Consider the following 66386-nt stretch of genomic DNA (forward strand, 5'->3'; position numbering starts at 1 on the left):
CATCCATGAAAATGGTGATATCCCATTGTGAAATTGGTTCAACCAGAATTTTTTTGCAATTCTAGGCAGAGACTTTGGTGGTCACTCTGCTAGAGCTGGAGGAGCTACATTTTATGCATCACTTGGACTCTCAGAATCCATCATACAAGCTCTTGGATGTTGGTCTTCTAAAACATGGACCACTTACATTCAGGAACACCCTGCCCTACAAGCACAGCTGCAATTGGCATATTTATGCACTCATCATCCCCTCCCCTAACCATCTTTCCTGCAACCTGTTCATCCTTCTTGAACCACCACCACTACCACCACCACTTCTCACCAATCAAAAGCACATAATAGCCATTCACATGTTGCAATCAATTTGAGGGCAGTCTCTAAGGCCCTCATTATAGCCAGTTACATCCCACTCCTTGAGCGAGCAGCAGAGGTGGAATATTTTTGTACTTTTTGTCTATTTACATAAAGGGAAGCAAAGTGCATCACTCCAACGGAACTGGAGGGCGTTTGAGTTTCCCTAAATTGCCTCCTTAAAGGTAACCCACTAGCATACGAACATCATCAAGTCCTACGATAGTGCGTGAAAAAACATTTCGCAGACCGCTTATTGCGTTTACTACATAAATAACCCAAGCTAGGAGTAGATACCAAGAAAAATTTCAATTGCATAGTACCCTTCTTAGCCTACAACATTGTCTTCGCATAAATAACGCCTATAGTGGTCCTACATCACATACTACATTCATATTCCGCCATGATCTTACACGTCCATGTCACTGAACACCATGATAATGTCCAGGTTTCGACGAGAATATGTTCGTTCAACTGAACGCCAATGCGGCCCAAGTAGCCACCGCCCCAAGGGCAACTGTGGCCGTCGTTTGAACCATGACGGACGCAATTCTCACGCGTTTGCGGGAATGGACCGGGATGATGGCAATGGCACTATTCGCAGGAGCTGACACATCTTCGACCTCACTTTCGTCGCGCTTTCGCTTCAAGGACATCGGAGAGGGTGTCTGCGATGTGTCAGTGAGAAAAATGGGGGGTATCACCTATACATACCTCTGACATCGCGTTGATAGCCGCTTCACGAGCCCGTCGCACAGCTTCCAGCTCTGCAGCCATCTGCTGTTCGGTGGTCTCACGAAGCGTTCGCGTATCTAAGGAAGATGAGCGTCGAGATCAAAAAAGGGACAACGATGACAATAGCCGTACCAGCAACGAGGTCACGAAGAGCCTGGATGTTGGCCTGGGCGTCCTCCCTTTCACTCAAAAGATCCTCCTGGCCTTGTTCCCGATCCTGCAGGGAATCAATTTGCGCCTGCAGATCTGGAATGTCCATATGACACAAGTTGTCGACTTGCTCAATGAGCGAGTTGCATAGCCCGTTCACATCAGTCACCCTTTCATCTAGATCACTTAACTTATCCTTCACAATATGGGCATTAGCGTTGAATCTGAGTTTGTACTTGCGACGCAGGACATGCAGCTTCGATACCTCATCCTGAAGCAGAAGTAAGTAGGATTGAATGAATAGGGATGATAGTATTTCAACCTTGACTTCGTCCAGGGCAGCGTTTATGTCAAAGGAAGGGGTGGCAACCTCAGCCGGAGGTACATCTCCGGCAGCCTCAGAAGCAACTTTCCCGATGCCCTCATCCAGAGAGGGCTCTGGGAGGAGCGATAAGGATCTCTGACTCGGTGGCGAGGGCCACGCCCCAACTACAACAGGTTCATTGAGTACGTTCTCTAGAGGGCTCTGTAAGAGCGGTGCAGACACAGATGACGGGCTACCAAGTTCCATCGGGGAAGCGGATCTAGCATGGTCTTCAGGTTGGTAGAGATCATGATAGGACAGATCAAAACGGGGCGGAGATGGAATAGCATCATCATGGTCAAGGGGATTCATCGCGGGTGAGCGCAGTCCCGGAGACCCGACGAATTCTGACGGTGGCTGAGGGCTGCGAGAGAAGAATACATGACTGGTGATGGGGGGGATCTGGCTCAAATGCGCTGAATGAGCGGGCGGGATGAGTTTCTTTAAGACTTGAGAGGCTCGGCCTAATAAAGAATCAAAGCACTGGGGAGGACCACCGTCGTTGGACGGTACAAGTGATGGCGAACACAGCTCTTCGATATCCGAGTCATGATCAGATCCGGAAGAGGACTCCGGGGATGATACGCGAACACCATACCGGCCAGTGGATTTTGCGGACCCCTCTGAACTTGTTGGCGAATCTGGGACAATAAGAGGCCTGAATGCTGAAACGGGCTGATTGAAGAGCAATTCGACCCGAGCAACCACCGGTCGAACCATATCACCGCCCCTACCAACGGATTTGCCGAACGTGATGATATCATTCGTAGACAGGGCCGTGGGCATTTCAGAACGAAGCATTGTAGAGACAGGCAGGTCCGGCTTTCGCAGATGGGTGCCATGGTGTGAACCCAGATCAATGAGAAACACCTAGGGCACTTAGACTACTACTCCTCAAAAGGTGAAGGTGACTATACTCACATTGCCAGCATCTGAGAACATTATCTGAGCATGCTTTCTGCTAACGACAGGGCATCTGAACATGGCCTTGCCCTCCTCCTGGTCTCGCTTTGATTGGTCTGCATCGACTTTGGGTGGTCGTCTGCCTATAGCTATTGTGTTGCCTTTTGGCTTCTGAAAAGTCATAGTCTCTGCAATCTCGCCCCCGTACTTTTCGATATGAAGAGTGATGCCTGCACGAGCCCCAGTAAGGTCGACATTCAGACAATGATCAATGAACCCACCTGTCGGCTGCAGGGCGCCTAGAAAGGGGCGATTGTTTGCTGGTCGATTCACAGAGGCAGGCTTGGTACCTAGGTACTCAATCTCGTCATCCATTATCGTATTAGAGCCTTTCTGCAAACAGTAGATGGATAGGGCAGATGGATAGGGTAACAGCACACGCTCCCAGATGGTGGTAGCTAGTTAGTGAGTCGGGTCCGCTCGCTCAATTACACACCCTCATTAGCCATATTTGGGATTCGAGTCATGAATTAGCATAATATTTAATTAATTATCACTTAACTGCGATAAATTCCGTCCATTTCTAGTTTTGTTGCAACCAAGAGTCTCAAGGAATGAATATGAATAGCAGAACAGAATCCATCTGTGCCTTTGTCCTTGGTTGTATGACGTCTTCCTTCCCTGGTGGTACAGCCACTACTAGGATCACGCACTGCCCAACGCGTCGAGGCCCCTTACTAACTAAATCCTGCGGTGATAGCACATATTCCCCAGTGCATAGCATCGCAGTTATTGCTGTACAGCCGATAGTATGTTCTCTTGTATAAATGCAGTCATGTACTACGGAGAGCACGCTCATCGGAAAGCACGATCGTTAAGGGGTGTTTGAAATCATATCAGGTGCCGTAACTCTATTGCTATTCAAGTTGCCTAATTTTACAGACGCCCCATTGTTTTGTTCATAGTCGACCTCAACTACCTCTTTTACCCACCCCGATAGGATACTGCCTAGGAAGGATGGATCAACTGGTATGTCGATTACTGTGATCTAGTAGATTTTTCTCAGTGATCATCTCCATGAACCTAGTCCAAAGGCAAGTACTTGGAGATCGCTCAAAAGTCTAATTACTGACAACCGTTCACCTTGTTATCCAGAGCAGATAACTGGTGTGTGTCCTGGCTGATTATTCATGACTCGACTTGATCCATTTGTCCAGAATTCAAAGAAGCTTTCTCTTTGTTCGACAAAGGTGAATTCTTTCGCGGCACTCGCATATCGGGAAATCGCTCAATTTCTTTTTCGTATCTCAGATGGTGATGGTACGATTACCACCACCGAGCTGGGGACCGTTATGCGTTCTCTAGGACAGAACCCCACCGAACGGGAGCTTCACGATATGATCAATGAAGTCGATGTCGATGGCGATGGCACTATCGACTTTTCAGAGTTCTTGGCTATGATGCAAAAACGCGCATTTGAGACGGATAGCGAGGACGAGATTAGGCAGGCATTCAAGGTGTTTGACAAAGACGGGAACGGAACCATTAGCGCCGCTGAGCTGAAGCAGGTCATGACCAGTCTTGGTGAGTTACCTTGACCATTCCTGATGCACATATTTTCATGATTCTCAAAGGTGAGCGCTTGTCCGACGCTGAGCTACAGGCCATGATCACCGAGGCTGATCAGGACGGAAATGGAGAGATTGATTATCAAGGTGAGAGTACCTTCATCTTGCTCTCCAGGCTGCTTACTCTGAACTCTTTTTTAATAGAGTTCTTCAAGGTGCTACTACCTTTCCTGTAATCTTAATTTTGACGCTGACGTTGTCACTTAGATGATGCGTGGTTATTAGACATAACTTTGTCATCTTCCCTCTGGTATGGAACAAGAATCAACACAAATTTATATCCAGCTTTGCAATTGATTTTGTTATACATGCTACCGCCATACTTATATCCATACTCTGTTCGTCAATCTTTGCCCTGGTTTGTCTTCTTACCCCATCTCGTCGTGAGTCCAGCCAGCAGGGCGATGAAGCGGAGATACTATAAATTTTAAAATGTAAAGAGTGACGTTGATACGCGCCGAGCCCGCCGCTGGTACTAATCCATCGATCCTAGTCTCAACGTTTTTCATAGCATACACTACTTCGTACTTCGGATTTGAGTGTGAGGGATCAGATGGACTAGGCCAATTCTGATTTTCAAGGGTGGATCATACCCCTCTTTGCTTTCTCGGTCGACCAACCAGGATCAGGATTCTTCCCAGCCAAATTTTCAAACTTTTTGTGAAGGACCGCCCGACTACCAGCCGGCGCGCGCTCCTAATTGGGATTCGGAAATATTACCCCCGATTGATCCTGTTTTGTGGTCGCATCAGGCGAGCCTGGGAAAATTGAGCTTACATTCTTCTCCCATCACCATGTACCTGCCTTTAGAACTCATCCGCTTGATAGTCCAGTTTATCCTCGCTCAGCCCCGTACGAGCTCCCAAGATGGTGGCAATAACGATAAACCTGAATGGGCATCGATACATTCATTCTCCTTGGTATCAAAAACATACCGAGATGTAGCACTCGAGGCGTGGTTCTCAAAGCTTTACACTAAGGTTTACGAGGATACCTTTCCAGATGGACATCTGCTACCTGAAATCTTCTCGAAATGGACGAGGTATTTCTACAAAAATTTTGCTCGCTTTACCAAAATGCCTCAGGCCTTATACATACGTACAGCGAACTGCACTGTGTTCAGTTGCCGCCGACTCTCGCAAATCCCATACAAGACTGGTACATCGACGGATTCACTCGGCTGAGGAAGATACGGCTGGATTGGTTGTCAATTAAATATACACCATACTGTCCTTTATCTGGCAGCCAGGATAACGACCAATGGAACGTGGAATTACGGTTTTCCCGCGCAAAAGCTTCGGGGATAACGGAATTAGATCTCAGAGACGTCTTGTGGCCTTCTCCTGTGCTCCTCCGTGGTATCTCCAGGAGTTTTCCAGCGTTACGCGTACTCCGACTGCGTCAGTTGCAGACATGGTGTGGACTATGCAATACCTGCTGCATCGCCCGATTCAAAGAACCCTGTCCAACCAAGATAGTGTACGAAAATGGTCTGGGGCTTCCAGCAAGTCGCGTCTTTATATCTTATTCATCAGTGTGGCTCATTTTATTTCCAGGGACATAACCCAAAGGCTCTGTCTTGCCTAGAACAACTCGAATACGTGTATCTTAATATAGGCGTTCTTTCCTCGGGCACCACCATTTTAGCTGACGGCAACAAAAACGAGAACACGTGGACCGGCGAATGCGATTCCTGTATGGCATCGATGTATTCAGACGAGGAGTTTCGACGGAGGTGGGTTGAGAAGAAGAAAAGTATCCCCAGAGAAGAAAGGCCACCTTCACTAAAAAAAGTCGAATGGAGTTTTTGGACCGCGTCGCCCGAAGACGATGACTCAGAGTACTTGGAAGAAGAAAGCGATTCCTCTGAAGAAGGTAGTGAATTGGACGATTAGAAGGAAGCAAAGTGTTTTATTCTCAGCGTGGCTCCTAAACAGAAACATGAGGAGCATTCTTCCACGATAAGGGTGGGTGGTAGAATGTGAGACTCAGCTCAACTCACTAAGCAACAAAAAGGTGAGGTTACGTTCATGCAAATGCGACTGGTGACTACTCACGAGTTGTACAGGTATATATACTTACTAAAAAAAATACCCTGGAAACTGATATCGAATGCAAGTGATCTCACGAGAATTCAAGCGGTTGCCGAGCTGTCGTAACAGATCCTCGTCATGTGAAGCTCAAAACACAAGCCAGTGATCGACATGTCGTCCAAGACATCTAGCCTCAACTCGTTGATCTATGTTGGTGTATGGTCTCATTATTACCAGACAGATTGGCATATGCACATGGATCTGCATACAGTGATTCGTTGCCGCGGCTCGTTTCCGTGAAACGCATCAAACCCTTCTTTGTGCGACAAGAATCCTTCCGGTAGAACTCGTCTTCGCAAGAAGTCTGGCAAAGATTCGGGGACGCCTGTATATTTTGGTTAGCCTCCGTCTACCTGACACAAACTATTATCGCCGGCGCTATTCGGACCGATGGCAACTCCACCCCAGGCAACCCAAGATCTGAGACCGTGTTGGAGAATCATGCTCTCGTGTTACGTGTATTTTCATTTGCATATTTAGGATGTTCCAACCCAATGCTTCCTCATCGCTTTCCACCCACCTCCAAATCACGATGGTAAATTTCACCATCCTCGCCGGCGGCTACGATGTCTTCATCGCATCATACCTCTTCGACTCAGTCGCATCCACTCTATCACTGACAGGACAGTATCCATCCGGTTCCAATCCTTCTTGGATAACGTTGCATCCTACCAACAAAAGCATCTTGTAGTAAGCATCATCCCATATGACGACTTGTCAGCTGTCTTCATTGACTGTGTGATACAGCGCGACAAACGAAAATACTGAAGGAGCCGTTCAATCCTTTACAGTCACGTCAAATGGCGTACTCTCCACGACAGTCGACACGGTCCCGACCGATGGCGATAGCCCTGCTTTCGCAGTTGCTCTCTCCACAGGACAAGTCGCTGCAATGAATTACGGGAGTGGCAACGGACGCATCATTCCTACAACAAGCACGCCGTTGGATTTTGACAACACCGCCAGCGTGATTTCGTTCCCCACCCCTAGCGGAGGCGTATCTCACCCTCACATGGCACTAGAGTATGGAAGTGAGGTGTTAGTTCCTGATTTGGTAAGATCAGCTCTGTCTCTGTGGTACAATGCAGCGTTGATCACATATACAGGGGCGCGACCAAATCTGGCGGCTCAGGGAGAACGGATCTGCCGGAAACTGGAAAATCGCTGGGTCAATTGCCCAGCCTGCAGGTTCCGGACCGAGGCATATAGCAGTTGAAGGTCCGTTTATCTGCTGATGATACCTAACCCCGGTCCAAAACCCTTACCTGTCCTTCTGAAGGTGATCTGCTGTTCACTCTACACGAACTCTCATCTACCCTCACGGTCCAGAAGATCCCTTTGCTTGATACCACTGAGACTGCCGCACTTCTCGCTAATGTTTCCATCATCCCCCCAGACCCGCCGGTCAACGCGTCTTTTGCCGCTGCTGAGCTTCTCATTCCCAAAACCTCAATAAAATTCCCCGTGCAGTACATATACGCGTCAAACAGGAACGTCGGGGAGATTGACGAACGTGGTGACGCTATCGCGATCTTCCAGTATGTTGCAGGGAAGCTGGAGCTCATCACACACGTGTACACAGGCTTGGACCAGGTGCGTGGAATGGAGTTTGGTGGCGAGGACTCTGAATACTTGGTCGCAAGTGGTGTAGCTGGAACTGCTGGTGTTGCGGTGTTTCGTAGGGTCAGCGAGGGGAGGAGTCTCGAAGAAGTGGCAAGAAACACTGATATCCCCACTAGATCAACCTTTGTATGGCTGTAACAGGTAGTCAAATCGACATATTTACAAATGTTCCATGGGAGCCATATGACAGAAAGCATTGAATTGGTAATACATATCTTGCGCGAGAAGGGCATGATGGTCTAACTACATACCACGAAACGACTGAGCAGCAAGAAGAATATCGCCTGAATGGGTATGGTCTGTCTGTACTGGGATAGATGTGTATGTAGAAAGGGATGGAAGAATGCAAGACGTGAAAACAGTATGAATCAAACAAATAAGTGAGTATTATTATAGACAGTACCAAAATATGAATTGATGCAGAAAAGGTGCGCGGAAAGAAAGATCCGTGCAGATGCGTGGGGAGAGGTACAAACCAGAGTAACTCGTTTCGCGAAGGATAAACACTAAAGACCTTGTATCTGGACAATAAGGAATTGTTTCTCGTCGCTGAACTGTTCATCTGAAATCGAAATAAGCACGCGTTGAGCGGCGAAAGGGCGAAGGGTGACGTACCGTCTTTGTCATTGTGGAAGTTCTTTAAGAACTGCAGAAGCTTATCCTTGTTCCTCCGGAGTATTGACTCAATCTGGGGGGGCTTCTTAGGGTTTGCTACAAACACCTGTGCCACCACCGGTGTCAATATGAGTGCCGACAAGACCGGAAGAGCGCTCACTTTGAACACATGAAACGCCTCGAACTGTATGTTCTTGCTCTTGTCCCTGAGTAGGTTCATCATCATCTTGAGGTTGGTTTCGTTGGCAATATACCGCGTCATAACGTTGAAGTTTGCACGATCAAGGAGAATCTCGCCCAAAAGCTTAAGAGATTGCCGTTTCGTGACATAGTTATTGGAGAGGATGAGGGTTGTGAAGGAAGAAAAGAAGCGATCGTAGTTCTTGTCGAGGTATTCAGCCACCATCGGCTTGTGTCGCGTGAGCGTCTCCTTGAGGTTAGCAAAAGCGTCACATGAAATGCCGAACGTCGTTGTTTCAATATAATGGGGAAAATTGTAGAATCTAGACGGTCTAAGCTCGCAAGTACAAGATCGGTGGTGGGCAAATCGACTCACTTATCCGAATAAAGGAGAATCTTGCACAACGCTTCGTGCCTCAACATCTCCTTTAAGATCATACCCGTATTGAGCGCAACGTCCTCATTCTCGTAGCCAGCGAGTGTCGCAAATAAAATGTCGTGCTTCCCGGATAGATACTCGACAGTAGGGTATCGCGAACCGATCTGACGTCGGAGGAGATTATTGAATATCTGGACAACGTCTTTTCGGGCTTCGAATTCGAATCGAGCGATATTTTGTACAAGGTGCTGCAGGAGATCGGTATTATACGTTTCTTGGGCTAATTGTGCAACCAGCTCCGGCAATGGATCTGTCGTACGTATTAGTGGACTTTTACGAGTCATTGAGAGCGGAGCGCAACCGACCACCATCGCCATAGAGTATAGCCTTTATCTGCTGCAGATTCTTCGATACATCCTCGCTTGCCTAGATAAGACCTCAGTAATCAGTCGGCGGTATAAGGATGCAGGTATTACTGGCCTTTCTCCGAGTATCAGCTCCTGGGGCACCGGATTCAAGCCTTGGGATCGTATCGCGAAGGCCTCGTACAAGATCTGGCGGTGTTCGTGGCTTTGTTTTGAAGAAATTCATGGCGGACGCCAGTGAATGAAGGAAGGGAGGTGACGGGAAAGGAAAAGGAAAAGGTGGGCGGAGAAGGTGGGGGTTACAGCTATTAGTAGCAGTAGCAGCAATGACACCGTTGAAATTTCGTATCTCCGGACCGTGCCGGCCGCGCTTTCCCTAACTGGATTGCTGTCACTCGGTACTTAACCGGTAGCCCCTTGTTCAAAAACTAACTTCTGTTATTCATTGTGGGGAGCACTAACAACTTGTACAGGAAACCTGCGGTAAAGAAGTATTCGATGATGGAGGGGGGGTCATTTCATTAATCTGATTGAAACAGAACTCGACATATTCCGTAACACTAGCTAGCAGATCGTACATTATAATGGGCTGCTACAGGAGCCACACCAATTTCAATCAAGGCCGCCGGATCAGATCTGACACAGTTAGTTGCAAGTCACATACAGTTAGATTGCCGTGGTCGCATCTGTAGACCGGCGTGTTCACATTCGGCAATGACCTCGAGCTCATGGGTCAATCCACAGTGGTGCGTGCTGGGGTGATCCGAAAATTGTTGCACACACACCGGTGCACTAAGCACAGGTTCAGGTCAAGTAAGAATACATAAAAAAACAGAGCAGCAACATTTCTTAGCTCAACACACAAGTAGCGTTATCCCAAAGTTATTTAGAAACGACCACGTAGCAAGATGTTATTCTCACTTCAACGTACCGTCGATGATTCTGATCTCCAGTAGGTGTGAGTGAACAGTAATAAGCTCGTCATTGACATTTCCACAAGGAAAGCCTGAGTGCAAGTTCTAATATACCTGCATCAGGGAGTACAAGCCGAGCCCCGAGGAGAATTGCAACGCCTGGACGATGAGTCGGAATTGCTGAATTGCTATGAAGGCAGAAGGAAACAGGGATAATCAAATCAGGTCTGTTGGCTCAACAAGATTCTCATCCCACACGCCTGTCTACCTACCCTCAAGGAGATAAGTAAAAGTCGATACGGCGTAGCGAGCCAGTGGTGAAAGTAGAAATTAAAAAACTGATCTTTCTAGTAAATTCTCACGCCGCCTCTCGACTCAGTCTTGATCTTCTGTTCGTGTAAGCGCGGTTGGACATCCGTCGTCAACGGCATCACTAACGTGCTACGCAGTTAATAAGGATCTTTGTCATCTAGGGGTCGTCTTGTATTGGTCTGACTGACAGTGCAACTTGTATAGTATCACCGTCACAGAATCTAGTGATTCCGGGCCTGCACAGGGCGGACTGTCCCAAGAACCTGATTTTACCTTGACTAAAATATTGGTACCAGCAAGTAAAGAGAACACTTGGGTACATGCCACCATAGATTCTTTTATTTCGGGCATTAGAAAACCTTCCCGAATCACTACGATGACAACATACTGCTTTGGCATATCCCCAATCCAATCTGGAACAAAAGAAGAGACGTAGAACGCGAGGAAATAATTCACATATATTAACCGGTAAGTAATGAATTTGATGAAGCTTCAGTGCTTAAACCGGTAATCACTGTTGTTCAAGCGCAAGTGCGTCGTATGTGGGGCACAAGCTATTCCAAGCAGCATCAGGATGAATCTTCTCCGCAGCAGTAGCAGGATCGGCCAACATGACAGTGGCGAGACCAGCCTGCATGTGCCAAAAGATATGACAGTGGAAGAACCACGGTCCTATAAAAGTGCACAATCCGTCAAGGACATCAAGGAGATAAGTAATCAAGACTTGCCCGGTCTATCAGTCCTGAACCGGATGATGCTACCAGCCGCACCGGCAGCTACGGTGTCGCGCTTGATAGGGTCCACAGTATTGATCTCGTCGGTGGTGTTAGACTTGATAACCCAGAAATCCATCTAAATATAAAGAAAAATGAATTTGTTGAATCATAGACAACTGAAAAAACGTACACCGTGCATGTGAATAGCTGTACACAGGTAACACTGAGAAACCATACAGCGAGGGAAGAGACAAGTAGCTCACGGTGTGCATCATCATCATCGCTATTCATCTTATGTTAGCGATAAGTTTACATGCAGTCGAAAATACCCTAACTTCGCTGGGAACTCAATCTGGATAGTGGAATTGGCGGGAAGGACAAATGTGTTCTCCGTCTCGTTGAAGTCGGCTGCAGTCGTGGCCCCATCAAGAACTTTCATGAGGGTGGGCACCGCGGGCGGAAGATACGAAACTCCATTAACATTCCAAATAGCTTTTCCGGCAACTACGACGAACTCGAGGGTGATGTTGACATCTGCCGGGGGTGCCTGTCGATCAATTTTTACAACGTGATCAAAAGATAGATAGGGAACAAACACACAGGTTCAGGGTTAAGGGGACGGAGATGGCCCTCGACCAAGGGAGTACCATCAACGGGACCCAAAGTCATGGGACTTGTAGGGTCAACTTTCCGAGCTCCTTCGTACCGCAGAATAGCTCGGGACAAAGTAGCGTTCTCTAGAATTGATGGTCAGACGTGACCGCTTGAAAAAAAAAATTACACTCACGATTCAAGTTTCTTGCAGGGCTTCCGCCGACCTGCAAAATAATGTAGCTCAAGGGCAAGGATTAATGCTCGGGAAAAAAAAACTTACATAGGGCGCATCGACCCAGTAATTTCCGATTCGTTGGTCCGCTTTCACCTAGTTACACTGATGTTAAGTCTGCGTAGATGATCAACAGCAATCCAAGTACTTACCACGACAGAATAACGCTGCCCTGCCAACATCTCGATGCTGTCAACAACCGAAGGCTGCAGTTCCTGGCCATCAGCTTCAATGACCTATATTGCATTCGTAAGTATGTTTGCCTATTTAACGTATGGCGCGCAGCAGACCGTCATAGTGTGGTTATCGATCGAGAAAGTAAAAACATTCCGCGCCGACTCGTTAATGATACGGAATCGGTATCGCTTGCCAAACTTGACGCTAATAACAGACCAATCAACCTCGGGCCCGCCATTGAATCGTCCAACACCATTGACAGTGCCAGAATCAGATACTCTAGCAAAACCAGTGCGCTCAGAGCTAAATCAGGACAGAATAAAGGGAGACGCACGGGATAATACCGGTGGCTGCGAATTGCTGGAACATAGGCAGGGTGCTGTTGTGCCACCAGTCACCGAGTTGGATGATCTAGGATGGCAGATTAGTACGGTGAAATATCGGGAAATGAGGTCTCTACAGTGGACTCATCGTCAACATCGTACAAATGAGCCAAGGGGTCATCCGGATCTGGATTACAAGTCTCAGTCCGTAAAGAAGACGAGGAAAGGAAGAGGAAAAACCGTAAATGATCAATGGACCCCGGAATCCCTTTGTGATGAATCAGAACGGGCAATTAAAAAAACCGGAAGGACATACATCAAGATACTGGAGGCTCAGTTGACTGCATGGAAAGGATCAATACACATTTATGACTCAAATGACGGCACTCGCCTGTGATACCAGTATGTCCCCGTCTGGCCAAATTCGCTAAGGTCAACAGTGTACGTGAAACTGTTACCGGGTGCGAGAGGGCAAGTGGTGACAAAAGGGCTGCCTTCATTCCACAAGTTTTCTGTGGTGTAGAAGATTCCGTCCAAGTCCTATTTGCAGGTGAATGAGCTCTTATGGGATGAAAAAAGGTATTGAAATGCATATTTACCAGAGAAGTGGATACTCGCATGGAAGTATCGACCTGATAATTTTAATAAGCACTAATAATACTCACAAGAACACTGAAGAACGAACCAAGTCATTGTTGAGTGTGACAGACAGGAAAGAGTTCTTGTTAACCAAAATCGGGGGTCCAGGATATCTGCCAGTGACACGGGTTAGCCGCAGAAATTTAAGTAAATTGACCCGACTCACGTTCCATTTGCGACAACCATGCCTGGTAGGCATTGAACGCGTTAGTTTAACCAGGAACTATAGATTCCTCTTACTTCTGAGGTAGCCATCAGGCGCCAAATCACTGTTGACGAGGTCAATAGTGAACTCCTTCAAGCGACTGTCAGCAGGCTTGTCTGCCCTTGGCTGTGGCTCAACGACAATGCCAGCTGCGGGATGGGGTCGCAAGAGTGAGAGGATGGTAAACGATACGAGCAAAGAAATCATGGTGAGCTGAATATGCCTGGGCGACCACTCGAATATTTATAAGATCTGATTTTTGCAGAATTCACAGCCTGTTGCGAAAGCGGAGGTGAGGCGTTATGCTCGGATCCGACTGCTGTGGGATATGTGAGCAACTAAAACAATGGCCGTAGCACGACGATTCCCCCGGTTGAATTGCCCTGATAATGTCCCACCACCGTGAGCAGAAAATGGCATCGTTGACAAATACTCTAAAGAAGAAGCCTTCATGAATGTAGCCAATGATCGCGTGAGCACGCTCGGATTGCTCACGTTCAGCTCTGCTCTGAGCCGGGGCCAAGCCAAAAAAATTTGAGTGGCATCGGTCTCATATGACTCGGGCATTGAGGACATAGTCCAGAGTCGAGTCAGAAGTGAACATTGAACCATGCGCTTCATAGATGTTTTAAGAAAAAAAAATAAAGTCTCAGCCTAGAGATCTCATGAGCACATTTCAACGTAGGACAACGCAGAGTACCGCAGCCTACTCACGTGTTCGTGGCCCATTTGAACTGCCCTATACCCAGCGTGCCTGTGTCCACCGAATCGCATGACAGAATGGCCACGACGTTGAAAAATCCTTATCGTTTTCCCCAGCTAGTTGCCAATAAGAATACATTCCACGCCAAGAATCCTTGGTGTCGAGCAAGGGTCCCTATCATCGATGAGAAAGGCCAGGCCTCTATCGCCATCGTTGCCAAGGCTATCGGCCTTTCGGAATGATATCGTTGTAGATATTTCACCTGCCCGAAGAGCGAAAGGTTTTTTTCAGCTCGAGTGGGGATGATTGGGGGAGGACGAAGTGCGCCAGGGAAGAAGGTGTCGTATTTATAAATAAATTCTTAAAAACCGATAGCTATATAAATAAGAAAAAGCCAAGACCAAATCTTTGCAGGATTCACGGCGTTCCGTTGGGAAGAAACTTAAACGACTGGAGGACATATTCGGTATAGATAGGTGAGAATTCGAAAGAGAGAAATTCAACCTGCGGATATGGGAACTGTCTCGGTAGTAGGATTCCGAGTTCCCCATATCCCCAGGTTCGACGACCGTTGCTGTCTTGTAAGGACGATGAAACCCAGACTTCAACTGATAGTTACAATCCTGTATATAAACTTCTTCTATACGTACATAAAGAGTATGCGTTTGCATGCAGTAGCATGACTTTTTTCTACAATGGAATTCTAGAACCGTCCCTGGTGCGAAAAAGCATGTATACAACATTCAGAGTTTACTGTTACCTTGCATGGCGGGTGGTGGAATCCCACCTGACGTACCCCCCTTCATCCTCGTAATTGGAGCCAACTTCTTCTTAACATCCCTCAAAATCGTCGTCTTGGGATGCCACTCCTTGAACGCATCTCTCAGGCTTAGAAACTCTCCTTCGAAGAACCGTTGAATAGAAGGATCCGCAATGAGATCTCGGAGAGACCACGGAATCTGCACGTACACTGATCAATATGTATTTATTACAGGGACAGAAAAGAAGGGCACCTCATAGTCATTCTGCTCTGTTGCTGCATTGAAGTCATCCAGTTTCAGCTCAACTTGGTTGGTATCGGTGCCGTCGTCGGCCAGGAAGAGATAGTTTACAGCAAGACTTTATACGATCAGGAAACTGCAGTGAACAGTATAGATAAAGACACTCACGCATATGTTCCCACCTCCTCATACGCCGTTGAGTGACCCACGCCATTCAAAGAACCAGCCGTAGCTTCTGACAAGTGAGCTATCAGCCCAGAATCGGATAGTCCGGTGTTCAGAATCCGAAGGAGTAAGACAAGAAGATTCGACAGGAAGTCCGACGAGCTGCCAATGCAGAGATCAGCATAAAGAATCGTCAAGGAGTCAAAAACTGCGTACTGATACGCATCACCATCAATGTAGACTGCTCTTAAGATCAGCGGATGCTTCACGTTTGTGAACAGGCCCGAGTACAGAGGGACAACTTGGTCATTCAGTGACGCGATGTAAATCATTTTCGCCTAAGAACATAAGTCAGCGAAAAGAAGAACAAGATATCGGGAGATACTGACGCCATGGCCTACAACATTCCGAAGGGCGGATACGTACGCCTTCGATACGTCACTTTCTGTTTTCTACAAAAGTTGAGCCACGTATTCCTCGACCAGAAATACACTGCACCATACCTGGAACTCAAACAGTTCTCTCGTCGCCTCGCCCTCAAAGTACTGAAAGTAAGGCTGAAAGAGCGAGCTAGTACTAAGGTAGCGCAGGGGTCCCAAATGGATACCACAGAGTGCGAGGCAGCAAATTCTCTGCTTTTTCCTGCTTGCCACAAGACCCGGCTCAACGCCGAGAGACAACGACTCCTGCTCGCCAGGCGAGAATGAAGTGACAAGATGACCCTCTCGTAACAGACGGTCCAACAGGTGGGTTGACACGACAGAACCCTGAGAATGCGTAGCAACTATGAGGGCATCACATTCATGCAAGTCACTCATCCATTCTGCGTTGCTCGTCAACGAGGTATATAATCTTGTCAAGGAGAGATCGTCAGAACATGCTTATCAGAAAAATATCCGACTCACTTGTCAACTCTACCACCAATCGTTCCCTCCCCTTCCAACGGAATTCCTGTCACCTTCTCAAGCTTCACTTCATGCCGAGCTTGGAACTCGTCAAGTGCTTGAAGGGTCATTGAGACAAACTTGGGAGAGGTACCTGTAGGCTAAGGAAACAAACATAAGAGGACGTTCGAGGAATGTAGAGAGGTCGTGGAAAAGATTGTGGAACGAACCCACCTCTCCAAGGACAGTCCGCATCATAGTACCAGGAAACCATCCGTGAATACCAATGACAACAACTCGTTTACAACCTCTCAATACATCTCCCATACCAGCTTCCGAAGGTGACGACTTTCCCTGAAGGACATCCCAAGCTCTCGGCAGACCAACACCTACATCCGCACTTATATCCCTCTCCTTTCCTCTGCCTCCATCGGTGCTACCTCCAAGGAGGAATCTGACTGTTCTGCCAAGCCTACTTGACGATTGCGGGGAAGCAGGGATGATATTCCGAGGTGCCGAATGGAAGGTGTCTCGCCACGAAGGCAGTACCAAATTTGGTGGAGGCGGCGGACGTGGTGCGACTGGCTTCTTGGGCGGAGTGGTTGCACCGGACATTTTCTTGGATGCAGTGGTCGTGCCAGACTTTATCGAAGAAGACCTGGATGACGATGCAGAAGGAGAGCGCGATCCAGATGACTTGCGTTTCGCCGCCTTGGACTTTACATCCTCCGAGATAATGAGTTGGGGAATTTCCCGCTTGGTCTCCCCATCCTTGCCTTTCGTCCGCGTCGGAGAAGGTGGTGGTGATCCTACATAGGATTGATCAGTCGGACCCGATTTCTGGACGTCCTCTTGCTTCTGGCTATCCTTCGCCTCGGAGTTACTAGGCAAATCATCTTCATCAATGTTCATAACCTCCATCTCTCCACTTGGCCTGACATCTTCTATGCTCTTGGCCCCCAATCTCGATGACGAAGCAGAAGAGAAAAAGGCGGCCCATCCAGAGCGATTTGTGCTGATAGTTGAAGTTATAGGATTAACCTCTTCTCGGGCTTCGTTGCCATCATTGGCATCTGTCATAACTACCTCATTGGACTCCACACTATCTCTTGCCAACGCTTCCTCTTTGACCATCTCACTCGGTGTCATGCCCGTAGGTGCAGGTTCGGTTGTAGTAGAGTAATAATACCACGCCCATGGGGTGTACCACGATGCTCGAGTGTCTGATGAAAAGACAGAGGACGAAGAGGGCTTGAGCTTATGAGCTTCCGTCACAGGTTCTTCTCTCGGCGTTTCGTCTTGTGGCGTCGGTGCTTCAACAACAGGAGAAGCATCCACTGCAGGCGCTGATGGAGTATCCTCCGCGGGAGCGGTGTCTACGGTCGACGGCATTTCTTCCGCCTGCACGGGTGCAGCTGTTGAACGCACACTCCCGGCCCATCCAACGTAATCCCACCACGACGTTCGGTTCCCAACTTCTTCCGTTCCGCTAGCCTTGACCACAATCTCTTCCTTGACTATCTCGACCACAGGCGCTTTCTCCGGTGACTCCTCAATTGCGGCTATCGTGGTTATTGGCGTGGTCGTGATCATCGTAATTTCGGTGTCAGCAGTGATCGTGCTCTCGGTGTCCGTTTCATCTCGCTCGTCACTCTGTGAATGAGATTCCATGACTGCAGGAGCGCTAGCCATTGCCTCCTCCAAAGGAACTTTTGGCCTCCCCAGGAGAGGAATACTGATAGCGAATCTACTGCTTGAGGGATTTAGTGAATCGAGTCTGGCGCGTTTACCACTGCTAACGCTTTCCACTCTAGGCCTCTTGGGGGGACTTTCAGGGCTGCGTAGAGGTGAAGTAGACAATGCAGGAACATCCTCATCGATTGATGATGGAACCGAAGGCGCTGATGGGGGCGACACCGACACCGAAGCACCAAACCATGATCGACGCGAACTAGTGGGTGTATCGATCGGCTGTGATGGCGTTGGCTGAGGAAACGGAGAAGGTGGCGTAACCGCTAATGGTTCTACCTCTGGTACGTTCAGTGGCTGAGGTTTATCTTCTTCAGCCTTTGGAGGTTCTAGGACGTCCTTCACATCACAATTCTGCTGTTCGTGACTCGAATCACGCATAGAGGTATCTTCGTCGATTCTCGAGCTCGCCTCCCGTAGGCTACTCTCCACAAAAACTCGACTCTCTTTCACTTTCTCTCGCCCCCGAGAGCGTCCTAGGGAACCAAACCAGGAAGTTCGAGGTGGAGAGGAAGGTTTAGTTGGAAATGGGATGGTGCCGACGGACTGTGCAGGTGCCGGAACGGTTGTTACTTCAGGGTGTGTATCGTCGTTTCCGGCATGAGGCTCCAGTGCGTCTTCGGGTTGAACATCTGGATTTGCACTTGGCGTCGGTGTTGCATTATCTTTATCGACCGTTACAGCTAGCAGACGCCAAGGTAAGAGGATTAGCCATGTTTAACACAGCCGCATACAAACAGACCTGGAAGCGGCGTCTCGTCATTTCCTGACAGTATTGGCGGCACGACCGTTGCACTCGTACCTGGAAGGGAGTTCGTAGGCACTGTCACTACAAAAGAAGTTAATAACTGTAAATGATTGCCTTGTCTGCATGAAAACACACCTTTCATCTCCTCTGTACTGCTCTCTTGTGGCGTACTCGGTGAGTTCTTCTGTTCGTAGCTCAGTCCGCTAGGGCCTGATACGTCTGCCCCGGTATCTCTAGACAGTGTCCTTTTTCTTCTTGGCGAAGACGATAGCCCGTCAATAGCTGATCTAAGGGATCCGTGCCCCCGTTCCGGCTCGGCGTGTACCAGACTGACTCTAGCTGCCGCTGTTCCCTTGCTTAAAGAGAGAGTCCTCCAGGAAGGTGGTCGTGCAGTAGACGAGGTACGCGTTCGGGTGGAATGGGAGGAACGGCAGCTACTCATCGATGCATGAGGGTTAAAAGGTGTGGTCGCAAATGAGGAGGGTATATTGGTTACGTCACTGACACGTGCACTCCATTCTTACCCCAGCAAACTTAATTTATCCATCCACCCATCATCACCTTATTACACGACATGGCCGTCTGGAGACACCTGTGGTATATGAACTTAAAGAAGGCTAAGAAGCTGTATCTTGTACCTCTCAAATTATCTACAGGCGATAATATTTAATCATTTAGTGATTTTCTGACTTGGACATCATTGCGCACCAATAGAACGTTTGTCGAGCGTTTGCGGTGCGGGATGCACTGATTATTGTATCTCTTTTCAAAGAAACACCAACTTCTTTCGATTTTAGAAATCCCGCAGAGAACATGCACTCCTTTGGCCCAACGCAAATACTCTGTCAGATGGTAGGGCTCTCTAACAGTTACTCAAGTATCTCATACAGGACCAAGACGGCTTAAACAGTCCACCCAGGTTGTTGAGAAGCCTGACGTTGCCATCATCTTGTTCAACAATGACGCCACCTTCAAGCAGCCCCTCCTACATAGACCGCATTCAGTGTAAAGGGCCTTCCAGATTCCGGAGAATAGAAGACTCGGATAGGACCCGGAAATTGCTATGGCTCTGTCAACGACAGGCTTTCCTGCCAACTAGCTGCGTCGGCGTCATGGGCAGATGCCAGAGGCGAGACGAAATTCGAATCCACCAGACTGCCAATGTCAGCCACGTAGCATATCCAAAGGAAAGCAATTTGACGATCCTTAGCCAGAAAGAATAGGCACTAAAATGTGCTGAGGCGAAGGGAAAAAAATATCAATATAATTCCTATACAGATAGACCAAGATTCATGTAAACCCCGACCTAGAAAAATCATTCCAAAATCGTACCTATAAAATCTCTTCGCCGTCATTCCTGACAAGACAGAGAGGACCAAGCTCCTTTCGTACAGCACCACGAGCCCTAAACACCTCCCAGCTTTTCTTCGTATCGGTTACATCACATAACGCTATCGTCTCGGTCGCAAGCTGCCGCTTCTTGGTTAGAGAAAGAGGAGGCGTAGACGTCCGTTTTGATTTTATGACGATAAGAGGGGGGATATTTTCTTTTTCTGCGGTTCGTATTGGTGGTTTGACAATCTGCATACTCAGATGCCTCGTCCCAGCGGTCTTTACGCCAACAGAAAGCAGAGGATGCAACAGAAGATTCTCCTCGTCAAGGAAGGGAACTAGAGACCTTGATTTCGTTGTTCTCGAAAGAGTATGGCAGGGAGACTCTTGCTCTTGCCTAGCAGGAGAAAGAGACGACGAATCTGCAGTGCGGACAAAAGGTAGAACAGATGCTTTATCCACAAGAAGCAACGGAGCCGGAGGAAGATCCTTGTCAACGAAAGGAAGAATGGAATTGGTTTCCGAGTCAAGCTTGCCTGGACGTATGGCCATTTCCTTTCGCTTGACAAATGGCGAAGATGACATTGCAGAGATCACATCGATTTTGCTGGCACGACGTAGAGAAGGACCTGCGTTTGAACCTTTCTTGACAATGATGAGCGGCGGGATGGTCATTGCAGGTCGTGCGTTCCGTCTTACCCAAGGGCGGGCATAATCCACGCAATCTGGCTTTCGATACCCGTAAGCAATAGAGTTCGACCCTCCGCAGAGAGAAACTTGGTGGTTGTACGGGACAATGACATCGGCATAGAGCGGAGGAGCAGGCGGCGGTCGAGCAGGATAGTCTGTGGGGCTGTATGACTCGGAAGTGCCTGCTTGCGAAGATGAGAAGTTCGAGCGTGGTCGCGGGTAAGTACAGACGACTTGATCCGCAGCTTGCCATAAAGACAGGGGAGGAGGCAAAAGATCTGGATTAGACACGGCGGTACTAGTACCGAGATAAAATGACGGGCACGACTTCAAGGAGTCGATGGGGGTCGGAAAGATGTCGGATGTGCAAGAAGCGGATTCTTTGACATTGACCTGCATTTCTCTGTACAGTCATTAACGGCGAGGAAGAGTTCGTAACACACCTCAATGTCAGAGACAGTCCGCCGTCGAGACATTAATGTTCGGGTCATATACCAAAACGCGAGTGATAGAAGGACTAGAAGAGGCCCAACTAAGCAGCTAATTGCGACCTTGAGCAACATGGTATGGGCGGATACAAAACCAGTGAACGTAGAAGTGGATATGGTAATGAGCGTGAGGTTTAATGTATACAAACGATTGTGGGATGACGGTAAGGAGTGAAGGAGTGGGGAAGATTATCAAACAAACGCCGACTCGGCCCGATTCAGAGCTTCGGGTTTTGTCATCTACCAGTTTTCACTGCATACTTGACTTTTCCCTACACACCTTTCCCAGTTAGTATGGCGTGCTTCCGTCAGATATTTTGGGAAGCAATATAGTCGCAAACGACTTTCCATGTTCGATTAATCCGAGGGAAGGTCGTCATGAAGGACTGTCGGACCACAGAGGACATTCCAGAGTACCGTATTTCAAGAACGATTTCCACGAGCTCTGGAGGGAGCGTGGCCATGGTGGGAGGGTGAGAACAAATGGATGCAGAACAGAAAGGGCATGTCTCATTCAGGATTCCGTTCCCGTTCCCAGTTAGGTGTTAGGTATTTTATAGTAGTCTCACCCTTTAGTACCGAAAACGAACTGTCAAATTTGAGGTGGTGCCAACAAAAGACGGTTTAGAAGCTAGCCATCTCCTTCATTGCGCAGCGCCTCGTACTTACGAGATTAAGGGAGAAGTCACAAAAAGCGGCTGCCGACTGCTAGCAATGATACATGTCGACAATCAGACGGAGAGAAAATGGGGTAGACTAGTGGCCGTCCCGTTTCCGAGAAATGATTTATCCCGGCGTAAGAACTGCCCCGTGCGATGGCGGTGCAAAGCAGTTGCAAAGGGCAACGGTGGCGCACTAGTTTAAGTACACTGCTAATGCTGCTGGCGGCATGCGGTGGCTATGCTATGACGGCTATAAAACCATGACATGTAGTGAACCACGTTTGACCTTGGCAACTGCCACTGCGCCCTTACTATCGTTCTCTCCAGGGCCCATTCTTCAAATTCTCTACTTTCATTCACCTTTTTTTGGCCAATGGCTCCTTCATTCGCCTCTGATGACGCTCTGGAACTCCTGTTCCCCGCTGAGCTCATCTGCCCAGACGTTAGACAGCAGTTACCCGCCGATTTACATGTGCGTGGCCCTCTCATGTCGACTCGAAATCCCTATTAACACATTCTGTTTACTTTAGATCCGCCCTTTGGCCTCGAGCGATTACCACCGTGGCCAGCTCGACGTGCTCTCTGTCCTGACGGTCGTGACAGACCCGGGCGAGTCAGCATGGGTCGCCCAGTTCAATGCCATGCGTTCAGCCCCAAAGACATACTACCCCATCGTCATTGTCGACAAGGCCTCTGACCGCATCGTTGGCGTGGGTTGCGTGTTTATAGAGCGCAAGTTCCTACGTGGCCTCGGAAGCGTCGGACATATCGAGGATATAGCGGTCGACAAGAACCAGCAGGGAAAGAAGCTCGGGTTAAGGATCATTCAAGCGTTGACATATATCAGCGAGAATAGCGGGTGCTACAAGACAATACTGAACTGCAGCGATGCAAATATACGTGCGTGTCTGCTTTTTTTTTTAGTTATATAGCTTGGGTATTAAGATTTTCGCAGCGTTCTACCAAAAATGTGGCTACCAAAAGAAGGAGAACGAAATGGTGAGTGCTAGCAAGTGATCTCATGCGATCTTTATCTCAATGTCTTATACTAGGCAAAGTACGCTCCCGAGGAGAGAGTTAGCACGCCTCGTTTATGAACGGACATTGTCGTATTATACCCCTAGATGATAGACCGGTCTCATCTTTACGCCCCAGGACTTTCTTTGGTACCCTATCCAACATTGTAAAGTAACATCTTATTGAAACCTTAAGTCGAACACGAGTTGTAAAAATATATGCATCCTGTATTCGGTTGCTGCAGTGCGGGGCGGAATCTTTGGTGTGCTAGACACTAAGTAGTTTCGATCCTAGAAGAATGGATGTTAGACGAATCAAACAAAAGATCATCCGCGTTCTCTGGGATTGTTTGCAAGTCATCCACAAACGCCGACTGATATCCTGAAAATGCCCCGGATACTCACACACGTACCAGGTTGCGTAGGAATATAGGACATCAACTACACATCGTCTGATCATGCTGACCAAAGCCACCTTGGAGAGCTCAAACCAAGATTGCGCAAGTCGTTGAGGATCAAGGGCCAAATACAACCACTTGAAGGAGGGTGTGTAGCAGATACATGTACACCCTGTCGTGGATAACCGTCTTGACCTACATGGTACGAATGTGGACGGGAAGACCACATATTTGATCCATTGAATGTATCATTGCCGGTCCTCCAGCGATCCAACAGCTGAGCTCAAGAGATATATAAGGAATTTGTGGAAAGAGAGCTCTGAGGCCAACGTCGTTAGGTAGCTTCATGAGAAGGGCATAAACTTCTTTTACTACTACGTTTTCCCCTGCATTTTCTCGGAGATCGACGAAGCAGGTGATGGTACAGCTAACAGAGCCAGCGGGAGCGACAGTGTGATACCAAAGGCTGAAAACGGAAAACTCGTTTTAGTACCATATTACCACGGTTTCGGCATTAGCCGGAGCATTTCTGGGATTCATCGAATCCGCCAACGGTACCTGCGTCCCTCAAGAATTCGTTAAAGTGAGTAAATATTGGCTGTTTCTCTCCCCGGTTGTCTGCACCTGGAGTCTATGCGTTCGTAGCTTTCCAATGCTACCCAAAACTTTGCCAACGTTGGGAAATTTGGGATGGATTCTGCCAGATCCCGTTGGATGTAGTATTGGACATGAACTGATTTTTTTCCCTCCCCTCGGAACTCTGGTTTCTACAGATGGTACGTGGTTATATCCTTTATATCGTAGTAATGGAATGCTGATATGCGTTTGTTGAGTGTAGAAGGTCGAGATTGACTCCTTCTCCGGCTACCGTATCTACCCCAGCAAGGGCAAGCTGTTCGTCCGCAGTGACAGCAAAGTGCGTCTGCTTCCTCCTACACTATCTTCAGAGTCTCACCGACCTTCAGGTCTTCCGATTCGCCACTTCAAAAAATGCCTCCCTGTTCCTTCAACGCAAAAACCCTCGTAAGATCGCCTGGACACAGGTGTTCCGCCGGATGCACAAGAAGGGTATTACGGAGGAGGTCGCCAAGAAGCGCTCGCGACGCACTGTGAAGCACCAACGTGGCATCGTCGGTGCAGACCTCGCAGCTATTGCGGCAAAGCGTAACCAAACTGCGGATGTTCGCACACAACAACGATTGGCTGCTATTACGAAGGCTAAGAGCGAGAAGAAGGAAAAGGAGTCCAAGAAGCCCAGGGTGAGTTCTGTTTGCAATATTATTTTATCTTTGAAATAATGCATTGTAGATTTCGCGTCCTGCTGTTGCGACTGGTCCCAAGGTATCGAAGCAGCAGATGAAGGGTGGAAAGGGTGGACGATGAGCAGTTTGATGTTACCTACCTTGTCGTTATTCATGGTTCCTTTACCTCATGCAATCTATGCGACTATGAGCCTTCCCACAGTTGCGCCGTTAGGCTGATCGATTATATCGATTATAATGTTCGGTACTTTTTTTTCCTGGACGCCACAGAATTCAGCTGCTCTAGTGAGCCTCACGCAATCCATCAGACAATGTGGGTAACGCCAAACGTGACTGATATCGAATATCATCATATTACTGTCTGTTGAACAATGCAGCTTGACGGATGGCCGCCGAGTACTCGCGTGAACCGGGGTGAAAGATATCGCGGGCGCTGAGCCGTCAACCGATGGGTGACAGGAATCGATGGGCGCTGGAACTGAAAGAACAGGATCACCGAAGCCATCGGGATATGGCCCTTGCTGCTTCCCGCAATTGTAGTAACCGGACCTGTTACCGGGCCTGGGAATTTCATCAAACTGGCATATAGCGCCCACTCGCTTCGACCTTCAAATATAAAGGAGACACGGACAAGGAATGCTTCCCTTCTCTCATGGATCTTTCTCTCCCGCGGTCCCAGGCCCGAGCAAGCGATACCTTTGCTCCACCGCCCTTGGATGGATCCTTGTCGCTCCCCGAGATATATGACTATAATGCGTCCCACAGTCCGGACCATCTCGTCTTCGTGTACGAGGACGAACAGGGCGTCAAGAAAGTTGTCTGGTCGCAACTGGGCCAGGCGATGCACAGAGCCGCGTCAGTGGTACGGAGGAACTTGAAGGAGCAGCATCTCAACACTTCGACAGTGGTCGCGATACTGGCGAATGTAGGTGAGCGTGTCTCCTGTTTCTTGCTCCTCGTCGACGCTGACGCCTGGGGCAGACATCTTCAGCTACTTTACGACGATAATGGGCATCTTACGCGCGGGCCAGCAGGCATTCCCTATATCGACCGTGACCACCACGCCTGCTGGTATCGCCCATCTGCTGCAGCATACACGCGCCAAATACCTGCTTGTCGGTGTTGATCCGGTATCGCAAGCCCTGGCCTGTGCTGCACTCCAGGTGCCGTCCATTGGTGGGACTATTGGAGATAACGTTAAAGCCGCTCCAATGCCCTCCTTCGAGGAACTATTCTCAGAACCCGAATACGAGCGCGAACCCGTGCCTCCAATTCATCCGCGACAAACTGATCCATGCCTCATATTGCCATCTTCTGGTGCGTGTGCTGTCTCGGGCCGTGACCGACCGCGTCTTGATATTATGATTGCAGGTACAACTGAGTTCCCGAAGCCGATTATCATAACACATCATGCTATGCTACAATGGAATTGGGTTCCATGTGAGTCCTGCCTCATCGTTATCCTTTGACGGCGCTGAGATCCTCCCTAGATTGCGGTACAACGGATCTCTGTGGCCACCTTCTCTCGGCCCATGCTCTCTCGATGACTCGTACGCAAGACCCTCTTCCTGGACTTAATTATGACTCATGCCAAAAGACAGATATCCTGGGCGCTACCATGCTGTCATGGACGGTACGCCGCTTAGTCCGTGATTTCTTGTCATAATAATGTGATGCCATCTGTAGGCAAGTACGGGTATGGCGGTGGCGGGATTTTCACCATGGCGCAGCCCTGCACCTCCTGACGCGGATGCCGTGATATCTGGGGTCGTCAAGACGTCCGCGACATTGCTGTGTACTGTTCCGTCGATGATAGAGGTGAGGTGTCATCTCTGTCTGGAAGATTTCTTTACGCTGAGTGAGATGTAGACATGGGCCAGGAATCCTGACTATGTTTCAGCATTGAAAAAACTGTTTGCCGTGGTATGCTCTCCTCATATATGACAATTTATGTACTTGACGGAGCATTATTGTAGACCTATGCCGGCTCAACTTTGGACAGACAAATCGGAGATTTCCTTGCAAGTCATGGCGTGAATGTGGTCAACCTCTATGGAACGTGAGTAGTCTGCTGTATGACCTGGATCTTAGCGGGATTCATTTTTTGTTTCATTTACAGAACAGAAGTTGGCTGTGGTTCCGAGTTCCTTCCAGGTAAGATCTATCCCCACATATCCTGCTAGAGTTGATTTCTGTTAACAGACGACCTTGACCCAAGTCGTTGCACGTACTTCAAGGCAAGTCTGTCGAACAGCGTGCGACGTACCCCTAACACAAAGCCCTGCAGTTCTCCCCCCATAGCACTCCCAAATTCATACCATTCAGTGAAAATGTTTATCATCTGCTCTTCACTGTAAGTCACCATCACAAAGCTTCCTTTCACATCGTGATTAAACATAACAGAATACATCAAAACATCCGTTACACGTAGTAAATACGGAGTCGAGCGGCGTGAAATATTTCGATACTCATGATCTTGTCATCCGCCACCCCACCAATCCTGATCTCTGGAAAGTCTACGGGCGAACCGCTGACATCATCGCATATACCAATGGCGAAAAGGTTCTGTCACAATAACCTTTATATCATGCGTCTTTTTAATTCAGTTTATATGAACAGACCAATCCTGTGCCGATAGGTAAGAAATTCTCCGACTCACGTATATCTATTCTGACGGCCGCAATGCTTTCATCAGAACAGGCCATATCAAAGCATCCAATGATTGATCGTTGTGTAATGTTCGGGAAAGGAAGACCTCATCCGGGGCTTGTTGTCGAGCCCTCTCGAGAATATGCAGTTGATATCAAAGACGGGGATCTTGTCAGCGAATACGTTGACGCCATATGGTAGGTGTTTTCATCTTCGGGAGCCGCGGCATTCACTTAGCTTTCCCAGGCCTCACGTGGAGGAAGTAAATGAATCCTTACCGGAGTATTCAAGAATAACAAGAGAAATGATCATTATTACTGACCCGGCGAAGCCTTTTCAATACTCGCAGAAACTGACGCTGCGGAGGTTCGCAGTTCTGCAGGATTATAATGATGAAATAAACCAGGCGTATCAGTCTACAGAGGTCGCGCAGCCTTTGCATCGTCCTGAGATGTGGGAGCAAGAGCACTTTTTGAAGCTAGCGAGAGCGGCTGTCGAAAAGTATATGCCTTGCTCGCTTGGGGATGACGATGACCTATTCCAAGCGGGATGTGACAGGTAGGCTTTGTGCCTTGCTTTTTGGAATATTCGACCTGACAAACGGACGTAGTTTGCAGGCGACATGGATCCGAAACATGATCTTCCACTTCCTCCATCGATCACTAAAAATATCGACAAGGAATATACCCCATACTCTTGTGTACTCTAACCCAACTATTCGACGATTGGGTACCTACATTTGGCAGGTGATTCAGTATGGCCATGCCTCAGTCGCTCTGTCCACCCTTTCTGGAAAGATAGCCGAGATGGAGGCATTGGTGAGGAAGTACACAAGTGACTTTCCCGTGCACCGTCCGGGTCTGGGTCCGAGTGAGAGAGGCAACGACGTAGTTCTGGTAACAGGGACTACCGGAGCCTTGGGAGCGTATATTTTGGATGCGCTGATCAATGATCCAACAGTCACACGTGTGTATGCGCTGAATCGCGGGGACACGAAGGGTGCGAGGTCTGTTTATATCAGACATGTGGACAGTTTCCGGGAGAGGGAACTGGATTGGGCGCTGTTGAATTCAGATAAACTGGTTTTGCTGGAGGCGGATTTGACGGTGGAGGGTTTTGGCCTTGAGGAACAGGTGTATGAGGAGATCCGGAGGGATGTGACGTGTATCATTCATAGTGGTGAGTGGTTCTCTTAGTACGGCATGATCCAAGAGATCTAATGTGCCTTTTTTTCAGCTTGGCTTCGGAACTATGCTGTTTCATTGTCGACACTGGAGCCGTTAATTTCGGGAACGCGAAGATTAATCAATTTAGCGCTGGGCTCGCCGCATAACGTACCGCCGTCATTTGTTTTCGTCAGCTCATTATTGGTTTTCAGTAGTAGGTACAGTTCCTTGATGGAGGGCTTTCTAGACCTGATGAGTCGTGATTGTAGGCTGGAATCCTCGACAGTTAGCGCCAGAGGCAGTGAATTCGCGTCCGGCGACAGCCATAGGCTGGGGATACACCGAGTCGAAATGGGTAGCAGAGAGTGTTCTGGCAAGGGCGGCAGAGACGACTCCGTTACGCATCTCTGTGGCTCGTTTGGGACAGCTTAGTGGAGGATCTAATGGGTGTTGGAGCCCTAAGGAGTGGTTCCCCCTCCTGGTGAGATCCGGTCAAGTCGTCGGCTGCATACCACAGCTTAATGGTGTAAGTATTATCCAGCTTATGTTCCCTTCTGCTGTAAACCGACTGCGTTCTTTGCCAGGTTCTCAGCTGGATGCCTGTCCACCTAGCTGCCCGAGCTATTGTCGAAGTGCGGCATAGTGGTGAACCATATATGAATATGACACGTCCGAATCCCGTGGACGCATTGGAGATATTCCGGATGGTTAGTGAGGAACTAGGTGTGCCTATAGTGCCTTACCCCGAATGGTTAGCTGCATTGGAAGCGTCTGTGAGGTCGGGGGAGACAGCGAGTCATATACCGTCGCTGGCAATGATGGAGTTCTATCGGTCAGCTTATAGGCCGCTGGGAAGCCAGAACTGCGATGCGGTTGGGTTTACGCTTGGTGAGACGTGGAGAGCGGTGTGGGCATCCCCATCGATGCGTAGTTTGGTGTTTCAGACGATCGAGAAGGGAGATGTGGATTCATGGATGAGATATTGGAGGAAGGTGGGGCTTCTTACGCCTTGACTAGTGTTGGGTTTTCTTTGGGGACTTGTACTGGAGCATGGACTTGACACCTGTACTTGGGACATATTGCACTTATATAAGTTATCCATAGTAGAAACGCTTGAACCATTCTGTGATCGTTGGACTCTGGGCTCTTTGCATGTTATGATTCTGCTCATCTATAGCGGCAAGTTGCATAGAAGGATTAGTATGTGATATCGGCAAACGTTTGCTTCAATTGATCCTTTCGCAAATCGTTTTCGCGTCCTCAAGGAATAATCGGCGAGTTCTGCGGCGAGCTCTCCGAGGAAGTCATTGCCTAACAGTTTGCATACGAGAATATTTGGTGCGCTTGTTCCCCGAGTCCTGTATCACCCGCCTCACACTGACACCACCAAAAACTTTGGCAAAAAGAAGCTTAAGGGCTGCTGATATATTTCCATGCATTGTACAACGCTATCCACAGTATGCCAACGTGATAATGACTCTATGCGTGCCTCTTCTTTTCTCGTTCAAGAAGCGCGATTGACCAATCTTTGAATCAGGGTAACTTTTGATGGCCAATATTCAAGTAGCCACCAGTCCCCGCAGAGACTTGGTAGGTTTATCATGCCCACCATGGCCGTTCATTGTGTCATGTAAAACAGAGACCGACTTTCCTAGCTTCATCCTTTATCCATAAAAGTAGAATAATGCAGGTTCCCAGAAAATGCACTCTGACAGAGGGCCATAAGAATGTACGCTTAAAATTGCGGACCTAAACTTGGGCCTTGGTGTTGTCGTCGACAATAGCACTATATAGCGCCCATGAGTGTTAGACGCAAATAATCATCATAGAAGGCCTTACTGAGCAACCTGACATTCGCATGCGCTACGTACAAGGCCAAGCTGCAACAAAATAGTCAGAAAGTAGAGGGTGTCTCGTATTAGACCGGCACCTTCTCGATTATTCCTGCTAGGACTCGAGTCTGGTAAGCTCCACGGGAGAATCCTGCGAAATTTCAGTTTCGTAGCTAATTTCAGATAAATGAGACTACAGTTACCGAACAGACAGATCCTATCCCCAGGCCGATATGTGAGTGCAAGCCATTCATATACTTCTTGAACAGTCCGTTTGAAATTCCTAACACCATCGGGATAGACTCCGGAGCAGACAGTGGTGCCTCAGCGGATGGATGAGATAGATCAGATAGTATCACCGAAGGGGTTCGAAAGGTCGTATATTATTTTATACTAAGGTGGGAGACACGCTATGTGAATGAGTAGGACGAAGCTGTCTCACAAGCTGGACAGAAAATGCCGACCGATGTTTCATCAGGGTCGATCAGCCGTCATCCACGTTTTGCGGTCCTGACTGCCCAACACAGACCCCTAATTGAGGGACAAGTCATGGTGAAAGATACTGGGCAGTGGCGAAGAAAAGTGCGAGTTCGTGACGCCCTTAAAGCTGGGGTACGCCCCAAACTCGCAGGTGTCGTCCGACTGTCAATCTTGTTACCCTCTTAGAATATTTCTGTGTTATGGGCCATAATTTCTCCCAGTGATTGGTCGAGGAGATAGGTAAATTACTAGCGGCTGCACTGGATATGCCGTGCTGGCTGCGGATCGCAGTAAGCGGTGTGGAATGGTCACAGCACTTGGCTCCGAGTGTTGTAAGTGCGCATTTCATTATCTAACTTGCGCTGACATATGTTGCGGTCAAGGATGATGACTAGGCTGGTAAGCCCGATCTCCGTCTGGCAGCCGACGAGCAGATGCGTCGTCGGTACTACGACTCCATGATGGCATTGGCAATGCACCCTGCCTCGCTTATGGGGATTGAGTCTGCTCGGGACATCACCCCGAGTTTATCGTGGAAATGTCGCCGCAGGTGAACTTGAGCCGGAATATGAAAGCTATCCTTATTGCCTAGCTTTCTTGGAGAATCAGTGGACCTGGACATTCTGAAGGAGATTGTCACGGATATACTTGCGGCCACCTAAGCTCAGAACAGAAGTCTTGTGTCTTGTACTTACGTGTATCGATTTTTCCCAAAGTTGTATGGTGTGTACTTGTATTATATTATACAAATGTCTTCAATTTTCAATCTTAAACGCTTTGACCCACCAACGTTACTGTGACGTCACGCCTCGGCAACAGCCGCCAAAATAGATGGTCCCGCGTGACAAACAGCGCCGCCTCCTGCTTGTACCACTAACGTCCGCCTACTTTTCCTTCAAAATCGTTTGAAACGGTGAGACTGGATTCCTTGGCCTTCTTTATAGTCCCCTACGTTCTCACTTACGGCCCCTTTGACAGATCACCTTTCCATAATGTCGGTACCAGTACTTGGGAATCAACGCATAGCACACTAATGCCTTCCCGCTGCCTAGGTCTGAGCCTTACGACCCTTATTTGCCTCGCAATGGCTCGTCTTCAAACCCAACCGGAACAAGTCAGGGAGGCGGAAATGCGAAGACTGCTGCTATTCAGGCTCAGATTGACGACACTGTTGGGATTATGCGGGAGAACATCACCAAGGTAGCAGAGCGTGGAGAGCGGCTGGATTCGTTACAGGACAAGACAGGTGCGTTTATGGGTCTTCATGTCGTCTTGGATGGTGAGCTCACGGTACACATCATCTTTTGCCCTTGTTCGTTTCAGATAATCTTGCGGTGTCGGCTCAAGGCTTCCGTCGTGGCGCGAACCGAGTCCGAAAGGTGCGTTCGTGTCTTTATTATAGTGCTTTTCTCTGATGTTTTTATGCAGAACATGTGGTATGTCATGGTTCCGTGTCACTTGCTATTGTAATTCTATTCACGTAACTACCCGTCCCTAGGTGGAAGGATATGAAGGTCTGCTGTCGTTTTTATCGCTGTGTGTGTCGGTGTCTAACAGATGAAACTGCCAGATGCGAATTATTATCGGGGTCGCCATTGCGGTGATTATTGTTATCATCGTGGTCTCCATCGTCAAAGCGACACAGAAATGAGCTATGTTTCACGTTTCGCTTTTTAGTCTGTATCTATGCTCCATAGTCTTACTTTCCCTTCCTCTTTTTCCGCCGTGTCATCAGTGGAGTAGCTGTGATTTTGAGGATTGAATATCACGAAGAGAGGTGGTACTTTGCTTTGGACTAATTTCTCGTTTTTTCTTTCGCTATGTACCTCCTCCGGATTGCAAATGACTCCTTTGCAGAATGCACATACCCTAACTTTCAGAAAAATGTACGAATGTAAGATAGGTTAAGCGCCGTCTTTCCTACTCTTCTGTCTGAGAATTACCCGCCTCTATGGCAAGTTGGATAGGTGCTCAGTAATACTGCGGTGATATTCCCACGCCACGGTTTCCGATTCAAGAAATCATCCTGCACAACTTGCTTCCAAACATTTACGTCGTCCTGCTCTGCTCTCTTATTTTTGCATAATTTCCTTTTCACCGCATCTAATTCTGGCCCCAGTCTCTCGTTTACTTTCAGCATTTATGCCGTCATGTCTACTGGTCACGCACACAAACATTCCGGTTCCGTATCCCAGAATCAAAAGGCACAGCTCGCCAACGCATATAACGAATTGGGAAAGGAATTAGCCTCGCATAAAGTCAGAGTAGTCGGAAATTACACACTGGGCAAGGTCATTGGTGAAGGTGTGTCCATTGCTGTTGGCTGGCTACCGGCGGTAACAGTAGATGATCGTACAGGTGCCTACGGGAAAGTGCGCATGGGCACCCACCGGTTAACGTCGACCCGGGTTGCTATCAAGCAGATTCCAAAGTCCATGTCCGCTGCCCTCACCCGTGAAATACACCATCATCGCCAGCTACACCATCCGCACGTCGCCCAGATGTACGAGGTCATCGCTACCGAGTCCTCGATATGGATTGTCACGGAACTCTGCTCAGGAGGCGAGCTCTTCGACTATCTCGTCGAGAAGGGCCGCTTGTCCGAAGACGAAACCAAAGTCATGTTTGGACAGCTCTGTCTCGCTGTTGCGTATCTCCACGAGAAAGGCATAGTCCACCGTGACCTCAAGCTTGAGAATGTGTTACTGGACGAGCGATGCAAGGTGAAACTGGGGGATTTTGGGTTCACGAGGGAGTTTGAGCGGGGAACGTTGATGGAGACGTTTTGTGGGACAACCGGGTATGCTTCCCCCGAGATGTTACAGGGCAAGAAGTACCAGGGTCCGGGTGAGTTGTTCATGCTGTACTTGGTTGCTATCTCCTCATGATTGGCTCAGAGGTGGACGTGTGGTCATTGGGCATTATCTTGTACTGCCTGCTGACTGGGACGCTACCGTTTGATGACGATGACGAGGCTGTCATGCGACAGAAGATTATAAAGGGTGAATTTGAGGATCCCGAATGGCTTTCTTTAGGTGCGTAGCTTACTGTTGTACTGATAGCCACGTCTCAAACATCTTTTCAGACTCCCGCGATATCATCAAGAATATCTTGGTTATGGATCCGGCTAAACGTCTGACCATACCCCAGATTTTGACTCACTCATGGTTCAGCACGACAATTCCGACATTCCAGCAAGAATCCCCTATACACCTATCCCCTAACTCCGTGCCTGCTGTGTTATCAGCGTCCGGATATGAATTCACTTCTGAAACAAGCTCTCCAGATGTTCCATTACAGTCCATTCCTGAATCTAATCGCTCCTCCGAAGCGTCCTCTTACTCTAATCATTCTGCATCGACGTTCCATTCCGCCTGTGGTACGTCTCCTCCTACCACTCCAGATCGTTCTTCTGGAGATTCCTTCGAAGATTTGCCAAAAATTACGCCTGCCATTCACGCTAACCCTAGCGAAACCACGATCAGACGTCCCCTTCAACCGTCCGACCTTGACTCAATAGTCACGAAGGTAGAGACTGTGGTGGAGGAAGAAGTAGATGATGTTCTTGAAGTTCCTTCACCGCCCCACCGCTCTCTCTCGTCAAGCTCCAAGGCACCACCAGTACACTCGGTTCGGACCCCGGCCCGCACGAAGCGTCGCTCGGTTTCTTCTCAGCTTTCCGATGGCGAGTCTCCGGTAGCAGAGAAAGCACCGACATTGCCCGGGCCGCAGGGACAGGATATAAATTTTTCCTCTTTATTGAGCACCCCAGCACCGATTATATTTTCGACACCATTAGAGCGGGAGTTGTTGAATTCACTGAGTATGCTGGGATTTGACCTCGGTCAGATCGTCTACTCAGTGCTCAATGATGCATGCGATGCTTCTGGAGCTTTGTGGTGGATGTTGAAGCGGAAGGCGGAAAAGAAGTTGTTGGAGGATGCAGACAATCTTACAACTCCTGCATCGGTCATAGAGACGCACATAAAGGATGCGAAGGACAAGGCGAAGCACGGTGTCAGTATTGGGACGCAAACAGAGCCGGCTGTTCCTGCACCGTTGACTGTTGTTCGAAGTACCCCGCAGGTTGCCATAGTGCCACCAACGCCTACGTTTGTGCCGAACCCTCACACACCACCTCGTTCGACAGCGTCTCCAACATCACGGACCCTTTCACCTTCGTCCTCGATGGTGGCAGAATCATCGCGGTCACACCCGACAACACCAGCAGGAAGTATGAAAGAGCACAAGGTGCGCAAACCGAGGTCTGGCAGCGTCAGCATCATGCAGCGGGCGACAACGGCACTTGAGGCTGCGGGTTTGGTCCGTAAGAAATCGTCTGAAGCAGTGAAAGAGGAAAGGGAACGGGACAGAGACAGAGAGAGGTCCAGGGAAGTGGAAAGGAAGAGCGGGATGTCAGATGAACCTAGATCCTCATACGGAAGCAACTCGTCAGTCTCAAAGCTGACTAAATCACCACCTATGAAGGCCACTAAGGGCCCGCCGACTACACCTCCACCTCACGAACTTCACCAACAAATCGGGTCACCGTGGGTGCTGACAGACTCACGAGACTCTTCTCCGCATCGGTCTCGTCTTGTGGCACCAACTCCAGCGAACTCGCCCGGAGATATAATGACCTCTACTTCCGCATCGGATTTAACGCCCACTGGAAAAGGCAGTCATGGATCCCAGCGCAATCTGCTCACTGCATTCAGGCTATGGTTCCATGAGGATCGAAAGGGAAAACGGAAGGAGAACGCAGGAAACGTTTCTCCTGCCAAGGGACCTTCTGGTATTGGTCGAGGACGTCCTGTGATGTCGGCATCACAGTCATATTCTGCTGGATCTGTCAAGAGACGGACCAGTGGAGGTGCAGGCGGAGGTAAATTTGCCCGGGGTGGCAGGCACCGAGCTCAGCGTGGCTCGATTTCATCTCGCCGTTCGAGTAGTGTTAATTCCCGAAGGTCATCTGTGAATTCTGTACAGATGATTGTACTAGATTCTCCTCATGTGCCTGGGATGCGATCCTTTGGAACCCATACGCCCAACTCGGAACGGGGAGAGTATTCATCACGACCGTCGTCGATTCGGAGTATCTCAAAAAGGCATCGCAAGTCACCTTCAGCGAGCTCAGCTGGTTCGACTCACTTTAGGACAGCTTCTCCAATACAGAAGTACCACCGACGAGGCGGTTCGGGCTCCTCTACGCGGGTCGTACGTCAGGTACAGACCAGACCAGCTCATGTTCGATCAAATTCCACAACATCTTCTCTCCATTCTCCATGTTCCTCGCGACCCACGTCCTTCCATGAATTTTCTGATAACGAAGGGTTTAGAACAGGATCTCCATTTCGTCCACATTCACGACGGACTCTGGATGAAACACCGCGAAGAAGCAGTTATAGTTCTGGTAGCACTATGTATTTCCAGAAACGTCACGGCCTGTTTTCGAATCCCGTTATCTATGGATACAGCAACTCTATCGGACGATCAAGTTGGAAGAAGTCATGGGGTCTAGAACCGCCGGGGTGGCAGACCCGAACAGCTCATCTACCTGTCGAGGTCCTTTCGATTTCGCCGGCCGCAGAGGGGACGTCGATCCGAGATGTGTTCTCAGGGCGTCAGTCGCTCAATTTGGGGGATGAGAGTGATTGGGTGGACGAGGACGACGATGTTCCATATGCAGGGGGTTTGGGACAGATGACCACGTCGTCCTTGTCTTCTGCACCGAGTCATCGTATAGAATCACCTGTGGTTCTATCACCGGCGCCAAGAGGACATAGGAATAAGAGGGCTATGAAGGGATCCAATGCGCCATCTGGTTCCGGGACGGCGCGGCAGAAAGTGTCGGAGAGACCGTCGCCTGTGTCGGTAACGGATCCTGCGCCAGAGGCTCGTGGAGGAAGACGACAGTTACCTGCTGGACGGGCAGGACCTGCGTTCCGACAGGCCATTCAGGAGGAAGACGAGGAAGAAGAAGAGGAATGATCATTTACGCTTTCCTTTGATAGACTTTTGTGGGTATGGTTTCATCTCTATTTATCCCTCCTACCTTGTTTTATATGGATACATCGGTTCTATCATTCACGTCACGTTAAGCTTTCGATACCCTTCATTCGTTCATTTTCATTTTTTAAATTTTATTGTGGACCTTCTTTCCGTTGTTTTATTACAGTTTCTACGTCTACATCTTTCAGTTCTGTTGTCGTGTTATAGCTGTTTTACGGTTATATCGTTGAGGCATCCTCTGGGCCACGCGCCAGAGAATACGGACATGATATTAAAATGACAGACGAAGTTCATAAAACTTTCAAAACGTGCTTCTTGGTCACAGTTACCTGTCGTTCAGCGTCGTAAGTCGTCTTCTATATATGTTCGGCACTGTAAGATTCCGTCGGTATAGGTATTTGCTGCTTATTACTAGGGACTGTCCGATTTTATGCGTTTCAGCGGATTGCTTCGCCCAGTCTTACTCCCTAAAAGCAATTGGATCGGGTCCATATGCAGTGCCGAGAAGATGAAGGTGTTCAAATCTCCAGAATGAACTAGGCCCCTTCCCTACTACTTATCTCACATAAGGTAGTATATTGTGTACCACGCCGCGGGTTCCTTTTCCTGCTAAAGAATATGACCAGGATGCATTGACGATCACTGTCGACTCGAGATGGTGCTTGACGATGAGACGGCCTTCGTGGGAAAGGTCGTATCCCTTGACACATGGGTGTGTGCCGGGCCAAAATCTTTAGAGATAACGTCGGATTCCCACACTCGTAAGTATGGGGAGAATAGTCAAAAACTAACGTCGGTCGTCAATAAGTCCAAGAGAAAAGTATTATTTCAGTGAGGAAAAGGAACAGAGCGATGGGGAGAGAATGTTAGACACTCGACGTTAACGAGAGCTCGGTTCAGTCTACCCTGCAAAGTCCGTCTTTGTCCCACCTGTCACTACCAACACCTGCTGCAACAATAAAAAGGTCCATTGGATCGTACCTCCTTTTGATATCGTCAAGACGCGGATAGTTGGGTCCGAAGAATGTAGTTCTGAAGTCCTCTTCCAAAGAATCAGCCTCATTGGAGTACGCGGCACCAGGTGATCCAGCGATCTGTTCAAGGATAGGTAGTTGTAAGTTCTTAAATGTGTTCTGAATCAAGGAGATATTTGACAATGTCGTAGAGTCTTCCCAGATGTTGGGAAGGACAATCTAATAAAGAGATTAGAATCAGTTTAAGTACATACAAATGTTCGCACATGTGTCTTCGCTGTTCGCCATGCGGGATGAACGGCAGAGTCAATACACCCGTTTTCTGATACCATGCCTATGATGGGTTTGTCAAGTGAGTGCAAAGAACGTTTCGCGCAATTAAGAGGCTCCTACCTCCCGCAACTAGGTGACCAAGGACGCTATGTTGCGTCATAGAGTTCAGCAGAATGGCAATATCAGTAGATACCGAAAGGCAACTCACGCAACAGCCCCAGCATTAAAAAGTTGAGTATACACGTGTCCGATGGTATCAGGATGATCGTGATACACACTTTCGGGAATAAGTCTTGAACCCAACACAGCGTTAAAGCCGACTGCATCGTCGACAGACGTTACCTCGTCGTTTATATTGCCTTCGATGGATAGTTGTGAAACAATCTGCCCAAACTGTTTAGCTTCATCTAGGAATGGCTTCAGGGCGGTAGAAGCATCGTCGGAGGAGGTTTTAGGAAAGTAGGAGGTCAAAGCAAGCATATAAGCATTTGCCGTGGTGTTCTCGTAGGCATAAAAGTATTGGCCCACGTAGAGATCGTCCCAATCAAAGATATGCTTGGCGTGTGAAGCCATGATTGAGCCAATCGCCACAGTATCGTTAACGGCAATTGATATAAGCGAATATGTTGCACTGAATGTAGGGAAGGTACGGAATGTTGCGGACACGACGACACCCCATGATCCTGCACCGCCTCCTCGTAATGCCCAGAATACTGTTAGGGAGAGAGAAGATATAAGAAACTCGTATATATGTAGTTAGAGGAAACTATTAGACTGACAATCAGTGTTTTGTTTTCCATTCACCTTCAGATATGTGGAGTTGGCCGTCACGACTTCAAACTCTGGTCTTCTCATTAGTAATACATTTATAAGTGAAGGGAGTAAATACTTACCGATGACGTTATCTGAAGCTAGGCCCAGGAGAGGTGAGAGCGCTGAATGGCCACCTCCCTGAATGTAGCCACCAGCAGCGACGACAGTAGCCGCAACGGCACCAACAAGGATTTTTCCTTGCTCCTTGGCCGCCTTGTATAAGGTGTTCAAGGGCACTCCACTACCAACGGTGACAGCTGATCCTTCGTCATACCCGCTCACGGTAAAATTATCAACGAAGGTGATATTTTGAAACATGTGTGTAGAAATCAGTAGCGAATTGCGCGCGGTTGATCGTCCCAGATAGTCATGTCCAGATGCCTTAACTGCAAGTCGAAGGTTGTGAGTGCTTGAAAATTCGATACCAGCCTTTACTCGTGTCAATTGTGCGTTGCTGAACGACTAATGTAATTCCATTACCTGCACGTCTTGAACAGACTCCGCTAAGATAGCATACAATGGAACGTCGCCCTGACCGCAATCCGTCGAATTCCTCTCGCATATAGAGGGAGGTATCGATTCGTAATCCTGAAGAAAGACGAAGTTATTACGTATTCATTTGACGCGCAACGAAAACCTACTTGCTCCCAATTGACCTGTCAAAAACAGCGCCAGAATGCTCAGCGAGATAGTTTGACAGTAGATAATCGTCTCACTTGATTCATAGCTCCAGGTATATTGGCGCGAAAAACCGCGCTGGTCCATTCAGCGTCAGTGCAGCCGCCATGCATATCGCAAAACTCAGCGGATGGGACCGCTTTGACAAGTCTTCCGGAGAGAGAATAATTCAGACTGTTCCATTCATCACCAGATGGAAAGCTTGGGTCGCCAGGAACTGTTCGGCAGTAGCGCGCGCGGGTGTACGACACGCAGAGCAAGAGTACAATGAAACAGAGTTGTTTGAGTAGGAAAGCAAGTTTGGCCATGACTACGAACACCAGACGAAGACAGGCATCACTTTTTTATACCCACAGATGGAGGTGATAATAATCTAACACCTGCGCAGCGCATGACCATCGACGAATAGCATATTGCCTCAGAGTGAAACAGTTAGGCTGGCATATTTCCTGTGTTTAATACAGCTACAGATCATGTGGGTGGGGCAGCAATTAAGGTTATGATCAATCTTGTCCTTGGCATGACATTAAACTGCCATCCTGAGCAAGACCCTGCTCGATGGTCCAACAGGAAGGAGATTGGTTAAGTTTCCTCACCATCCTCTAGAAAACCCAGCAATGGGCCTCAGTGGATGGGGATTGGTTAAGCTTTGAGCACCATTCTCCTGAATCTGGAGGAGGGGATTATAATACAGGGATATTCCTTCAGAAAACCAGCTGACTCTGAGAAGAGACAGGCCACCCCGAGCTTACTGGCCAAAACCCATTGGTTAAGCTTCAAGTATCATTGGGATGCTGGAGAGTGGTTAGTGTTGTACTTTGGGATCCCCTGGGGACTGGAGAAAAGTGCAAGACAGGTACTGATGTATGCTGCAGATCTGTGCTTAGGCATCAGTGAAGCACGTGCATTGGAACAGGAAGGAGTCATCAACTGAACTGTAGTGGGCTGGTCTAGTATACCAACCTGGCTCAAGAGGACAAATATCACCTGTTGGTGTGCTGCAGATTAAATGCTGTGGTATGCTTATGTTGTTTCCACATGACTGACCTTGCCAGTGGCAGAAGGGAGATTACCAGATGGCCCTTGCAAGAGAAGCTTTTACATGGGGGAATAGCCTTCTCTAGGGAAATATTTAGAAGTCAACCAATATGGTTCCACTCTGAAGCTGACCAAAAAATATGTCTCTTAACTCAACCATCAGTGAGCATATGCCTCTGTGATAAACACAACCTATGTTTGGTTGGAGAAGCAGAAGAGATCTCCCAGTTTATAGATGGCCCCAACCACAACTGCAGCAAGAGGAGCAAGATGTGACTGCCATATATGCACTGCAATGAAGGAGAACTTGTTGGAATCTGTGGAGAATTTGAGCAATCCAGCATTCTTGCATGCTGAGTAAAGAAAGAATCCAAGGAAAATTGAAGGAATTGTTGAAATGCTAAGTGATGCATGGACAAATGTGTCACTATGATGCTTGTGACATCTAATTCTGGTCTTTTTATTCCATAATCTTCCTTGTATTTGTACCTGTGCTTCTTGTCTCAGCAGCCATTTATGTATGAATAGTCATTGATTGCTCTTCTCATCTGTTAACTATAACAGCTGAGCTTACTTTGACCATATCTAGTTATTCTCATACCAAAATTCTTTCAGGTTATAGGTCTCACCCTGAACTGAACTTGAAGCAATTAATATTATTCCATATCTTATTGCTCTCTATGCAAATATCTACTATTACAAGTGTATCAACTGATTCTACTAATCTTTCTGCCTCCATGCTGTAGCTTGAGACAAATGGAGTAAATTGGTCTATCTTTGCTACTCACTTTGAAATAGCTGTGGCAGCTAAAGATAAGTGGGGTCACTTTACTGGTACTACTCTTTATTCAAGCTATGACATACATTCTATTACTGAGGATCAAGCTGTTGAGATTCATCAATGAGATAAAGATGAAGCCATCTCTTGATTCTTATTGTCTCAGCAAGTTCATGATAGTACTTTATACTTAGTTTATTATGTGGCTATCATCAATGAACAGTGGGCTGGAATAGTGAAGTATTATATGGAAAAAGGAGTATATGCTCAAACCAGCCTTTGACAATCTTTTCTTGCTTCAAAATATCTTGATAGAGCTAATATATGTCAGTTTCTGGAAGAGCTATGAGTACAGAGAGAGAAAATAGCTTTATATGAAGTCAAGATTAATAATGATGATTATCATTCAACAATACTCTCATCTATTCTATTCTTGATGGCTGAGTTTGCAGCAAACATAGTAGGATCAGTGAAGGTTAGCAAGAGAGTTATATCATCAATAGTCACTTCAATGATGACAATAATATTACTATTCACTCTCATACTCTGCTGCAAGCAAGATATTGATCCTGATCTTCTGATAAATATGATTTCAGAAGAGTATGATTGTCACCAATGTTTTAAGGCAAATTGATATCTGCAGAGTAGTGAAAAAGGGGGAAAAGTATGAGAGGAAGATGAAGCATTAGCAGCTGTATCTGGCAAGGCCAAAGGCAAATCCAAGGAGTGTTATTCAAATCATAGTTGCTTCAATTGTGAAAGTTATAATCATTGGAAAAAAGACTGCCATAAGCCTATGAAACAAGGCTTGATTGATGACAAGAAAAACAGTGGCAAGACACTGAGTGCTGCAAATGCTGCCATAGGCCTTAATAGTGATTCAGAAGTAGAGTGTGCATTCATTGCTTAGAGTGATGAAGATGATGAAGAACTCATTTGGAACTTAAATGTCAATGCTGATTTTATATAAGCTGGTTGTTAAGCCCAAATGACATGTGACCTAAACATGTGATAAACTGACACTGCCTTGCACTTCAGGCAATGATGTCAGAGTTCACTAAATGTGTTATGTGGCTCTGTATCACAAGGCCTTTAGATTGACTCAAGATAAGATGGTGAAGAATAAAACTTTAGCTTGAAGCTGAGGATACTACAGCAAGAGCTACACTACTTATATACTAGTCATCATCCATTCTATAGATATAACTATCTAATTGTGCATCCTGGTATTATAGAGTGTTTTGTCCAGTGTTGTTAAGCTATCTACAAAAGGGTATTGTCTATTGTCAAGCAGTTACTGTCATGTTGAAGAACAATGACTGACTGGGTGTTGTTGTGATGACTAAGCCCATCCTATGGTTCTAAGCACTGGCTAAGTGCCCTGACTAATCAAAGATAGAGGTCAATCTCTTGAATAAAAGATGAAAATAAAGAAAAATTATAACATTACCTCCTTCTTAAAATCATCATTCTGATGGCTTAATTTAGAAATAAGTTCTGGCATTCTGGGAGGATATAACCTGCCCTTCTTATGAGATTCATGAAGACATTGACTGTTAAGTTGGTCAATGCTTCTGGTTGTATTTTCATATAGCATTCTCTGCATCTATGTGTTGCTCATTAACCCATTGATTTGACTCTGGTCTATAGCCTTTTCAGCTGACTAGATAGTCTATGGTTGTTGTTATCCCACCACCTCTGGCCTTGACCTTTCATAATTTATAGTCTAATACCTGATCAATTTCATAGTGTTTTTTATCATCAATCAGATCAGACAGTGGCAGCAGTGGTTGTTCTTAGTTCAGAAATGCTGATGTGATGTAGGGTGTTAACAAAGTCTTGTTAAAGACATTGTGGACTTTTCAGATAACTGGGAGTTGCAGTTTATAGGTAGAGTTGCTGATCTTTGTCAGTACAGAGAATGAGCCAGTTCATTTGTCAGTGAGTTTGCATTTCAGGCATGAGAGATAGAGATTCATTGTGTCCAGCCAAACTTTGTCATTGACTGAATATTTGTGGGCAGTATGATGGTGCTTGTCATACTGATTCTTCATTGTTGCAGCAGTCTTTTCAAGGACCACTTTAGTTTCAGTGTGTATTTTTGCCATAGTTATGGTGAAGTCAGTGGAGATGGGCATAGTAGTGTGAACACACTCAGTCTGAGTGATATTGGGATATCACCTATGATTGACAAAAAATGAAGTCTTGCCTATGGCTGAGTGGATTCTATTGTTGTGTTAGAAGGCAGCAAGTACCAACCATTCCACTTAGTCATCTTATTGATAATTGATAAAGAGATAGAGGTATTTCTCTATCTCTTGGTTCACCTGTTCTGTTTGACTGTCTGTTTGAGGGTGATAGATGGTTGATGTATTTTGTTTGATGTGGAGGAGTCAGTATAAGTTATCCAAGAACTTGGAGATGAATTGTAGGCCTCTGTCAGAGATGATGACTTGGAGCATACTATATTTGGCATACACCTCATTGTGGAGAATCTTTGTCCATCCTTCCAAGGTTAATTCCATTGAGCAGACAATCAGAATGATCATCTTGGAAAATTAATTGACTATGATGATGATGATGATATCATAGTTGTTGCAGTCCAGTAATCTGGTGATCATGTCCACTGAAATGTGGGTCCATGGTGACAATGAAATCTCATTTGAGTAGAGTGAGACAGCTCATAGTTGAGTGGAAGACTTGTCTCATTGGCAAGTTTCACATGTCTTGATATACTGTTCTTTGTTCTGACCCATTTTAGGCCACCAGTATTCCTGGAGTACTAACTTTTTTGTTTTAGCAATGCTGAGATGTCTAGTGGTTGTGTGGTCATGATATATGGCAATGATCTCACCACAAAGAGCTTAATCTCTGAGAATATAGATCTGCCCATCATAGCAGATCATCTCCTCCTCCTTCTTCTTTATGCCTCATTCATGGTTAAGTGATGGGGCCACTTGCTGATCCTATTTCTAGGTATCCTGAGTTGCACTCTTGATGCACTCATGGATCTCCTCTTCTGTCAGCATAACCATTGCATGGAAGTGTTCCAGTTTCAGGATTATGACTCCCTCATTGTTGTTTCCTTCCTGGTCATGATCTGCCCTCCTACTGAGCAGATCTGCTTTCTTGTTGGCTGCATCAGACTTGTAGTGCAGTGTATAATTGTACTTGGATAATTCTATGATCCACTGAGCTTGCCAGCAGTTCAACTTCTGTGGCACTCAGAAATACCAGAGGTTTTGGTGATCAGTCCAGATTTCAAAGATCTGAACTAATCCAATGAGGTAATACCACTATTTGGCCAGAGCAAGCATTATAGTGAGCAACTCCTTATCATAAATCTCATAGTTGTGCTCTGTAATGGTTAAAGCCTTAGAAAGGAATGCAACTGGGTGCTATTTGCTATCCTGTTCTTAAGAGAGGATAGCACCTATAATGCTCTCACTTGAGTTGGCTTCGACATGGAATTTTCCATCTTATGTTAGGATGGCAAAAACTATGTTCTCTGATAGCCAGTGTTTGAGATCATTAAATGCTGACTGTTGAGATAGGCCTTAAGTCCAGGGGGCATTGTCAGTCAATTGCATCATTGGGCAGACCATCTTACTGTAATTGTGGATAAAGTGTTAGTAGAAGTTTGTGAAGCTGAAGAATGATTGAAGTTCCTTCTTCTTTATTGATTCTGGCCATTTGGTGACCTCTGCTACTTTGACAGGATCCATCCTGATGCTTTCTTTGCTGATGATGACTCTGAGGTACTTGGTCTTAAGCATCTTGAACTCACATTTTTCAGCCTTGAAAAATAGTTGGTGTTTTCTCATGAGAGTCAGTACTTGTTATATCAGCTGTCAGTATTTCTCTTTGGTCTTAGACATAATGAAAATATTGTCCAAGTAGATTATAACCTTTTTAGTGGCAATGAGATCCTTGAAAATATCATTTATCATTCATTGAAAGATGACTGGTGAATTGGTCAGACCAAAGGATATGATTGTTAGTTTAAACAGTTCTTAGTTCATTTGGAATGTGGCCTTCTATTTGTTGTCTTTCTTGATGCATACATTGTTATAGCTCCAACAGATGTCCAGTTTGGTGTAGTATTAGATGCTGTAAAGCTTGTCTATTAGTTCAGAGATTAATAGAAGCAGATAGTAATTCTTGATTGTCATTTTGTTGAGCTTCTAGTAATCTTGCACTGGTCAGAGTTTTCCATCTTTCTTCTTGATGAAGAAGAAGAATAAGGCTATTGGAGACTTTGATGGCTGAATTCATCCACTGGAGAGATTCTCCTCCAGGAACTGATTGAGCTCTTATTGCTCGTTATTGCTAAGTGTTACAATTTTTCCTATTTTCTTTTTTTTTTTTTTTTCAGAAATAACCCCTATTCTTGCTTAGTCAGAGTGCTTAGGCCAGTGCTTAGGACCATGGGAATGCTTAGCTCAGCAACCCAGTCAGTCATTGTCTTATCATGCTGCTGTGTGCTGTGAAGAGAGAGACAATGCTCCTTTTGTTCTCTAATTACAGTGCAGTGATAACAGCACAACAGCAGGACAACAGCCTTTGTGGAGAGCCTGGCAACAGCAGAGGAAACAGCTCAACAGCAGATAATATCTTTTTGTGAACAGTTATTAATAGCCAGATAACAGAACAGTATTTAAGTAGTGTAGCTCTCGCTATAATATCTCAGCTTTGAGCTAAAGTTTATTCTCTACCATCCTATCTTGAGCAACTTGCAATGCCTTGACCACACACCTCTATTAACACATCAGTGAACTCAGTCAGTCTAACCTGAAGTGTGAGATTCTGAACTGTCTATCATGTGTTAATAGTCATGTGGAGTTTAGGCTTAACAATTAGCTCAAAGCTTCTAGCTTTCCTTCCTCAAGCCTAATTGTGCTGAGGAACTGAATGCCACCTGCCCTTAACCCTTTCGATCCAAACTTTACTCACGAGTTCTTTAAACTCTTGGTATCTATTATAAGAATCTTGATTGGTCTATTGGTGATTATACAGCTGTGCTGTAGATGCCAATCAATCGTAGTCTGGACAATCAGGCACTATTATGAATTCTAACATATTTGAATCATCCTTCAAAATATCATATCAGACCTCCCCCTCCACAACATCCCTGCCTTTGTCCAACAGTCCTTCCAATCCACAGAAGAAACAGACTCTGAAAATGTCTCTGGGAGCTCGACTCAGAAACATTCTAAGGAAGAAGAGGAGCAGCATTAGCAGCACACATACCTCTCATGACCCCTGACAGCAGTTGTTCGAAACTCTAGAAACCCTTAGGCTACAGGGTTTCAATGACCCAGACCTGACACCCCCATCTCGTCCCCCCAGCACAGCATCCTGGCAATCAGGACAGCAACCCCTGTTTTTAGCACCGGCATTGGATGTCATGCCAGAGACTCCCTGGATACCCCATGAATGGCTTGAGAGATCCAAGGTTTCAGGAGCCATAGATTTCGATCCACTATATCCACAAATGACAGAAGGACTAGCAGCAGAGCCAGGGCTGAAAATGACCAGTATTGGCCCAATAACAGTGACAAGCACCACTGGTGGCAGGCCACTGCTATTGAAGCCAACTGGATGGAGCACAGCCCAGCTTGCAGTCATATTAGTAGAACAGAAGGCACATGAACGGTACCAGCAGAAACATAGCCAGCTTATCCCATCATTATGGTCCTCTCTGGAGAGGACCAAGTTTGACATACCTATAACATTTCTGAGCATAGGGAGGAGCAGGCATGCATCAACAACAAGATCACAAGAGAGAATGCTCTCTTTGGGCACTATCTCCAAGCACAAGCAGTGGAGGAATAAAGAAGAATAGAAGGGGAAAGCCGTACTGACACTCTTGTTGGAACTACCATCTCTGACTTGCCTTTCCAGAAATCTGCCACTCCCACCATTGAGTCTGATCCCTGAGCAGACCCTATCGAAGAAGAGGCTCAGCCAAACCTCAATGACAACTGCCTGCTATCTTACAGGACAGATACCATTGCAGAGACAGACGACATCCTGGTCCAGGGAGATGGAATCCCAGAAGAGAGAGATACCATCAGAGGAGACAATAAGGATACTGACCCAACTGGTGACTTCAAGAGGTTCCTCAATGGAAGTTTCACAGCTCTCTTTCTCAATCTAAAGTTCTATAGAAACTTCCACCAATATCACAGAACAATGGTGCTAGCAACAATGAGTGTCAAGAGGCTGCCAGAGCAGCCTGAGCAGCAGCCTACTTCTTGACCCAGATCTGATGATGCTGGACCCATCATGCAGCCCCAGCATGGCTGTCTCAGAGGTCTATGACCTGTATGATAGTTCCCTCCTTGAGGGAGATGTGGACAGCAAGACTACCAGCAGAGATGTGGATGATGAGGGGGAGGAGGATCATGACGAGAAAGTCATGGATCCTTCAACTGACTGGGTCAGCTTGTAGAACATCAATATGCATGAACAGAAGCAGAGGGAGTTAGCATGAGAGGCATGAAAGGAGGACTTCATGGAGTTGTTCTGGGAAGAAACAATGACATTGTGGATGGACAACACCTGGTTGGTGTCACTCATAGAGCAAAGATGTCTCTCTGCTGACTATGTTGAGCATGTAGAGATTTTACAATATGCAGCTACTGAACAGGCTATTTTTACTTATAATAAAAGATATTTAGGATATCAGATGCAGATGTTATCACTATACAGGCTGAAGTATGGCACAATGCCAAGACCATGGATGCTGAGTATTGTGCTAAGCCAGCTGGCTAATATAGCATCCACCATCTGAATGATATCATTAAGATACTTGTTTGCTACTTCTGTCATCTGTAGTACAGCATCTTGGCTTTTCCAATACTGACCCAAGCTGAGTAGCTACCATCTGAACCCATGGAGGTTTCCAGTTCGGTGACCATTCACTGGACAGCCACCACCAGATGAAGTCAAGAGCAGCAAAGACCCCAAACCTGCCAAACTAGTCTCTCTAAAGGATGATCCTGTGGCACTTGCCTAGGGCTGAACCATCAGGAATGGGTAGATCATACGAAAAACAGTTTCTCCACTGGAAAGTCCTGTTACTGATGATGGCTCCTTCTATTCTTTCTCAGGACCTCTGAGTGGATGGTCGGGACTATCTGCTGGAGAATGGCCCAACCCGATGCCTGCTCTTGATGTGAGAGCTCAAATCTTTAATGTCAAACCCATCTTAGTAGCAGAACTCAAACTCTTCTGAGGTGTCTCTGACAATATCAACTGGTTCTTAGTTGACTGCAACCAGTATTTCCAAGTATTTGCACTATATTTCCTTGCTGATATGTATAAGGTCACATTTGCAGTCACTCATATGGCCAACAAAGCAAAGACCTGGTGGATCCTGATCTCTCCAACATTCTGGTCCACTATGAGGACTCATCATCGATATCTCTTATGGCCGATATTCAAACAAATGATTGTCAACAAATTTATGGACCTAGCTATCCAAGAAGTTCATAAGCAGAAGATGAAGAAGTACAAGATAGCTGGCAAGGCTGCCACTGATTACTTCAATGAGTTGGAGTGACTTGGACAGCTCGCTGGAATCCACAATGATGTCACTGACTTCAGACAGATGGTCAAATACATGAAGATGGGCCTGCCATCTCATTATCTCATCATTATTTCTGACATCGGACAGGGAGTTCTCATTGGATATGATAAATGGAAGGCCCAAATTATCACTATGTACAAGGAACGACAATGACAGAAGGCAGAAGCAACAACCCTGATGTATGGGACTTATAGAAGCCAGAGACAAGGCTTGAGGTCTTCTGTCTCGGCTGCGATTACATCCATCAAGCCTGGGAGCTTAACCCCAACTTCTTTCAGAGAGAAGTGAACCAGTACGGACACAACATTTACTGGAACAGATCAGCCAATGGATATGGATCATCTCAAGAAGGGGGGAAAGTGTTTTAATTGTGGCCAGAAGAGTCACATGGCATGAAACTGCCCCTAAAAGAAGAATAAATGCACCTGGGAGGATATTCGAGCACAGATTGCTGAATTAATGAAGGAGGACCAAGACCTCAGGCCTGAAGGTAAGCCTGAGGAGGTAAAAGGCAAGGCCGAGCAGTGAGCAATTCTACTGACTCAGCTCAAATATTAACCAGTGGACTGTCACTCTCAGCCATTGAATAGACTGACTATTTCCCTTCTGTAGTCACTCCATCTATGCCTAAATTATGCATGTATTTGAATATACCTGACAGTACCACTTTTATAGAATCACCTAAGAAACCAAAACAACTAAAACCTGCCACTCAATTGCCAACATATGGCTGAAGAAGGATGGAGAGTCCTAAAAAAGATGAGTCCTTATCAAAAGTTTATCAAACTAATACTTTAGGAACTCAATTGCCCTCAGGCTGAACAGAGGCAGAGGGTCCCAATAGCTGGCTCAAACCATTTGATACTGAATGGACTTGGTGGACCATCAAGGACACGAAGGACAAAGCAGTGGCAAAGACAGTACTTAAGAACTGGGTACACAAGACCTGAGCCGAAGAAGTGATTGACAAAATGATTACTGGGATGAGGACTGTAGAGTGATGTCAGGCCCTGGAATGGCTTGATGAACTGTGCAGGCCATAAAAATTCATCTGACAGACTAAATCCTCAGGACAAGACTTATTAACCAAGGTCTAAATCAAGACATTAACGTCTTGATCTATCTATACAGTCACTGCTCTAATTGATAGTGGCTGCACAGAGAGTTCAATCAACAGAGCTTTTGTCAACAAGCACAAATCTTCCACTCAGACAACAGCAGCATCCATTCCAGTCTATAACACAGATGGGACTAAGAATCAAGCTGGATCTATCACTGAATATGTGGAGCTTAGGCTCACTATTAGAGATTATTCAGAATGAATTGATCTAGCTATAACTGATCTGGGAACCAAAGAAGTGTTCCTTGGTCATAATTGGCTAATCAGACACAATCTGCTAATCAATTAGAAAACTGAATGCATCATTTTTGCTCAATGCTATTGCCAGAAAATTCTGTTTGAATTACTGAATGAAGATCCCGAGGACTGATGGGATGAAGAGATGGAAGATGGTGAAACGATTCTCACTGTTGACCTACAAAGGGCTATTAACATTCAAGCAATACACCATGCTAATGACCTGACAGCAAGAGCCAATGCCAAAAAGAAGAAAAGGACATTCAAGAAAATGGTATCTGAATAGGCATGAGACTATCAGGATTTATTTGAAAAAGAAAGTTTTGATGAACTACCTGAAGCAAAGGCCTGAGACCATGCCATTGAACTGATCTCTAATACAAATGCTAACCTAGATTGCAAGTGTTACTCTCTGGGCAATAATGAGCAATAGAAGCTAGACAAGTTCCTCAAAGAGAACTTATCTAGTGGAAGGATTTGACCATCAAAGTCTCCAATGATGTCACTCTTTTTCTTCATCAAAAAGAAGGATGGAAAACTTTGACTGGTACAAGATTATCAGAAGCTCAATGAGATAATGATCAAGAATCATTATCTGCTTTCTTTAATTGTAGAGTTAATGGATAAACTCTGAGGCACTAAGTACTACACCAAACTGAACATTCGGTGGGGGTACAACAATGTGCACATTAAAGAAGGTGATGAGTGGAAGGCTGTTTTTTGAACTAACTATGGTTAGTTCGAGCTAATGGTTATGTTCTTTGGACTCACTAACTCACTGGCCATATTTCAGTGGATGATGAATAATATCTTCAAAGATCTCATTACCATGGGAAAGGTAACAATCTACTTGGATGATATTCTCATTATGTCTAAAGCCAAGAAGAAGCACCAAAGGATAGTGTGACAGGTACTGTCCTTGATGAGGAAGCATTGACTTTTTCTCAAGGCTGAAAAGTGTGAGTTTGAGGTGTTGGAAACCAAATACCTTGGAGTCATTATCAGTGAAGGAAGCATCAGGATGGATCCTGTCAAAGTAGCAGGAGTGACTGAATGGCTGGAACCGATGAAGAAGAAGGAACTGCAATCTTTCCTTGGATTCACCAACTTCTACTGATGATTTATCTGGAATTGCAGTAAAATAGTCCAACCTATGATGTAATTGACCAGGAATTCCCAATGGACTTGAGGAATTTCTCAATGGGTAGCATTTAATGACCTTAAATGCTGACTAGCCGAAGATGTCATCCTGACCATACCAAGTCAGGATGAGAAGTTCAGAGTGGAGGCTGACTCTAGTGAAGGTGCTATTAGAGCCATACTCTCACAGGAACAAAATAGCAAATGGTGACCAGTTGCTTTTATGTCAAAAGTGCTCACTGTAATGGAGTGGAATTATGAAATATACAACAAGAAACTCCTTGCTATAATGCTCACCTTAACTGAATGGCGGCATTATCTCATCAGAGCCAATCAGATTTTTGAGATCTGGATAGATCATTAGAATCTACAATACTTTCGACAACTCCAAAAGCTTAACTGAAGACAAGCCAGATAGGTTATGGAATTATCTGAATATGAATACATGCTTCACCATAAGGCTGGTGCAGCAAACAAGAAGGCTGATTTCCTCAGCTACAGGGCAGATCATGACCAAGGAGGAGATGACAACAAAGAAGTTATATTACTATGACCAGAACACTTCCAGGCAATGATCATGCTGATGGAAGAGGAGATGCATGAATGTATCAAGAGTGCCACTTGAGATCCCCACAAATAGGATCAGAGGATTGCCCTATCACTCAACCATGAGTGAGGACTAAAGAAAGAAGGAGGATTGATCTGCTATGATAGAAGGATCTATATCCCAAGGGATCAGAGACTTTGAGATGATATCATTGCCATCTGTCATGATCATGTGACTGCCAGACATTCAGAGATCACTAAAACAAAGGAATTAGTCTTGAGGAAATATTGGTGGCTAAAAATAGACTATAATATCACCTGATATATCAAGGCTTATAAGGTCTGCCAGCAAGGCAAGACTTCAACACAACCCAGAGCAGCCCCACTCCACCCAAATGAGATCTCTTCATCATCATGGACTGTTAGGAACATGCCAATCAAGTAGGTCTGAGTGCATGCACAGAGTTCAGCGAAGTGTATAGGCATTGACAAAGCTATTGGCAATGTCACCTTTGAGTTAGAGCCCAAGGATCTGGATGGACAGAACAGAGTTCCATTAGAGAAGTGAATAGGAATATCCTTCAGAGCGGAATCTGATGGATGAGGTAGGGAGGAGTGGAAGTGAGTGCAAAGTGTAGATGGCTTATCCAAGTTGATATTTGAACTGAGTAGTTATGATGATGTACATGGCTTTATATACTAATAGTAGCTAATTCCAAGTCAGGTTCCATTGGGTTCCAGTGTCAGTATTTGCTACTGAGTTCAGGGTCTAGATATTACAATGTGAAATATAGATGTGAAATGATAATGGTGAAATGAAATTAATAGGTAATAGGAAGCAGTCAGAGTCTGGTGGATAGCATGATTGGATTTGTGGTTGGTTGAGGTGACACAGAGGCCAGTGGCATGTGCATAACAGTATTCCCTCCTTAGTGTTCTTGTCCTCAAGAGCACAGATCCCGATGGCCAGTGGGACCATATGAAAAATTGTTAGTAGCCATGGGAGTTTTGCAGCTTGAACTAAAACCACCATCTTCACCTATGTCATTGCTCACACACTTCCAAGCCTCTGATGAGGGGGTCCACCCCTGATAGCCCTGAAGAGGCTAAGGAATTGTTTTATCTGAAATGATGAACTGCAGAGGAAGAATATGTGGAAGCCATGGAGAGCTATTTGGAATAGCAAGAAGAGTAGGAGTGGGAGGAGAGGGCCCAAGCAGATCATGTGGCCTGGAAGTCATGAAAAAAGGAGCAGAGGGAGAAATTGGAGAGGAAGAGAGAGGAGGTTCGGCAGGCCATGGAGAGGTGGGTGAAGGAGGCAAAGAAGGCATTGAGAGAGGTAGCTTGGAGGGAGGCTGAGGAGAGGGAGGCCATAGAGGCAGTGGCAAGGGCTGAAACTGAGGAGGTAGAGCCAGAGGGGATGATTATAGAGAATGGGTTGCAAATGATCCCCATGAAGGCTATTGATTTTTAGCTGTGTCAAGTGTTGGCAGAACGGTTTGGTTCTAGTCCTGGTCTTTGCTTCAAGAAGGTGGCTTGCCCTGTGCCTCTAGGGTCTGATGATAAGCAGGACAAGAGGACTGAAGGGAACAATGAGTCTGAGGAATCCAAGGGGACTCTGAAGAGGAGGAAAAAGATGTGAGAGGGGAAGAGGAGGATAGTGGGTCTAGCAGAGAAAGGCTGTAAACACAAGTTCAGATTGAGGAGCATAGTGGATGGTAGTGGGACAGAGGTGGTTATTAGTCTCAAAAAGCGGATGAAGTTAGAAGTGGTGGGACTGGTGAAGGGTGAAGAATTATTGGATGGTGAAAGTAAGTGTCTTGGTTTTCTTTTATGGCTTAACTTAGCTTTTGTTTTCAGGGAGTTGTGTGCATTGTTATCAAGATGGCGCATGGTGTTATGCATGACTGGTAACTGAAGGTGCTGGTCAAGGGTGGACTTGCTCTCACTGCAAGATCAAGAAAACCGTCTGTTTGTTCAATAAGAGCATCACTGTGAGTGAGGTGATCAGCAGTGTGGAGGTCTCTGCTGGTCTCCACCAACTTTCAAAATTGATATGCAAGTTGATGCATCATGTGGATGAGTTGGTGGATGAGGTGGCAGATATTTGCAGTACTGTGGCAGGTCTTCAAGATGACTATAGTTCCAATAATATGTCGTCTCCTTTGGAGCTGTTTTCAGAGTCCAAGGTGGAGGCCTGAAAGAAGGCCTGACTGATTTTCAAGGATGAGAGGGATCAGGAGGTGAAGGATCTTTGAGAGGTGATGTTGAAGGGGCTGGATGAGGATATAGAGGAGTTGAAGAAGCAGGGGGAGAGTTCAGGTTTCAGTGCAGGCCCATTGGGTTCTGCTTTTTTGTAAAATATTTGTATGAAGTATATAGAAAAGGGTATTGGATGTTGGTAGTGGAGAAAGAAAATGTAAATACAAGATTTTGATTTGAAAATGTAAGAGTGATTGAAATGGTTGTAATTAGTGGTTAGAATTGAAATGGTAAGGTGGAGTGCTGATGGTGTCCAGAGTAGTATTGTATTAGGAATGGGATGTTTGAATGACTTTGGACAAGAGTCCTGGTTTGCCTGGATATTGGTGGTGGAATTCTTCAATGAATTCATCAGCAGAGAACTTGGAGGCCAGTAACCAAGCAAATTCTTCATTAGTACCTTCATATCCTAGCCACTGGAGTTTGTACAACAGTGGGCAGCAAAACCAGCAGTCCAGTTTAGAGTCGAGGATTTGGGCTATTTCGAAATGTTCTTCTCCATCGACTTCAACTGGAGGTGGTGGTGGTTGAATTCAGTTAGGAATTCTTTAAATATCTTGGTTTCTTTTTCTACATTGGCCTTTGCAGCTAGATCATTGGCATAATGCATTGTGCAAATGTGTATGGCCTTTTGCAGGTCAACAGTGAGGATTGTCTCACTGTCCTTCATTTTCTTATCCTATTGGTCTTCAGGATCTTTATTAGATAATTTAAAGAGAATTTTTTGACACTGGCATCTTGTGAATGCAATTCAACCAGTTTTCCAATTGATAAGCAGGTTATGGCAAATCAGCCAGTTGTGTTCAAGAAAAACTTCCTTGGCTCTTAGGTTGATAATGGTTAAGTTGATTCTTTCTGAGTGATCACCAATTGTGAGCCTAAGCTTGATGAACTCAGTAATCAAACCAGCTTGATTCTTGGTGCCATCTGCATTATATATTGGTATTGAGGCTACAGTGGCTTAGATCAGGAGTTTGTGCTTAGTGACAAAAGCACAATTGATTGAGCTATCCATGCAGCCACTGTTGATCAGGACAGTTACTGCATAGGTGCTTTAGGACATAAGTGTCTCAATTTGGGCCTTGGCTAGGAGGTTTTAGCTAGAGGTTTTAAACCATCAGATAAACTTCTATAGTCCTTGAAGCTCATCAAGCCACTTTAGGGCTCAACAGCATTCTGCCTTCCTTATCCCTTCAACTATTTCATTAATCATCTCTTCAGCTCGAGTTCTGTGGATCCAGTTCTTGAGTGCAGCTTTTACCACTGTCTCATTCTTTGTGTCCTTGATGACTTGCCAGATCTCTTTGGTGTTGAATAGCTTGAGCTAGCCAGTGGAGCTCTCTGCCTCTGTTCAGCCTGTAGACAGTTGAGTTAGATCCTTAGGCAATTCTTGTTATGGAGTGGTGAAGTCAGATATATTCAAATGCATGCATAATTTAGATATAGGTAAAACTACAGAGATAGAATTAGTCTGTCCAGTGGCTACTTGTGATACACCACTCTTTGTTCTGGCTGAGTCAGTAGAATTTCTCACTGCTTGGCCTGACCTTTTACCTCCTTGACCTTCATCTCTGGTCTGAGGTCTTCTTCCTCCTTTTGTAATTCTGCAATCAGCACCTGTAAGTCTTCTCAGATATGCTTATTCTTCTTCTGAGGGCAATCCCATGCCATGTGGCTCTTCTGGCTACAGTTAAAGCACTTATCCTCCTTCTTGAGTTGATTCACATCTATTGGCTTATCTGTTCTAGTAAATATCATACTTATACTGGTTTTTTTCTCACCATATGAGGAAGTTGGGGTCAAGCCACCAGACTTGGCAGATGTGGTCATGCTGGAGGGGTTGGGCTTTATTCTCTGCCCCTGGTGCTTCTGTCCACAAGTGGACAGAGTAATTTGTTTAGCCTTCTGTCACTGTCACTCTCTGTATATTGTGATGATGCATTTCTTCCATGTGTTATATCCCTTCAGAATGTTTTGTCTGAGATCTGAGATAATCTTCAAATAGAAGGGCAGTACTCCCATCTTCATATACTTGACCATTCAGCTCATATCTGTGACATTGACATGCCCTCTCCATGTTTAAGCATGTAAAATTGCAAAAATTGAAAATACATGGACTGTATTTCAGTCCAATAAGCATGTAACTGAGAATAGAATAAGAGCACACAGAAACTTAGCCATCATGAGGCTAAACTGAAGTAACAAGAAGCAGAGTGCATGGCCTAGTAGCAGACAAATACCAGAGGAGTTAGACTGCATGTGAGGTCCTAGCACTTGGCTCTAAATGTGCCAATATCATTACAAGAAGACATGCTAAAATAAAAAGAATATGATCAAAATATGATCAGCAATCCTGATCACATTGATCAATGATGCACTGATAGAATATGCTTTAGAACAGAGAACTGAGACCCAAAGAAAGGTATTTGAATAACTGGATGCTGAACAGAGAAATAAAATGATGGCAACAAAGAAATAGATAGAGGAATACTACTTTCAGAGATGAATAGCATATGTACTGCTCAGAGACTTGCATGCATACCTATAATGCTTTAGCATGCTTAACACAGTGAGAGACTCTGCATCATACTGTGGTATAATAAATACTATATTAAGTAAGTTAATTAATGCATGTCAGGCCAGAAGCAGTGCATTTTATGTGCTAGAGGGAATGTTGAGACACTGAAAAAGAGAACATAACTATTGTGGCTGACTTCAGACATAGGAGATAACTCTGAGAGTTCAGAACAGTTTACCACTGTCAGAGATGTGTCACTGAGAAAATAAAAAAGTGAGCAGACCTGGCTAGGCCAGCTAGCTGAGGCCAGCTAGCAAAGAAACATTGCACAGTTCTGGCCCAGAAGAGAATAAGTGTGGCAACTGCAATATGCATGAGAATAATACCTATGAGATCTGACATAGAGTCCTGTGCTTTAAAGATATCATAGTAGGATTGTATTAATAAGTACTATAGTAGAGTATTTAAATACTGTATTGTATGAGTAGAAGAGAGAGTTTCTGACCCTCACAGTTGCAGTGTATTAGATACAGAAAATCTTGCACTCTAGCTCTGGGTTCATGTTTGTAACTTCAGATGAGAGAATAGATATATTATTGAATATTCTTGAGAGAGCTATGAGAACTTAGTGAGGCATCAAAGCTCATGAAGAACTTGAGCCCAATTTAATAAGAGGTTTTGGATCATGCTCTAATCTGAGAATAAGAGAGCAGTGTCTGAAGGGCATCATCTTGAGTTTTTGAGGTATTTGTGATGTGCAGTGCTACAGGTGGCAGAGATTCAAACCCTTTGGTCTGTTGGATGATGTTTATTGTGTTTTGTGTCTCTGGATCACATAGGTTTGAATCCTGTAGGTCTATGATCAGTTTGGAAACTTGTAAACAGAGATCTATGCTCTTTGGCACTTGTAGACATGTTTGTGATTAGTTTTTACTTAGAGTATAAAGCTTTGAGTCATGTATTGTGTGTGTTAGAGATTTTGAGGTGATATGAGCTGTGCTTAGGACTTTTTGGAGAGTTTTGTGAGAGTGTTTTGATGTATTGTATTGAGCTGCAGTACTCTTTGCCTTAAGGCCTGACAACATCTATTGCTACCTCTTATTTTGATAGCACAAAAAGTTTTGGGACTTAGAGAGATCTCAGACTGTTGTAAGCATGCTATTACTGTTTGCATACTGTGATCTCATTAAAGAAGATAATTATAATTGTTAATTACTACTTTTATCATATTATAATCCCCTTATGAACTAAGAGTTTTGTGTGTGTGTTGGTGTGAGTGTGGTCAGTGGATATCACTCTGCTGTATCTGTTTTCACTTTGTGCATACTCAGATCCTCTTCAACATCATTCCAGACTCTGGCAAGCTTGCTGAGTCATTCTAGTTTGTCAAAGTACTTGGTGGCTGATTTATCAGCCATCTTGTACTCCTTCATCTTTTGCTTATGCACTTCTTACACTGCCAGGTCCATAAACTTGTTAATAATCATCTGCTTGAGCACTGGCTATGATAGCATTCAATGGTGCTGTCATGTGGTCAACTAGAACATAGAGACTAACAATACTCATCATATTTTTGCCTTGTCCTCCATATGGGTTGTGGCAAATGTTACTTTGTATATGTCAAGCATAAAGTATGAGATGAACACTTGGAAGTATTGGTTGCAGTCAGTGAGGAATTAGTCAATATTCTCAGATGCTTCTTTGAAGAAGCAGGGTTCTCATACAAGGACAGGCTTACAGTTGAGAATAGTGGTATCAGCTGTGAGCACCATCATTGGGTTCAGGATCCTGCCTTTCAGCAGAACATTCTAAGACATTGGGGGTTCTGAGAAAGAATGAAGGGAGCCATCATCAGTGATGGGACTCCCTAGTGATAGTGCTTTCTTGCACACTATATGCCTATTCTGGATAGTGAACTCAAATTCTACTGCCTTAGGGTCATTGGCCTCAAATAGAGGTGCTTTTAGTGTCTTGCCACTTCCACTTCCTTTGGCTTCATCTAGTGGTAGTTGACCAGCAATGGGTTGATGTATGAGTTATGCTCATGAGTTTTGATATAGGTCCCTGGGTTAGAGTCAGCTCTGTGTGAGCTGAGATGCCATGCTGCAGATGGCTAAGATGATGAACATGTACCAAGAGGACTTGGTTTGAATTGAGGATGCTATATAGATGGCTTGGCTTGATACTATACTTGGCATCCACAGCATAGATTCAATGTTGAACCTTAACTTGTATGCTGATAGTGGCACCATTTGATATCCTAAATATTTTTCATTGTAAATAAGAATTGCCTGCTCAGTGGCTGCATATTGAATAATATCTGCATGCTCAATCCTATCAGTGGCAGTATACCTTAGTCCTAAGGATGATATCAACCAGATGATATCTCTTCATAGTGTAGCTGCCTCTTTCTGATACAGCTATAGAAATTCCATCTGGTGCTCCTCCTGCATCTTTCTTGCTAGTTCTTCTTCTGTCAGATGTTATATAAAAATACTCTCTCATTCAGAGAGAGGATCTCCCTCCCCATCATTCATCTTTTCTTCACCCTCTATTCCCTCAGCAAGGAAACTGTTGTCAAGCAGATCATAGATTTTCAGATTAGTCAGGCTGCTGCTGCTGGATGCTAGGTCCAGCATTATCTGGTTCAGAGTGAGGAGAAGGCTCCCATCTTCATTGTTGCTCCTCAAGAACCTCATTTCTTGCTGCTTCTGCCACTACTGCTCTGTAATATCAGTGAAAGTTTTGGTAGAAGTGGAGTCAGAGAAAGAGAGATATGAGGCATCTGTCTAAGACCCACTTGAGGTCTCTGGTGGGGTTGATATGCTCCTTATTGCCCCTGAAGCCTCCACTATGACTAGAAAAGTCTTTATTCCAGCCTGAAATATCATTGGTCTCATTGATGAAATTGGTCCTGTATGATAGCAGGTGATTATCATCAAGGTTGAGCAATGCTCATCTATGGATATTATTCATATGGATGACACTCTCAGAGGGTACTGCATATGAGTCAGGCTCAGATGCTGCAGGAGTGCTGGATTCTCTGAATAGAGTAGGGGAATTGATGAGAGTATTATCAATGGTGGAGATTCTAGGGCTCCTTGAGCTTCTCTTTTAGTCATGTCTTTCTCATACTTGGAGGTACCACCCAAAGAGAGCATCCTCCCTAGCAGCCTTATACTTGATGCATGCCTGCTTCTGGATATACTCAGCAAGAGAGTCATCATGTTGTGCTTCATCCTCTAGAGAGAGAACTAGGTCAATGAGCTCAGCTTATTATACTGAGTCTGGTGTTGTTCATGCACTGCTAGCTCTGCACATCTTACAGTGTCTCTGATGACTGCCTACCAGTATTGTTCTTTTGTCTCATAGTTATAGGCATAGAATGAGTCATTAGTTCTGATGACCCCCATTCTGTTTTCCTCACTGTCAGTACTTTGGTTTCTGATGTATAGCTCAGTGGGGATACTCTCTCTACTTCCTGTGGGTGTTGCATATAGAGATCTGTGATTGCTGTTATTAGAGGGACTTCTGTTTCCTCAAGCCACCCCAAAGGCATCAAGAGAGTCTCTGGCATGACATCCAATGCTGGACTCAGAGAGTGCAGTTGAGAGGGTGACCCTCATCATAGGGATGCAGCTGACAATATCCAAGTGCTTAACACATGGGATTGGCATATTAGGCCTGAGTCTTTGAAACTCTGTAACCCAAGGGTTGTCAACATTTCTGATAACTGCTGTCGAGAGTCAAGGTGAGTATTAATGCTCTTCTTTTTTCCAAAGATGCTCTTCAGGCATATTTCCAGAGACAGTTTCAGATATAGTTCCTTCTATAGGCTAGAAGGACTGTCTGGCAGAGAGAGGAATGTCATGGAGAGAGAGATTGAGGGTGATATTTTGTAGAATATATTGGATGTGCTGAAATTATTGATAGTGACAGATAGTCTAAGTGGTGATTGATTGGCATTCTCAGCACAGCTGAATGATCACTAATAATCCTAACAATGTTCTGATGATAGAAGCTAGAAGTTCAAAGAACTCATGGTCAAAGTTTAGATCAGAGAGATTAAGTACAGGAGGCATTTGGTTTCTCAGCACAATTGAGCTTGAGAAAGAGAAGCTAGAAGCTTCAAGCTAATTGTTAAGCCCAAATGACATATGATAAGCTGACACTGTCTTGCACTTCAGACAATGATGTCAGGATTCACTGATTGTATTATATGATTTTATATCACAAGGCCTTTAGATCAGCTCAAGATGAAATGGTAGAAGAATAAACTTTAGCTCAAAGCTGAGGATACTACAGTGAGAGCTATGCTACTTATATACTAGTCATCATCTATCTATAAATATAACTATCTAATTGTGCATTCTAGCATTATAGAGTGTTTTGTCCAGTGTCATTAAGCTACCCACAAAAGGATATTGTCTATCATCAAGCAGTAACTATTGCATTGAAGGACAATGACCAACTGGGCATTATTGTGATGACTAAGCCCAGTCTCATAGTCCTAAGCACTGGTCTAGGCACTCTGACTAAGCAAAATAGGGGTCAATCCCTTGAATAAAAGATGAAAATAAGAAAAAATCATAACATCAGGGCTAGAATCTATCATACTAGTATTCTGTGTTCTTTCTTGGTCTTTGACATAATGAGAATATTATCAAGATAGATTGTTACTTTTCCTGTAGAGATGAGATCCTTAAAGATGTCATTCATCATCTACTAAAAGATGGCTGGTGAGTTGGTAAGTCTGAAGAATATGACTGTAGGCTTGAATAGTCTGTGATTTGTCCTGAAGATGGCTTTCCATTCATCACCCTCCTTGATGTGGACATTATTATATTCCCATCACATATCCAGCTTAGTATAATATCTTGCTCCCTGCAGTTTCTCCATCAGTTCTGAAATTAATAGAATAGGATAACAGTTTTTGATCATTATTTTGTTTAGTTTCTGGTAATTCTGAACTGATTGGAGTTTGCCATCTTTCTTCTTGACAAAGAAGAACAGAGAGGCTATAGATGACTTGGATGGTCAAATTCTCCCACTAGACAAGTTCTCATCCAAGAACTTGTTGAGTTTCTGTTGCTTGTTGTTTCTAAGAGGATACATCTTGCAGTCAAGATTGGCATTGGTATTAGAGATTAGCTCAATAGCATGGTCCCAGAGCTTGAGTTCTGAGAGTTCATCAAAGCTCTTTTTTTTGAAGAGATTCTTATAGTCCTGAACCCATTTAGGTACCATTTCTTTGAATGTCTTCTCCTCCTTCTCTGCTGCTGCTTTAGCTGCCAGATTGTTGGCATGGTGTATAGCCTGTATGTATAGGGCCTGCTGTATGTCCATGGCAAGAATGATTTTGCTGTCCTCTATCTCTTCATCTCATCTGTCCTCAGAGTCATCATCTGGCAGCTCAAATAGGATTTTCCAACACTTGCATCAGGCAAAAGTGATCTGTTTGCTCTTTCAGTTGATCAGAGGATTATAGTGGATCAACCAGTTATGACCAAGAAATACTTCTTTAGTTTCTAGATCTATTACTGCAAGATCAATCCATTCAGAGTGATCTCTGATGGTAAGCTGCAGTTCAATAAATTTGATGATGGAGCTGGCTTGATTTTTTGTTCTGTCAGCATTGTAGACAGATATTAGGGCTGCAGTAGCCCTTGTTGATAATCAGTGCTTGTTGATAAAAGTCCAATTGATCAAGCTGCCAATGCAGCCACTATCAACCAGTATAGTCACTGCATGAGTGATGTGGCTGATGAGTGTTTCAATTTGGGCTTTGACTGTTAGGTCATGGCTCTGGGTCTTAGTCCATCAAATATATCTTTGCAGGCCTCATAATTCATCAAGCCACTCCAGGGCTTGATATCATTTTGCTTCATAGGCAGTTGAGTATTTTTCTTAGGCAATTCTTCAGTGTGTAGGATGTGTTTCAATTTGGGTATATCTGAATGCATACATAATTTAGGCATATACATAACTACAGAGGTACTATTAGTCCATTCAGCAGCTATGTGGTGCACACCATGAAGTCCTTTGGCTGATCTAATAGAATCACTCACTGATTGGCCTTATCTTTTACTTTCTCAACCTTCATCTCAGCACCAAGTTCTTCTGCCTCCTTCTGTAACTTGGCAATCTGTGCTCTGATGTCCTTCCAAGTCCTCTTCTTCTTTGGACAATCTTTTGCCATATAGCCCTTCTGTCTATAATTGAAGCATTTCTCCTCTTTCTTCATACAATTGATATCTATTGGTTTACCAGTTTCAGTATAGGTCATGCTGGTCCCAGTTTTTTATGCAGTATAAGAGGGTGCAGACAAGGTGCTGGACTTTGCAGGAGAACTGGTTTTTCTATTGGAGGATGCAGCTTTCTTGTCTGAGGTGATACCAGTATTGACCACCTTTTGTCTGAGTTATTCCTTGTTTATCTCTGTGATCTGATCCTTTCACACATCATATCCCTTTGGGATATTGTTTCTGATATTAGAGATCATCAAGATGTAGGATGAGGGTATGCCAAGCTTCAAGTATTTGACTATATGCCCATCATCATCAACACTTTCTCAGACCCCTGCTAGAGTCTCTAGTCACTTCAGTTTGTCAAAGTATTCACTCATGACTTTGTCTCCCAATATTCATAAGTCCTTCATTTTGTTCTTATATACTTTCTGTATGGCTGGATCAACAAACTTGTCATGTATCATTCATTTAAACACTGGCCATGATGAGAATCAATAGTGTTGATAAGTGGTAGAGTAGAGTGTGAGAGAGATCAGAGTCCACTATTGTTTGACCTTGCTCTCAAAGTATGATGCTGTAAAGGTGATCTTGTTTATATTGGTCCTAAGATATATAATGTATACCTTGAAATATTGCTCACAATCAATTAAAAATCAGTCAATGTCATCTGATGCTCTCTTAAAGAGATAGGGGGTGTGAACCAGATTTGGTTTGCATTATATCATGGCTGTGTTATAGGCCAGCACACCCATGGGATTCAGATATTCATCAAAAGATAATTGATGGAGTTTGGCAGGTGGGCTAGAGAAAGAATGAAGGGAGTTGTTGTCTGTGATGAGACTTCCTTACAGAATAGCTTCTTTTCATATGATCACCTCATTCTTGATAGTAAACCCTAGGCATATGGCTTTGGGATTATTCTTGATTAGTTCCTTTTCTGTTTCACTCTTAGTAACTTCATCAGATGGTGGTTAGGCTTTGAGTAGCTGGCTTCTTTAGCTGGTCTAAGAGTTTTGAAATCTGGCTGGCCAAGTTACTGACTAGGGTTGAGTTTGGGAAAGCTGAGTTGCCAAGGTTTGGACTGATGGCATGAAATAGGAATGTCAACTTTGGCTGCTGCAGATTAATAGTGCTATATATATAACTTGTTTTGGAGTGATGGATGGTGACTATGGCATTAGTTGAATGTTAAATCTTGATTGGTATGATACTATTCCCTTGAGCTGGTCTTTCAGGTGTTAGTCATTGTAGGTGTCAATAGCATATTTAGTGGTAGAATATTGCAGAATATCCTGCTGTTCTTCTAGTTCTGCATTAATATATAATAGTCCCATTTATGACACCAACCACTTGGCATTGCACTATAAGAATGTTACCTCTGCCTCATATAAGTCCTGATACTCTCCAACCCTTGCTCTCTGTATTTTTTCTTTCAAGACTTCTTCATCCATATCTTCCAAGACATAATCCACAAATCTATACAGTTCTCCACTGCTCTCTATTTTCTTGTTATCCTCATTCTTGTCATTCTTATCACCCTTCTTGAGGAAAGAAGCAACAGGCTAGTCAAAGATGCTCTCTGTGGAAGGTTGTATTATCACTGGAGATCCACTGCTCTAGCTGGATACTTCACCTAGCCTCAGCACTCTGATTGATTGAGACAGAGATCACAAAGAGGCCTGCTCAAAAACTGCCTCCAACTTTGGAATCATGCCTGTTGCTGCCATGCACTTATATTGCCTCTAGGTCCTCACTATAGACTCTGAAGTTTCTGTAGAAGTTTTCATCAAGAAACTGACAAGTGACTCAACTTCCAAGAAAACCTCAGAGGGTATAGGTGTTGAGAGATACTCATAGCCCATAGTAGTCAAGAATGGACTGGTCACTCAAGTGGGTGGTGTCAATACTAGAGGTGTATCTGGAAGAGAGATATTGGAGAGTTTCAGGGCTAATAGTGTGTCAAAGGAAGTAAAGGACACTGTCTCTATTTCTTCTCCTATCAACTTCACTGAGAGTAATGAGGCTGTAAGACTCTGCTCATGGGTCAGTATCAGTAGCACTGGGCTCTCTGAAAACTGGTGTAGAGAGCTTGGAGCAGAGGCTATACCAGCCTGAAGATCCACTTCTCAGGTGGGTGGCTTTGGCCTCTCACTGCTGCTGGCACCTCTGTCTGTTATACTGTCTCTTCAGGCTCTTGCTGAGCCTCTGCTTGGGCCTGCTCTGCAAGGTCTTCTTGAGCTTACTTGAAGTCATCTCAGGCTCACTCATCTTGTAGTCAGTAGTATTGTTGCCATGCATCATCAAAATTAAAGAGGATGTTAAGGTCCCAGTCTGAGAATAGACAGTGAATAAGTTCAGCCCTGTCATCTTCTCTTGTGATATGCACTGACTCAGTCATTGATCTGTCCATCCCATGATCACTGTGGTGAGAATAGTCAGAGCTGCCTGACAGAGTCACATAGAGAGATCCATGATAGGAGTTTCCTGTGTGCAGTGAAATACTTCTGGGTCTTAAAGCCACCCTAGTGGCATCAAGGGAGTCCTGGATGCAGTTAGCAATCTCAGGGGTTCTGCTGGTGGTAGAAGAGTCAGAGGATGGTGAGTTCTCAAAGAAGTCCAGAAGGAGGTCCTTGTCCTCATAGTTAGGAACAGAGAGTGAGACCTATAGGTTTCAGAACTCTATGAGGTGAGAGTTTTAGTTTCTGCTGTCTGGTCATCAGAAAGGGTATTGGTGTCTTTCTTCTTGAATGTCTCCCATATGCATGCCACTAGGCCCAGCTTCTGGTAGAAGATGCTTCATAGGCTAGTGAAACATTCATTTAGATTCAGGAATATCATATAGTAGGAGGTCAGAAGTTATATTTCTGAGGATTTGAGAGATATTCTGAAATTCATGATAGTGTCTAACTGCCCATGCTGTGACTGATTGGTGTCCATGACACAGCTGTATGATCACCAATAATCCTAACAATATTCCAATGATAGATGCAAGGAGTTCAAAGAACTCATGATTGAAGTTCAAGTCTGATGAGTTGATCAATAGCATTCAGTTTTCTCCACACTATAGTGCATAAGGAAAGGAAAGAAGAAGCTTTGAGCTAATTATTAGACCTAAGCTACATGTGATCCTAAGCATATGATAAACTAATATCACTTTGCACTTTGAGTGAAATAGCAGAGTCCACTGATGTGAATATAGATCATGATGTGACAAGGTCTTAGTGATTGGCTTGAGAGTAGAATGGTATAGATAAACTTTAGCTCAAAGCTGGAGTTATATCAGCAAAAGCTATCCTACTTATATACATATTGTTGTGCTATTATAAATTCTTCTACTTATTATATCATTGCTCTGTTATTATGCTTGCTGTCCTTGACTAAGCATAAATAGGGGTCATTCTATATAGTGAAAATTGGAAAATGGAAAAATCA

At 45.5% G+C, this 66386-nt stretch overlaps 15 protein-coding genes across 15 annotated transcripts; 8 read left to right on the plus strand and 7 right to left on the minus strand.

Annotated features, from left to right (window-relative positions):
- Window positions 1–575: 575 nt before the first annotated feature.
- Window positions 576–3123, minus strand: BT62DRAFT_1080852 (uncharacterized protein). The gene is made up of 6 exons (XM_043179610.1): window positions 2785–3123; window positions 2522–2733; window positions 1559–2470; window positions 1219–1507; window positions 1066–1163; window positions 576–1019 (listed from the first exon to the last, which is right to left on the minus strand). The coding sequence occupies exons 1-6, from the start codon at window positions 2876–2878 to the stop codon at window positions 822–824; spliced, it is 1803 nt and encodes a 600-aa protein (XP_043033983.1). The 5' UTR covers window positions 2879–3123; the 3' UTR covers window positions 576–821.
- Window positions 3124–3314: 191 nt separating this feature from the next.
- Window positions 3315–4307, plus strand: BT62DRAFT_983134 (calmodulin-beta; the record flags this gene model as incomplete). The annotated part of the gene is made up of 5 exons (XM_043189752.1): window positions 3315–3324; window positions 3733–3753; window positions 3815–4087; window positions 4138–4218; window positions 4276–4307. 5 exons carry the CDS (start codon window positions 3315–3317, stop codon window positions 4305–4307), a joined length of 417 nt encoding a protein of 138 aa, XP_043033984.1.
- A 618-nt stretch (window positions 4308–4925) lies between these two features.
- On the plus strand, window positions 4926–6347 carry BT62DRAFT_975891 (uncharacterized protein; the record flags this gene model as incomplete). Its single annotated transcript, XM_043189211.1, has 3 exons — window positions 4926–5173; window positions 5236–5635; window positions 5688–6347. The coding sequence occupies 3 exons, from the start codon at window positions 4926–4928 to the stop codon at window positions 6024–6026; spliced, it is 987 nt and encodes a 328-aa protein (XP_043033985.1). The 3' UTR covers window positions 6027–6347.
- A 409-nt stretch (window positions 6348–6756) lies between these two features.
- BT62DRAFT_910574 (putative isomerase YbhE) lies at window positions 6757–7985 on the plus strand (the record flags this gene model as incomplete). The annotated part of the gene is made up of 4 exons (XM_043183801.1): window positions 6757–6914; window positions 6972–7278; window positions 7331–7442; window positions 7504–7985. 4 exons carry the CDS (start codon window positions 6757–6759, stop codon window positions 7983–7985), a joined length of 1059 nt encoding a protein of 352 aa, XP_043033986.1.
- A 6-nt stretch (window positions 7986–7991) lies between these two features.
- Window positions 7992–9642, minus strand: BT62DRAFT_989275 (Mo25-like protein). The gene is made up of 6 exons (XM_043190148.1): window positions 9502–9642; window positions 9387–9447; window positions 9019–9331; window positions 8623–8965; window positions 8463–8568; window positions 7992–8409 (listed from the first exon to the last, which is right to left on the minus strand). The coding sequence occupies exons 1-6, from the start codon at window positions 9610–9612 to the stop codon at window positions 8354–8356; spliced, it is 990 nt and encodes a 329-aa protein (XP_043033987.1). The 5' UTR covers window positions 9613–9642; the 3' UTR covers window positions 7992–8353.
- A 1348-nt stretch (window positions 9643–10990) lies between these two features.
- Window positions 10991–13856, minus strand: BT62DRAFT_997754 (Cu-oxidase-domain-containing protein). Its single transcript, XM_043190678.1, has 19 exons — window positions 13534–13856; window positions 13460–13481; window positions 13340–13406; window positions 13254–13286; window positions 13046–13194; window positions 12971–12995; window positions 12895–12922; window positions 12792–12841; window positions 12666–12742; window positions 12445–12610; window positions 12307–12390; window positions 12203–12250; window positions 12116–12146; window positions 11929–12065; window positions 11664–11875; window positions 11592–11611; window positions 11519–11535; window positions 11341–11464; window positions 10991–11284 (listed from the first exon to the last, which is right to left on the minus strand). Exons 1-19 carry the CDS (start codon window positions 13703–13705, stop codon window positions 11124–11126), a joined length of 1623 nt encoding a protein of 540 aa, XP_043033988.1. The 5' UTR covers window positions 13706–13856; the 3' UTR covers window positions 10991–11123.
- A 1088-nt stretch (window positions 13857–14944) lies between these two features.
- BT62DRAFT_910477 (uncharacterized protein) lies at window positions 14945–17643 on the minus strand (the record flags this gene model as incomplete). Its single annotated transcript, XM_043183798.1, has 8 exons — window positions 14945–15160; window positions 15215–15320; window positions 15371–15529; window positions 15584–15705; window positions 15757–15819; window positions 15871–16219; window positions 16273–16412; window positions 16486–17643. 8 exons carry the CDS (start codon window positions 17641–17643, stop codon window positions 14945–14947), a joined length of 2313 nt encoding a protein of 770 aa, XP_043033989.1.
- A 2391-nt stretch (window positions 17644–20034) lies between these two features.
- BT62DRAFT_938024 (uncharacterized protein) lies at window positions 20035–21546 on the minus strand. The gene is made up of 2 exons (XM_043187446.1): window positions 21214–21546; window positions 20035–21163 (listed from the first exon to the last, which is right to left on the minus strand). Exons 1-2 carry the CDS (start codon window positions 21331–21333, stop codon window positions 20081–20083), a joined length of 1203 nt encoding a protein of 400 aa, XP_043033990.1. The 5' UTR covers window positions 21334–21546; the 3' UTR covers window positions 20035–20080.
- On the minus strand, window positions 21500–21857 carry BT62DRAFT_938025 (uncharacterized protein). The gene has a single exon (XM_043187447.1). It carries the CDS (start codon window positions 21720–21722, stop codon window positions 21567–21569), a length of 156 nt encoding a protein of 51 aa, XP_043033991.1. The 5' UTR covers window positions 21723–21857; the 3' UTR covers window positions 21500–21566.
- Window positions 21858–22233: 376 nt separating this feature from the next.
- On the plus strand, window positions 22234–23248 carry BT62DRAFT_938026 (acyl-CoA N-acyltransferase). Its single transcript, XM_043187448.1, has 4 exons — window positions 22234–22392; window positions 22451–22820; window positions 22876–22919; window positions 22973–23248. Exons 1-4 carry the CDS (start codon window positions 22294–22296, stop codon window positions 23015–23017), a joined length of 558 nt encoding a protein of 185 aa, XP_043033992.1. The 5' UTR covers window positions 22234–22293; the 3' UTR covers window positions 23018–23248.
- Window positions 23249–24061: 813 nt separating this feature from the next.
- Window positions 24062–24911, plus strand: BT62DRAFT_938027 (uncharacterized protein). The gene is made up of 4 exons (XM_043187449.1): window positions 24062–24110; window positions 24173–24250; window positions 24300–24593; window positions 24643–24911. The coding sequence occupies exons 1-4, from the start codon at window positions 24108–24110 to the stop codon at window positions 24715–24717; spliced, it is 450 nt and encodes a 149-aa protein (XP_043033993.1). The 5' UTR covers window positions 24062–24107; the 3' UTR covers window positions 24718–24911.
- A 49-nt stretch (window positions 24912–24960) lies between these two features.
- On the plus strand, window positions 24961–29618 carry BT62DRAFT_975904 (acetyl-CoA synthetase-like protein). The gene is made up of 19 exons (XM_043189212.1): window positions 24961–25525; window positions 25578–25913; window positions 25968–26036; window positions 26087–26146; window positions 26198–26229; window positions 26283–26414; window positions 26466–26519; window positions 26573–26655; window positions 26716–26750; window positions 26799–26833; window positions 26884–26949; window positions 27000–27158; window positions 27213–27234; window positions 27292–27442; window positions 27492–27803; window positions 27856–28424; window positions 28482–28625; window positions 28681–28937; window positions 28996–29618. The coding sequence occupies exons 1-19, from the start codon at window positions 25249–25251 to the stop codon at window positions 29422–29424; spliced, it is 3222 nt and encodes a 1073-aa protein (XP_043033994.1). The 5' UTR covers window positions 24961–25248; the 3' UTR covers window positions 29425–29618.
- A 1993-nt stretch (window positions 29619–31611) lies between these two features.
- On the plus strand, window positions 31612–32500 carry BT62DRAFT_1080862 (synaptobrevin). The gene is made up of 7 exons (XM_043179611.1): window positions 31612–31636; window positions 31702–31717; window positions 31776–31969; window positions 32047–32102; window positions 32152–32159; window positions 32222–32237; window positions 32294–32500. Coding segments are annotated over exons 2-7 (357 nt in total). The 5' UTR covers window positions 31612–31636; window positions 31702–31715; the 3' UTR covers window positions 32375–32500.
- A 232-nt stretch (window positions 32501–32732) lies between these two features.
- BT62DRAFT_1080863 (Pkinase-domain-containing protein) lies at window positions 32733–37038 on the plus strand. The gene is made up of 4 exons (XM_043179612.1): window positions 32733–33027; window positions 33082–33570; window positions 33621–33758; window positions 33809–37038. The coding sequence occupies exons 1-4, from the start codon at window positions 32874–32876 to the stop codon at window positions 36712–36714; spliced, it is 3687 nt and encodes a 1228-aa protein (XP_043033996.1). The 5' UTR covers window positions 32733–32873; the 3' UTR covers window positions 36715–37038.
- Window positions 37039–37542: 504 nt separating this feature from the next.
- On the minus strand, window positions 37543–39907 carry BT62DRAFT_957046 (FAD-binding domain-containing protein). Its single transcript, XM_043188396.1, has 9 exons — window positions 39512–39907; window positions 39437–39451; window positions 39276–39383; window positions 38876–39224; window positions 38762–38824; window positions 38191–38695; window positions 38103–38128; window positions 37976–38043; window positions 37543–37928 (listed from the first exon to the last, which is right to left on the minus strand). The coding sequence occupies exons 1-9, from the start codon at window positions 39779–39781 to the stop codon at window positions 37632–37634; spliced, it is 1701 nt and encodes a 566-aa protein (XP_043033997.1). The 5' UTR covers window positions 39782–39907; the 3' UTR covers window positions 37543–37631.
- Window positions 39908–66386: the final 26479 nt, after the last annotated feature.

This window comes from Guyanagaster necrorhizus, assembly GCF_019112545.1.
Source record: "Guyanagaster necrorhizus MCA 3950 unplaced genomic scaffold BT62scaffold_49, whole genome shotgun sequence".
Classification (NCBI taxonomy): domain Eukaryota; kingdom Fungi; phylum Basidiomycota; class Agaricomycetes; order Agaricales; family Physalacriaceae; genus Guyanagaster; species Guyanagaster necrorhizus.

Excerpts from the sequence above, each read along its gene's own strand:
- BT62DRAFT_1080863 (XM_043179612.1), top strand. The coding sequence starts at position 32,874 with ATGTCTACTGGTCACGCACACAAACATTCCGGTTCCGTATCCCAGAAT. Across the intron at positions 33,028-33,081 it reads GGGCAAGGTCATTGGTGAAG|GTGCCTACGGGAAAGTGCGC; the intron begins GTGTGTCCATTG and ends ATGATCGTACAG. Across the intron at positions 33,759-33,808 it reads TCCCGAATGGCTTTCTTTAG|ACTCCCGCGATATCATCAAG; the intron begins GTGCGTAGCTTA and ends ACATCTTTTCAG.
- BT62DRAFT_938027 (XM_043187449.1), top strand. Across the intron at positions 24,251-24,299 it reads TCGTCCGCAGTGACAGCAAA|GTCTTCCGATTCGCCACTTC; the intron begins GTGCGTCTGCTT and ends ACCGACCTTCAG. Across the intron at positions 24,594-24,642 it reads AGGAGTCCAAGAAGCCCAGG|ATTTCGCGTCCTGCTGTTGC; the intron begins GTGAGTTCTGTT and ends AATGCATTGTAG.
- BT62DRAFT_997754 (XM_043190678.1), bottom strand. The coding sequence starts at position 13,705 with ATGATTTCTTTGCTCGTATCGTTTACCATCCTCTCACTCTTGCGACCC. Across the intron at positions 13,482-13,533 it reads GCCTGATGGCTACCTCAGAA|GCATGGTTGTCGCAAATGGA; the intron begins GTAAGAGGAATC and ends AATGCCTACCAG. Across the intron at positions 13,407-13,459 it reads ATGGTTGTCGCAAATGGAAC|ATATCCTGGACCCCCGATTT; the intron begins GTGAGTCGGGTC and ends TGTCACTGGCAG.
- BT62DRAFT_938025 (XM_043187447.1), bottom strand. The coding sequence starts at position 21,722 with ATGGCCACGCTCCCTCCAGAGCTCGTGGAAATCGTTCTTGAAATACGG.
- BT62DRAFT_975904 (XM_043189212.1), top strand. The coding sequence starts at position 25,249 with ATGGATCTTTCTCTCCCGCGGTCCCAGGCCCGAGCAAGCGATACCTTT. Across the intron at positions 27,443-27,491 it reads GAATACGTTGACGCCATATG|GCCTCACGTGGAGGAAGTAA; the intron begins GTAGGTGTTTTC and ends TAGCTTTCCCAG. Across the intron at positions 28,938-28,995 it reads GCATACCACAGCTTAATGGT|GTTCTCAGCTGGATGCCTGT; the intron begins GTAAGTATTATC and ends GTTCTTTGCCAG.
- BT62DRAFT_938026 (XM_043187448.1), top strand. The coding sequence starts at position 22,294 with ATGGCTCCTTCATTCGCCTCTGATGACGCTCTGGAACTCCTGTTCCCC. Across the intron at positions 22,393-22,450 it reads AGTTACCCGCCGATTTACAT|ATCCGCCCTTTGGCCTCGAG; the intron begins GTGCGTGGCCCT and ends TGTTTACTTTAG. Across the intron at positions 22,821-22,875 it reads CTGCAGCGATGCAAATATAC|CGTTCTACCAAAAATGTGGC; the intron begins GTGCGTGTCTGC and ends AGATTTTCGCAG.
- BT62DRAFT_1080862 (XM_043179611.1), top strand. Across the intron at positions 31,970-32,046 it reads TTCGTTACAGGACAAGACAG|ATAATCTTGCGGTGTCGGCT; the intron begins GTGCGTTTATGG and ends TGTTCGTTTCAG.
- BT62DRAFT_957046 (XM_043188396.1), bottom strand. The coding sequence starts at position 39,781 with ATGGCCAAACTTGCTTTCCTACTCAAACAACTCTGTTTCATTGTACTC. Across the intron at positions 38,696-38,761 it reads TGGAAAACAAAACACTGATT|TATTCTGGGCATTACGAGGA; the intron begins GTCAGTCTAATA and ends TCTCCCTAACAG. Across the intron at positions 38,129-38,190 it reads TTTAATGCTGGGGCTGTTGC|CGTCCTTGGTCACCTAGTTG; the intron begins GTGAGTTGCCTT and ends GACGCAACATAG.
- BT62DRAFT_938024 (XM_043187446.1), bottom strand. The coding sequence starts at position 21,333 with ATGTTGCTCAAGGTCGCAATTAGCTGCTTAGTTGGGCCTCTTCTAGTC. Across the intron at positions 21,164-21,213 it reads GGACTGTCTCTGACATTGAG|GTCAATGTCAAAGAATCCGC; the intron begins GTGTGTTACGAA and ends AGAGAAATGCAG.
- BT62DRAFT_1080852 (XM_043179610.1), bottom strand. The coding sequence starts at position 2,878 with ATGGATGACGAGATTGAGTACCTAGGTACCAAGCCTGCCTCTGTGAAT. Across the intron at positions 2,471-2,521 it reads TGTTCTCAGATGCTGGCAAT|GTGTTTCTCATTGATCTGGG; the intron begins GTGAGTATAGTC and ends TAAGTGCCCTAG. Across the intron at positions 1,020-1,065 it reads CTATCAACGCGATGTCAGAG|ACACCCTCTCCGATGTCCTT; the intron begins GTATGTATAGGT and ends GACACATCGCAG.
- BT62DRAFT_989275 (XM_043190148.1), bottom strand. The coding sequence starts at position 9,612 with ATGAATTTCTTCAAAACAAAGCCACGAACACCGCCAGATCTTGTACGA. Across the intron at positions 9,448-9,501 it reads GAGCTGATACTCGGAGAAAG|GCAAGCGAGGATGTATCGAA; the intron begins GCCAGTAATACC and ends GGTCTTATCTAG. Across the intron at positions 9,332-9,386 it reads TATACTCTATGGCGATGGTG|ATCCATTGCCGGAGCTGGTT; the intron begins GTCGGTTGCGCT and ends TACGTACGACAG.